The sequence below is a fragment of the Thrips palmi genome, unplaced genomic scaffold, assembly GCF_012932325.1.
Source record: "Thrips palmi isolate BJ-2018 unplaced genomic scaffold, TpBJ-2018v1 HiC_scaffold_6, whole genome shotgun sequence".
Lineage (NCBI taxonomy): Eukaryota > Metazoa > Arthropoda > Insecta > Thysanoptera > Thripidae > Thrips > Thrips palmi.
This window is the reverse complement of record NW_023144633.1, coordinates 1,235,529-1,296,476: the sequence shown is the minus strand read 5'-3', so window position 1 is coordinate 1,296,476 and position 60,948 is coordinate 1,235,529. Positions and strand designations below refer to the sequence as shown.

Below are 60,948 nucleotides of genomic sequence, written 5' to 3'. Positions count from 1 at the left end.
GGCGGCGCTGGCGGCGGCCGCGCGGCGGAGGGGCAGGGGTGCGGAGCGGGCGGGCGAGGGGCTGCAGCCGGTGGTGGGGGACGGCGAGCAGGCCGCGCAAGGCGGGCAAGGCAGGCAAGGCGGGAGAGGGGAGGGTGCATTTTTATGTTGTTTAAGGGGAGAGGGGTGGCGGGGGAGGGCGACGGGGGAAGCGAGGGGAGAGGGGGCTCACTCGTCGTTTAGAAATGCACCATTAGGCGTATTAGTGCGGCGGGAGGGGGGAGAAGGGAGGGGGGCGTTCTCTCCCGCCGTTCCGCCGCGGTCTCCGCTCGGCTCGGCTCGCTCGGCTCCGCGCCGCGCCAGGGCCAGGCAGGACTCGACTCGACTCGACTCGACCGACTCACTGCTCGCCGGGAGGCCCTGCAGGACGGAGCCGACCACGACGCCGTTTCGCCGCGCCGTGCCGCGACGCCGCGCGACGACGACGCGATCCCCGCGAGGATGTGTTGTTGTGTGACAAGTGAAAAGTTGTGTTTGTGAAAGTGCCCTTTGACGGGATCCAGTGCAGAGCAGAGTCACTCGGGTGCTTCCAGCGCCGCGCTTTGGACCCGAAACGACAAAGCGAGATTTCATTGTTATTGTGAAAAATCGGGAAACCATTAGTTGGGCCCGGCTGACGTGTGCGTGTGTGTGTACTCACTACAAGTTTGCGAGTGTGTAAGTGCGCCCAGGATACCCACCCCGTGTGCCCCCGCTGCATTCGGGCACCCGGCGGCTTCCTCCCGCCACGCCGTGGCACGCCGCCGTCGGATTTTTTCGGAGCCATGCAACAGTTCCTCACGCCGCGCGCTAGCCGCGCTAGCGCCTCGGGCCGCAGCTAGCTAGCCGCCGCTCCAGCTCCAACTAGAGCCTGAACCTTGTTCGTCAGGTAAGTCGCTTTGTGTGGAAATGTATGTAGATCGGCGTGTGGGCCGCAGGGCGGTGCAGGACGACGGAGAAAGCGGCAAAACTCGCGCCAACGGGCCCAAATATCGCGGAGCACCGCGCAGCACCGCGCAGCACCGCGGAGCCTTCGCACGTGCATGAGCGGCCGTCCGTCCCGTCCGTCCGCCGGGCTGCTTCGCCGGCGTGGGAAGCGCGGCAGCTGCCTCAGCTGAGACGCAGCTGTCACAGGTGCAACCTCGCATCAGTCAAATGGGGCGGATTGGCCGCCCCTCCAGCGAGCAACAAACGCGGCCCATTCGACGCTCGCGGGGCCCGGGTTCGACTCCACCCGGGGCGGAAAGGTTTGCGGGGGCGGACGAGGGGAACGAGATTCATAGGTCGTTAAACGGCGTGTCGAGGTTTACTACCCGGCTCCGTCCACTCCGTCCACGCCGTCCAGCCATCGGCCCAAATACACAGTCTTGGAATAATCGCCGCTTGTGGAGGCGAACCCAAGTCCCGGGCCGCCGGCTAGGTCCAGCACGGCGAGACAGCCGGCAAGGCGGCCAGGCAGCCAGCCAGCCGGCCAGCCAGGCAGGCAGCCGGCCGCCCCGCTCCCCCCGCAGCACCCATCTCTTTGTTCGTGGGACCCCAGGCTGCCCCAGGCTGCCCCTGGCCTCGAGGCCAAGCCCGCCAAGCCGAGGAAGGGGGCCGGGCCGGGCCAGGCCCCAGACTGGCTCTCCGCGTGCGTGGTCGAGATGGTCGAGATGGTCGACGAGAAGCATTGCTCGCGTTTGCCAAGATTCGGCCGACGAAACAATCCCGATGGGACCGGCGAGCGCATGCAGCGACCCGGGCGGTCGACCCTCGGCCCCTCAAGCTCCAGCCAGGCTCCAGCCAGGCTCCAGCCAGGCCGGGCTCTCCCCAGAATGAGTGTTCAATTTGTGGGCAGGGTGGTCCGTGTTTGCCCAGTCAAGTGAGGTGCGGGAGACGAGACGACGGGTGCCTCTTCACTCTCATCTCGCCTCGGAGCGCCTCGGAACGCCCCGGAACGCCTAGGAACGCCGTGGATCGCAACGCCCAGCCGTGAGATTCCAAACAAAGCAGGGGCACTTGAAGCACTTGGAATGCCGCTGGAAAACGAAGAGGACCGCCCCGAAAAAAGGGACCCAAAAAACCCGGTGCCAAAATTTTAGGCCCGAAAACGGAGCAAAAAAACCTGGCTGCCAAAATTTTGGCTGGAGAGTAGCGCCGGCCCGGGGATTGCTGGCTGCATCTTGACATCCGTGCCACCGCGCCTCGACAAATGAGACGTAGAGCACCTCGGGGAAGGACAAAGGAGAGAGAGAGAGAGAGAGAGAGAGGGGAGAGGGGAACCTTAATGAGAGCGCGATGCCGCGATCGCGTCATCGCTAATGAGACTAACCAAACCAAACCCGAACCTTGAACACGAAGCGCTCCAAATCAAACTGCTTATTAATTGACTATCGTAGGAGGTGATCTAGCAATCTGGCTCCGCTCTCTCTCTCTCTCTCTCTCTCTCCTCTCTCTCTCTCTCTCTCGCTCTCTCTCTCTCTCTCTCGATAGGTGGTGCCACGCAATTACACGCAATGACAAGCCGTCAGGATTCGGCCAGGGAAACAAGTCCTAATTAATCTAATTAGAGGCGGGGATCGTTACCGCGCGCAAAAAAGATCCTCTTCTTGTTGTTGTTGTTGTTGTTGGGTATCCTGGGGCAGGATCTCGGGCGGGGCGGCGGGGACGCGGTGCCAGACTGAAACGTCGCGACATCCGTTTTCAATTTGCCACGTGGTGCGCCCGGCCGTCTGGGTGTGTGTCGGTGTCTTGGTGGTGCGTTTGACAGCACCTGATTGGCCCGGAGGTGTCGGGAATGCTGTCAGTGCACCGCCATGGCGCCGCCAGCGCCGGCAGCGTATCACAGCGTATCACAGTGTGGCGCGCCGAGCCGGATTCTCATTCTCCGTGTTGTTGTTGTCGACGAAACGCGCCATTTGACCGCGCTCAGGCGCGCGACGCCCGACAGCTTCAAATACCCGTCTCATATTCGTTTTGAGTCGGTGCAGTGCAACTGCAGTGCAGACTTCCGAAACTGGGAATCGCCGCCATTTTCGAGACACCTTTTAAACGGTCTTTGTTTTTGTTGTTGGCGGAGGCGGTGGCCGACTGAGGTGGTTGTTGTTGTTGCCGTGGCGGAGGCGTCTCACATGGCGGCCGGTCTGTCTCTCTCCCTCTCCGGTGTCTGTCCCCCGCCCGCCCCCGCATACCCTCACATTCCTGGAGGTGAAGGAGTAAGCTACGGCCGCATCGGGAACGGGAAAAGGAGACGCCGAGGAGGAGAGGGGGGAGCGGCCGGACCGGGAGACTGGCTGGCACGGCCGGCCCGCGCGCTGGCTGGCTGGCTGGCTGGCTGGCCGCCTGGCCGGCACCACGATGGCTTAGCATCGCCGAGGAGCGCTTTTTCAGGTGCAAGGAGAGAAGAAGAAGAAAAACTCAATTGTGCGGTGAGGAAAGGTCAGAAGGGCCTGAAGGGGGAGAGACTGAGAAATGTTTATGCCGCTTTAGCGTCTCCACAATGTACGGATTGTTTCAGCCATTTTTTTAAAGGCTCCGTCCGTGCGTGTGTGCGTGCGTGGGCCCCTACACATCGACCGTTTCATTACGCCACATAGTGCAGGGGCGGGCTGCACGCAAAACAGTACCCGTCGCTCCCCCTCCCCGCCATCAATTATTTTGCCTCCGCCGCGTCATCCTCCCCCCTCCCCTCCCCCGCCGCTGGCCTACTGCCGCGCTCGTGTCCTGGAGGGCCTGCTGGAACAGTGCTGGGAGGCCGCAAGGGCTGGAAGTGATGATCGCGCTGTCATATAATCACATAGTTGTCTCTCCGGAATTGCCGGCGTCGAAGGCAGTGGTAGTGTCACGCCCCCCCCCCTCTCTCTCCCCGCGGAAGGGGAGGGGGAAAGGGCCTCGCGGGGGCCTCGGAGGGGCCTGGATGTATTTTCGGTCGCGCTTCTTTCCGAGGCTTCCATCATCACGATCTTAGGGCGCTGTCGTACTGTGTGTCGTTGAGGCACACACAGCCACACACACACACTCGCACACACACGCGCGCGCCCTGACACACAAACACACTCGCAATCACACTGTTACCCCCTCGGAATGAAATGAAATCCAATTCGAGGCTCAATTTGATGAGGTTTCTTCCTTGGAACGCGGTCGGACCTGGCCCCGGCTGGCGTGGGCGTGGGGGATGGGCTGTACATCGTGGGGGTAGTTTCCGACGCCCGGCCGCGGAAGGGGCAGCGGAGGGGGAGGGGGGAGTGGAGGGGGCATGTCGGCCCCCGGTCGCCCCCTGAATGGACTTTGATTGCACGAGTTACAGAGTCCCAGAAAGCGCCCCTTCTTCTCGTCACACGCCTCCCCTCCCCCCTCCCCTTCTCCTTTGACACCCAGAGGCGGCCAGAGGCCCTCATTAGTTAGTTTCTTTGCAGTTTAGTGTTTCGGACTCGCTGCAGCCCGCTTCGATCCCAGTCAGCTGATCCGCCCCCACCAGGCCCATCCCCCACCAGTTTGTTTTGGTGGGACCGTCGGGCCGTGGGGCCGTGGGGCGCCACCCTCGCCTCGCGGCCCGCCCGGGCCCTTCGCCACCGGGCCCTTCACCGGGCCGCCCTAGACCGCCTGCCCGCGGCCCCCGCGGCCCCCAAGGCCTCCAAGACGTCGACAGCGACGAGTCGAGGACGCGCGGGTAACGCGGCAGGCCAGCTAATCGCATCCCGGCGGCGATGAATGAATGAACGCAGGAATGAATGAATGAAGGAGTAATTGAATGAGGAAGAGAATGACTGCGGCATATGTGGCAGCAAAACAAGACGGAGCGAAGGGCAAGGCGGTGGGGGGAGGAGGAGGGGGGGGGGATGGAGGTGTGAGAGGAAATGCCGTGAATCGAGCAATCAGGGAGTCAAACAAGATTGAATTCACTCATTACGATCAATAGGCTGGCCTTCCCCTCTCGGCCCGGTCAATGCACGCGGCGCCTCCCCCCCCTCCCCTCCCCTCCCGCCCTTCTCCTCCAGCATTCCTCGGCTCCCTCGGCCTGTCGGCCAGTGTGATGGATGAGCGCCTAAAAACGGCCATGTGGAATGACCAAATCCATGAAACCGTTTTCGCGGCCAGATCGAAAGGTTGGCTTAAGTTTTCGCCAACTTATATAAGCGCTGCGGCGGCGCGCGGGGGTGGGGCTCGACTCCTAATTCCGGCCTTCCCCCTCTCGCTCCCTCTCTCTCCCTCTGCCGCGACGGGAAGGCCCCCCGCAGGCTATCTCTGTCGGGCCATTCACGTCGGCTCAGGTGTCTCTCTCCAACGCAATTCATCCAGTCTTTCTGTTGGCTGGCTCCGCTCTGTCGTGTTATTACCCGCCGTCTAAAGCCCCCCCCCCTTTCCCCCTCCCCCTCCACCTACGACTGCAACTCCACAACAGCCCTAGAGGAGGTAGCCACCATGTTCGCAATGGCAAAATCGGGGCACTTTAAAGTTTTCTGTTGCACCGCCAGTGCAGGCAACCTTTGTCAAAGGCTTCCTTCACCCCTTTGGGCCCCCTTATGCATAGATCGATACTAGTGTAGTGGGTGGGTTGTGAGGCTCATCAAGTATGGACATCCATTGCCTGCCGGCTGGTCTGCCTCTGCCCTGCCCGCCCCGGCTACATACTTCCGACGTTGCAAATGGACGTCTCTTTGCCGCGAGGGGTTGGGACCGGCAGGGTGTTTCGCCGCGCGGGGTTGGTACCCTGCCAAGCGGCGCGGGTTTGTTGGGCTGCTGCTAGTACACTAGTTGACAGATTCAGTTCTGGACATTGAGCAGAACACGAGGCCTCCCGCGGCCAACACGACGCTGCTTGTCCACTGGCCGCTGAAAGGTTTCCTGAAAATCACTTGGTTGGTCATCTTATTTTCCGATTTGGAAGAGCGAAGTCGAACCGTGTCTCACCTCTGGCTAACTTCGCGTGTAACGCTGGAGAATGCAGATCTATTTTCGCGCAGCCCTTGAACCAGGTTGGCGTGGCGTGGCCTTCGGCCCGATGCGGGGCCTTTCTGATAAGTTGAATGAAATTAGTTTGGCAAGATTTACAATGCACCAGAGTACTGCCATTCTGCGAGAGATTGCTCGCAGCCACAAGCTTTTGTGCCTCGCCGTGAAAACAGGGAATAGGGAAAGATTTACGGGGAAAACTTTTCTGTCCGGGCCCGGCGGAGCGCTTCCCCTATCCGATTATCAATCAATTCCTTATTTCGGTTGATCGATAGCCACGTTTGTCATCATTTTTCGCTCGGACCGCTCCTTGCCCGCCCCTTCGTATCATTCTGCGGTCACACGAAACCGGCCCCACATATCTTTTAGTTTAACGGGGCATAAATTTCGGGACCCCGCGCAGTGTACTTACATCCAGGAAAATGTTGTTGTTGTTGTTGGCTCTGAGAAGCTGATGATCTCCCCGCTGCAACAGCTTGACAAAGTGTTCCTATCGGCCCGGTCATCGTTGGCAGTGTACCAGCTTCACGGTAATAATGTGACCGGTCTTAGACAGTAATCCCTGCGCAATTTTTGCCGGAATCACCGTAATCAGTTGTTGGTTTCACGAAATTGAGGACTCGGTCAGGACGTGTGGCTCACCGTTCTATACTATTCCGGCCCCCTGCAACATAAAACAACAACATAAAAATACCTTTTCACTTTTCAATACACAGGAAGCAGGCGCCGCGTAATGCGATTTGAATTGTCTCTCCACGTGCACACCTACACTGCTCGTATGTAACACACACACACACACACACACACACACACACACAGAAAATGACCGCCGAAAAGCTCGCGTACTTGCCGTGCGCGTCACGTCAGGGTGATGACGGGCCCGGAGCCGAAATCTCTGAAGAATAAGTTTGATAGTAATAATTTGCCGTGTGCGTGCCTGTGCGCGCGCGTGCGTGCGCGTGCGGGTGTGAAATTGTCCGTGGCCGCCTTAACGTATTCACAGACCGTCTTGATGTGCGCTCTGCGTGTGTGGCTCCGGAAAATAACTAGGGGAAAAGAGCTGACAAACCAACAACGTAAAAAAAAATCGTTGTGATTATGTGACTTTTATCTGCTGTTTTTTTCGTGGATTTATCTGAAATTAAATCAAAATTGAAGTATAAGTGGATTTTTTTTAAATTTTCCACTGTGTTGCCCATTGGTTTGCAGCTTTTTATCGAAGACACTGCAAATGGCGGTGCGGGCGATATGGCGCTGGCGTGTCCTGCTTCGCCTGCTTCGGAGGGTTTTTAAACGCGCGGCGAGCTTGGCCGAGTCCTCTGAGTGTTGAACTCTGCCTTGTCTGGAGCACACATCACAGCCCATTATAATTAACGTTCCTGTTCCTTCCCCCACCTTGGGGCACCAAGGGGCACCCCACCCGGCCGGCTGACGCCAGGCTACGCCGGGCTACGCCGGGCCTGCCCCCTCCCTGGGCGACGTGGTGCGCTCAGCAAGCCAGCAGGCCAGCGAGCACGTAGTATACGTACTTGAGTCGGTACCGGCTTCGGACGGGCCAAGGACTCGCGGCGACTCGCCGCGAATTAGTTTATAAACACGAAAATGACTCTGAATTCAAACCGAAAGCGGAGAAAGGAACCGCGAAAAAATTAATAAAAAGGAGGGCGCGAAGCAAGAGGTCGCCTGGTTTATTACGGCCAACTCATTTCTCTCCTTGTTTCCCTCATTCCGGGGCTCTAATTGCGCCTCGGACTAATCGCCTGCATTTAAATATTTATTGCAAATTGGACGTGCATCGCCGTGGCGGCGCCGCTTGGGCCGCCTGCGCTAGGAGGAGGAATCCAGGCCGAGGAAAACTCGCGCTGCATAATGGACGATTGAGAGGATTTGCAATTTGGAAAGTGCGTTCCACGGATGGCCGCGGATTCGGATTCCCATTGATGTGGCTCGCGGGGTGTTGGCTGCTGCTAGCACACTGCAAGCGCAGCGAGACGGTCGAGGTGGCTTCTTATTCAGGCGGACCGGCCGGCCTGGCCGGGGGTTTGCAGGTTTGTTAGGCGAGTTTGTGCGAGGGTAAACGCATGGATGGGCACCAGGTATTCCGCGCCGAGGAAAAGAGGGGGGGCTGTCCACTGCGACGACGGTGTGGTGGTGTTAGTGCGAGGGAGAAGCTTTTGCGGCGACGGCAACCATTTGGACAACCAGCAGTAAGCCGCCGGGGACTTGCCAAACTTCACAGAAGTAATTTCAATTTTCGAGCCAGAAGAACGAGCTTTTGGTGTGAACCATTTGAAACAGACACACCTGGGAGTTGGAATTTTTGTCGAGTCAGCTTGTTATTGTTGCAGGCAACGTGTGTGTGTGTCTGTGTGTGCGTGTGTGAGCGTGTGTGTTTGGAAGGGCAACTCCGGCCTCATTACCAGCGCGTCGGCCTCTCAAATTTGAAATAAGATCCTGCATCATTAACGGGGACAATCCTGGCCCGCCGACCACCAGGGGGGAAGGGGGGGGGGGAGGCTGCTGGTGCTGAGCCATCAGGACGTCTTCTAATTGGCCGCCATACAGTGTACAGTCGAACTGCATAGCGTTTTCGGCTAACGAGCTAACGAATGCGACAGTGACGCGCCGCTTTCTGAAGGGGATTGTACTCCGTGCTGAGTGAAATGGAGTGCCCGGGCTTTGGCTTTGGGGCTGGCTGGGCTGTGTGGCTGTGCGAGGCCACCTCGGATGCATCGGCCGCAAGGCCCTTGCCCTGCCCTGCCCTGCCCTGCCCGGCGGGGCTCAGGTGAACAATTTCCCGGAACACACCTGGTGCCACGACGCGCCCGCTGACCGCGTCGGCCGCGTCGCCGTGCCGTTTGAACCGCGCGGCGGTTCGAGCGACCGCAGCGAGCAAAAAGGAAGTCAACTTTGGCAGGAGACACGGAGTTTCAATTTGTGGATCATCCCTGCCGCCTGCTACGTTGCTAACAGATCTCCTTGGGGTGGAAAATCGACGACTTGGAGTGTTTTCCGAAATCTGGAGCTGGCCGCCCCACCTTGACGGCGCCCCCTCGGCTGCGTCGGATTATCGCCTCGGGGGTCCGCGATTCTATTAATGCGTCCGGAATATATTTTTGGACGAGGGCCCTTGTGTCTCTGGGGACGCCGCGACGGCCCCGACGGCCCCGACGGCCCCGACGACGCCCCCTTCCTCCGCCAACCGACTGGGCAGTCATTAAAAGATCCACTGATTCTATATCGGGGCGGTGCAGTTGGCGAGACGGCTTGGCGGTTCATTGAGAACCCGGCGGAAATGCGCTCGCCAAGAACAGGGCGACCGCGCGCGGTTCTGCGATCTGCGTCTCGCTTGCTGTGCTCTGTGCACCTGGGCCACCTCTTGTCGCCCCGCTTCCCTTGCTCCCTGGTCGCTTGGATGAATGAATGAACGAATGAATGAATGAAAACCGTTCCGCGGCGATGCCCCTCCCCCTTTCGGCCCCTTTCTGAGTCACTAATGGTGTAGGGGCCCTGGGACTTATCAGGACACGACAAGAAATTTGTTCGAGCAGAAGAAGTCTTGATAGTACCCGGTATGTGTGAGTCACCGCCCTAAACCGCCTGCCCCAGCGTGCCCCAGCGTGCCCGCCTCCCGGCGGACGATTCCGGACCGCGGCGCCCGGTCGCTCCGTCTCTCTCGCTCCGCAGGCAAGCCCCGGGAGTGCGAGAGAGACGACACACTGCTCGGAGTGGGCTCGGCGACGACGTCTTGCTCAGCGCGGCGCGGCGGCGCGGCTCGGCGGACCGTACGGGGCTGTAAAGCGACCGGCCGGCCGGCCAGTGGTTTGGGCGCGGTCCCCGGCGGCGTCCTGGTCGGTGCTGGTCCTTCGAACCTGGAACCTGTTTTGATTACGCCGCCCGGCATCTTCCTCAAACGCCGAGCAGGCCGAGCAAGCCGAGCGCGGGGCGAGGCGCGCGCCGAACGGCCGTCAAAATTTGGGAACCGCGAACCGCCACCCCGGCAGGTGTGCAAAGTGACTTGAAATGGCCGTACGTGACTGGGTCAGATCGTAGGCAAGTTGAAAGCGGGCTCGGTCCTGCGCTGGGCCTAGGGGATGGCGCTTGAAGGGGTTGACGACCGAGCGCCGTTTTTCCGGATTTGCCGGCAAAGCTGGCACGGCCGGCTTGCGCGGCCCGCCGGCAGGACGACATCGCCTTTGTAATGACATGCATACCCCCTTTATTGGCCCATCCCCGTGGTCCCCGTCGCCCTGGCAACGCGACGAGCGACGCGGCGCCGCGGCCCGGCCGGCGTCTCGGAATGGGATTTTCATCCTCACTTTGCATAGTTGATCCCCACGCGGTAAGCGTCCCCAAGTAAATTGGAGTGTTGATGAGTTCATTTGTGGCTCCGGCGGCCTGTGGAAGGAAGGCCTTTGGAAGGTCTTTGGAAGGCCCCTCCAAAGTGAAGACAGCAGGGCCGGGCGGGGTCGGCTCGGCGCCCGTGGGGGCCCTGGGCCCCAGGCAGGTATGGACACCCTAAGCATGTGGTGCCATACAAAATTAGAAAGGGGGCCCATTTTTGGGGCCTTCGGGCTCTCGAAGCTCTCCGAGCGCAGTGCTCACGGAATTCATGAGACGTCATGCCCGCGGAAGAGATTCAATGTCACCCAAATAAATTTATTAAAATGGGCTGTGAAGTGACGCAGCAGCAGGTCTCGAAAATGAGACGCATTGTCTTGTTGGAAGCGCTTTCATTTCCTCCTCCTGTCGCACGTCGTGTCAAGTTGCTTCCTTCTTGTCTGTCGGCGCGACGCGGCGTGATGACGTGTCTCCTGAACTGCATCCTCAAGTTATCAATTCCATGCAGCGCGGCTTGGGAAGGCTTCGGCAAGGGCGCGCTTATCGTGTTAAGAGCCACACGGATAATTTCCCGGCGATAAGATTACAAGGCGATCCCTTCATTACAGTGGAGTGCGCCGCTCACTGCGTGCACGCCGCGCCACGCCGCCCCGCGCCCCGAATGTGGATGTGAATGTCAACTTTTTGAGGCCGGCCAATCCTCCGGGCAAATCGTCTCCCCTCGGCCTATCTCGAATGCATGTAAAGCATTCGGTTGATGGCCTGCCCGTGTCCGCGCGCCGCCGCCGCCCCGCCCCGCCCCGCCCCGCCCCGCCCCGCCCGCCCCGCCCGCCCCGGCCGCCGCCCCCCCGGCCCGCCCCGCCCCGCCCCGCCCCGCCCCGCCCCGCCCGCCCTGGCCCCGCCCCGCCCCGCCCCGCCCCGCCCCGCCCCGCCCGCCCGCCCCGCCCCGCCCCGCCCCGCCCCGCCCCGCCCCGCCGCGGCCAGGCCCCTGGAACCGGTTCCCGGAGTCCTGGACGCGGCCCGGAGGAGGCCGGGCCTGCGGCGCTGCGGCCGCCGGGGTCTGAAACTCGAAAATGGGAATGTGAATGTGGAGGCACACTACACTCGCGAGCGCGTCTTTGCGGTCCACATTCGTCAGCAGCACGCCGTGCTGCGCTGTCTCTCTCGCACTCACGGGGCGTCCCGTACGGGTGCGAGAGAGACAGCGCGACGGAAACGACTCTCCGGAATCACTCTGCAGCAGCCCCGCGTCGGCCAATGGCGTCGCTGCGTCATTAATATTTGAGTTTCAATTTCGAGAGTGAGTTGAGCCGGGCCGTGCCGAGCCGCGCGCGGCCCAGCAATTGAACGGCGACGGTGACTGAAGATGCCATCACTGTGTGGCCCCTCACGGCGCCCGGGCGGCCCACAGTGTGCCCACAGTGTGCCCACGGTGGCCCCACGGGGTGCACGCGTGGTGCAGGGCAGGCCGTAATTCGGGGAATGAAAGGGAAGGGTGTCGCTTGGAATTTAGCGGCCCTCGGCTCTCGCCCCTGGCGTGACTCACCGCGTGACCCCGAGGACCCAAGGACCTTTCGGACGAGCCGCGTTTCAATCATCGGGAAGGGTCAGAGACTCGGCCAGAGAACGAGGCGGTCGTTTAAGTGACTTTTTGTGCAAGCCTTCCCTCTTGCCGGCTTGACTTGCCACCTGCACTGCAAAATCGCTCGCCGCAACGATTCGCCCCGTGCAGGTGTCGGCAGTCGCTGCTGCTGCGGTAAAGTGCGGCGTGATTTGCGGAGAGAAAATAAACCCGGTGTGGTGTTGTTTGGCGCAGAAATCGAACAAGACGGTGTATGTACGGCGGCCAGTTGGACTCCCTCCTCCAGGACGGACGGAATGATCTCCAGGGCCGCGTGCCACTGTGTGTGTGTGTGTGTGTGTCTGCCTGTTTGCGTTTGTGTGTGTGCGCATTACTTGCCGACTACTCTGTCAAAAAGTAATTTTACTAACTGACTTTCTCCCTTTGTTGCAGGTAATTGAAGCGACCCGCAGAGTATGAGGTGAGCGGAAACGCTTGGCGAAGTTCGTTGCTGTTGTTGTTGTTGTGCAGCTGATAGGCCGACAGCGTGGGAGTTAAGAAAATGCACACACGGCCAAACAACAACAACAACAACAACAACAACAACAACAACAACAACAACAAAAACGCGCCGCCGCTAATTGCCGGGGCCCCCGTTCCATTCCGGAATCTTTTCAAGCGAAAAATTGAAGATGTAAATGTGCCATATGCGTCTGGGCAGCCTGGGCCTCGCCTTTGCCTTGCCTGTCGGTTTGGCTCAGCAGTTTGGCAGTGAGGGGGCCCTCCTCGGCCCAGTTCGCGTGTGCGAGACTCTGTGTGTGTGTGTGTGGGGGGGGGGAGGGGGTCGCCGGACAACCGATGCCTTCCAACATCCCACCTCGTTTCACAAGTCGGCCAACTTGTCGAGAGGGAAAATAAGTTTTCGTTTGAGGACGGGGCAAAAATATACGCAACGTCGTCGGTTCTTCGAAATGTGTGTGCCGTGGGGCGCGTCATGTCTAGCTTGTACCTGTACGTAGCCAAGTACATGCAGTGCGTAGTACACGACACTGTATTTTTGTCGGAATGCTGCGCGCAGGTTGGGAGGACAATGCGCGCGAGAGGTTCGGGGAAGGGGAGCCCACTGCCGGCGGGATAGAATTTCACGTCAAACTCACCTGGGGACAAAGAGAGCCAACCTGAAACTGGATACAAGTGGGTGCGGGCGGACCTCGGCTTGCTTGCCTGCCTGCCCGCCCGACGACGACACACTGTAGTGCCTCTCCGCGTGTTGCTGCAGATTCGCTCTTTAGATAAACGCCACCGTCGCACATGACCCACTGCGAACCGTCTCTGAATCATACCGACGCACCGATCGCGCTGCTCAAAACCACCCTGAAAAAAAAAGAATAAAAACAGAAGGAAAAGAAGCACCTCGAAAAAATGAATGAAATAAGTTTAAAATAATAAACGGCCTGGCGGCGAATTGCTGGCGGCGCGGCGGGCAATTCGTCAAACACGCGGAACGCGCGGAACGCATGTGTTTTAAAAACATCCCCCAGTGGCCTGTTTACCTGGTGGCGGGCCGGGGGCGGCCGGGGGTCGCAGCCCGTTCGGGGGAAGGGGGGGGGGGCGTTTAATTTGCGGGGCGGCCGTGCGAGGCGAGGAGGGGGGGGAGGTGTAAAACCCCTTTACCGCGAGGGTGGCGGGCGGGCGGTGCGGTGGCCATGTGGGGGGCGACTTCGTCACGGTGAGGTGTTGCCAACTTTGCGGTTTAAATCTGCGGGCGCCCGTTTTATGCAAGGCGGCTGGCTGCAGGGCAGGTGGCCGAGGGTGGCCCGAAGGTGGCCCGAAGATGTCCCGAAGGTGGTCCGAAGGTGGTCCGAAGGTGGTCCGAAAGTGGCCGAAGGTGGCCGAAGGTGGCCGAAGGTGGCTTCCCCGGGGGATGTCCATCCCGCCGTGCGGTCCGCACACGCACACTCGTCACTTTCCAACTCGACCAACTCTTTCCTTTATTTTTATGGTCGTCGTCAAACCGCGCTGCTGCATCGACTGCCTCGAGTCCATCGAAGTGGCAACACTGTAGCGCGTCTCGCGGTACATCCCCTCGCTGGAGTGCATGCTGGAGTCCATGCTGGAGTCTCTGGAGGCGCTGGAGTGCCGGGGGGTAGCTGCTGCTGACCGAGACCCACAGCGCGGCCGGGCGCGCAGCAGTGCATAGCGGCGGGCCGAGGGCCGCGTCGTGGGGGGTGCGGGGGCCACCTAAGCCCCTGGGGGCCCCAGAAGTGGGGCGGTTTAAAGCGGCCGCCCCGCCCCACCCCACCCCACTCGCAACGACAAAAGTGTTGCTTCTGCTAATGAAATTGGCGAGGGAGGGCGGCCGGCGTGCGTGGCGTGGCCCGCTAATTTCGAAAGGGCTGAAGCCTCCACTCTGTACATAAGGCCGCCCCGCCCCGCCCCGCCCCGCCCCGCCCCGCGCACGTGGGCCTTGCCGGGCCGGGCTTCGACTAGGGACGATCCCGCCCGCGATGCCGGCGTGTGATACCGCTTCGCCGCTTGGCCCGTCCAGTCCCGTCTCCCTCGCACCTCCAGGACGCCCCACGAGCGCGAGAGAGGCGGACAGAGCGTAATGACCGCCTGGAACGGCACTTAGCCATGGAAATGAGGCCCGATACAGACGCACGGCGTCCACGGCGTCCGCAGGGCCGGCCGGGCCGGGTCAGCCAGGTCGGCCACATCGGCCACGACAACCACATTCGGCAGTTCCAGCAGGCAGCGCCACTGGAAAGTCTCGACACTGGAGGCAACTCGGAAAACGCAGAAGCTAAATTGATGCACTGCTAGTTTCTATTTTGGTTGTCGATAGGTAGTCCAAGCAAATGAAAACGTGGCACTCGTAGATTGAGTAGAGTAAACGCGGGTGGGGTGGTTTGTTAATTTCACCCTCTGCCTGCCCCTCCCCCAAGCCGGCGGCGCGACGCAGCGCGACGCGCCACGGCTCTCCTGAGGCCGGCAAACGTTTAGGTCGACTGCTGTCAACTGTCTGGGAGTTGGCTAATCAGCCCAAGGCGTGGCGCGGCGTGGCGCGGCGTGGCGCCATGTGCGACACCGCAGAGGGAGGGGGAGGGGGGGAGGGGCGCGCCGAATTAGACAACTCGTCGCGAATTTTGCGGTGGGCGAATGTACGCGCGCCCTTGAGCCTGGCTCGTAACACGCGCAAGTGTTAATTAAATTTGATTCCCTGTGCATAGTAGTAGGGGGTGTTTCTTTCTTTAACGAATAAATTATTTTTCTTCCTGCAATCTGGCGGCACTTTTTAATTTATTCTTTTCAATTCATTAAATTCTATTTATTGGCGTGTTTAGTGGTTGAGGGGGTGGCATTTTTAAAAAGTTACCAAATCATGAAGTGTTTTATGTTGATAAAAATAACAACTCGTTCAAAACTTGAAACATGACTTTCATAGTTTTTTAAAGTGGGCACTCTCTTTGTGAGGTGCATTTCGCACTTAGCCAATCATATCTGACGCCCCAGTTAGAGGTTGGCTGCCCGCATTTTGGCGCCCTTTTCGACCCCTTCCACCGCCTTCCACCGCCACCCACCCCCTTCCACCGCCTTTTCCGGGTTGTCTTTTCGCTCCCTTTGCGGGCATGCGGCCACCGCCACCTAGACAGCTCGGCGCTCAGCTGTAGGGAGCTATTTGCCAAATTGGCCCCGTGCACAATCCACGTAGCCGTGGCGCTGTGTGTTGCACGTCTGTCTGTCTGTCTGTCTGTCTGTCTGTCTGAGCATTCTCCAAAGCATTTCCACCGGCCAAAAGCATTTCCACCAGGCCTTCCAAGCTAAAGCCCCGGAAAGAAAACACGTCGTTAGAAAGCCTCGGCCGGTCCACTTAATTGGCACCCGGAGTAAGGGGAACGTTATAAAGACGGGATTCGGATTCGTCCGATTACTTTATAATCGCTGTATCACAGTGTCGTCGTTGGCTCCGCACTTTTATGACGATTTTATGTAGATGACATGGAGACGCTGCGCTGCGGTGGTGGGGGCTACTCTGTGAGAGGGTAGTTTCGTGTTTTATCGGATGTTCATTTTTTGTCCTTTTGGCCTAACGAGCGATTTGGGATCGATTGCTAATTAAGTGGGCATTCCGGCTGCAGATGCGGAGCCATTAGTGGGAGAAAACGGACGGGGATAAACCGTAGCTAGAAAGGCGGTAAATAAGCTGGGCGCGTTTTCGGCAAGTTTTTGTACCAATATTTTTGCCGCGGCCACGCTTTTCGCTTTTGGAGTGGAATTGATAGCCTGAATGGGGCGAAGGAGAAGAAGGAGGAGTCCTGCTGCGGACCCACAGCTGCCGTCTGTCTGTCTGTCTGTCTGTCTGTCTGTCTGTCTGTCTGTCTGTCTGTCTGTCTGTCTGTCTGTCTGCCTGTCCGTCTGTCCGTCGCGCTTACCTGTCCGCGGCGGCACGGCCACGGCACGGCCACGGCGCAGCAGGGGCGAGGCTTGCGAGGCTGGCGATGGCGAGGCTGCCGGGGCCGGCCCGCCAATCACAATAAAACACTATAATAACGCGTCATCCACAATTCATCTGATAAGGGACAACCTAATGATGGTTTCCGTATCGCTGCGGCGCTGCCCCCGACGCCGCGCGTCGCCGAAGGCAGGCCGAGGCCCCCGCGCCCCAGTGGGCCAGAAGACCGGTGGAGGCGGACAAAATCCCAAACGCGTTTCGAGCTCCAGAGTCGCTGAATGGGACTCGAAGCGAGCGTGTGACCCCACCAATGGATTGCTCTCCGAACGAGGAATCCACTGGTGGGGTCACACGTTCGGTTCGAGGCCTGTTTAGCGACTCTGGAGCTCAAATCGCGTCCCGGATTTTGACCGCCTGCACCGGTGGCGCACGTCGTTTATGGAGCTGCCCTGGCTGGCCGGCCGGCCTGGCCGCGTGGATGCTCGAGGAACAAATGGTGCAGGGGGCACACTGCCACAGGTAGAGCGGAGCACCCAGAGGTCCCCGCCGTGCCGCCACAGGCCGCCACCGCACGCCGTCCTCGAAGAAATCACCTGGGAAAATACAAACAGAATTGATTGGAAACGAGTCAAAAACCGTTTTGGGCGCGGATAGTTGTGAACGCCAGGTGTCGTTCGTTAGCGCGGTGGATTCGGCCGGTCATGCCTCCTAATTGCATTGTTGTTGTTGTTTTGTCGTGACACTCACGCGCGTGCGTCCGCGAGGCCGGGGCGCCGTGCGCTGGCGTGGCCGTCGGCGTCCGGGCTGACCCAGCGAACCTGTGCGCCGCTCGCTCGGTTCCGCTCGACGGCGTCCCGAGCACGCCGTCGACCGCCACCGCCACCGCCACCGCATCGCATGCCCGGCGTTGTGTCGCCAAGTCGCCGCGAATTTTTCCGTCACTTTGCTTGTCGGAAGTGAGCAAGCAAAAATAGTACCCTGCTGAAAAAGAAAAAACGCGAGAGAAAAACAAGTGCTAAGATGTAACAAAAATTGACATTTTTTTTGCGGAAAGGCTCACGTACTTGCGGTGTGATGTAGGTCAGGCGCCGCCGGTTTGCGACTTTCTTGGAAGGGTTGTGGCGGCCGGAACTCGGCGTGGCGCGGCGTGGCGCGGCGTGGCAGCGAATGATAAATTGGATGTAAATATTCTGGCGGCCATGCTAATGAGTGCAAGAGAGAGGCTGGCCTGTGGCTGGCCTGCACTAACCGGTGGCCGCCACCACCCCGACAGGTGCGTGCGTGCGTGCAGGCCCCTCTTTGTCCGCTCGCCCGCCCGGCCTGTCTGTCTGTCTGTCTGTCTGCCTTCCGCCGTCCGTCGGCTTTTGCCCCTTCCCAACTTTCAGGCGATCGAGGCATACGTCAGAATCGTATTTGAACATCCCCGTTAAAAAATTACGATTTTTTTTTTTTTTTATATTCTGGTCCGTCCCAGAAACGTCATTTTCCCCAGCTTCGACCACTCCAGCCGCGAGCGACGTCGCTGACCTTTGGCTCCTAGAGTGACCACATCGCCCGGGTCAAATTTGCACTTTTACGGGTTGCTGCAGGTGATGCAGGCCGCGCAAGCGCTTCGAGCTGTCCAGGAGGCCGCTAAAGTTTCACTCGAAATTGCACCAACTCGCGCAGATTTATACTCCGATGTCGTCGTGTGTACAGTTGCAACTTTTTTTTTTCCATCGTCGTCTGGGGAGTCCTGGGGAGGGGAGAGTGTGGCGGCGGCGGCGGTCTCTGCAGTCGCTCTCTCTCTCTCTCTCTCTCTCTCTCTCTCTCTCTCTCTCTCTCTCTCTCTCTCTCTCTCTCTCTCTCTCTCGCACCTACACGGGACGCCCCACGGGTGCGAGAGAGAGAGAGAGATGCTCTAGCGTGTGCAGCCGAAATTGCAGTGGGACCGCGCAGGTAGATGGGTCGGTGCGTGAGTGAGTGCAGTGCTAGGCCGAGTGGCCGACAGACAGGGCGCCGGACCAGCAAGCAGGACCAGCAGGACCAGCAAACAGGCTATCATGAGCGTGGCCACGCCCGCCACACCCTCTAAGTGCCGCCCTGTTTTAGCCCACCTGTCCGCCTGTCAAATCAAAGTGCAGTGCAACGCAGTGCAGTGGCTCCCGCTGGCCCGGCGTCACACTGCTCTTTTCGAGGAGCCTTGCCGACTTTGTCGCATAGGTGTTGTTGTTTCGTTGTTGTTGTTGTTTTTTAGCTGTGTACGGTGATAACTGGGGCATCGGGGGATAAGGCGGCACCTGAGCGATCCGTCCCAATGGCATTGTGTCGAGGGCCATGTATATCGCATGACAATGATGAGCGACTCTGTGTGTGTGTGTGTGTGTGTGTGTGGTGCGTGTGTGTGTGTCACTTCCGGTGGCTGTTAGATTGCTTATTGGGACCGGCGTGAAAGGAATGGTGGGAAGGCCGAAACGGACAACGTTCTTCAATATTGATGAGACTGGTGACGTCCGTGTGCAGTATGGGATGTGTCTTTTGATTATGATGACGGGGGGAAAGTCAGAGCGCTCTACACACCGCGGACAGCGAAAAGTGAACTTTTGAAATTTGGCATCCTCGCGTCGTCTCTCGCACTCCGGAGCGGTCGAGTTGGTCGGCCGCGCGTTTTCGTGTCGGGGAGAGTGGGGGAAGGTAGGGCCCCGAAGGGCAATCAACCTGGCTCGCTTTGGGCCGCTTTGCGTGTCTGGAGGAGCAGACGACGCGTCGCGGCGGCGCGGCGTCGCGCTGCCCAGTTTATAGTCGGACTCGCCAAAGCTGGGAATGCCGTGCCGATACCATACATATACAGTGCCGGCCCCTACACTCGGCACGCGCGTCGCGGCATTTCGACTGTTTATCGGGTGCCGTGCGACTGGAAATTTTAATTTCATTAGTTGTGTGTGTGTGTGTGTGTGTGTGTGGTTGAATAATATACGTCCCTTTCTTTTATTTATGGAAATTGACGGTAATAACCGCACCGCATGTCAATTAGCCGTTCAGCCGGAGGATGCGTACACACTGTACAGGGTCACAGGTGTCTGGCTTCCCGGGTGTGAGTGTGTGTGCGTGCGTGTGCGTTGGTGAGAGAGGGAGATAGAGAGCGAGTGTGTATTACCGGGAGCAGGGTGAGTGTGAGGCGAGGGAGAGGTAAGGAGGGAGGGAGGGAGGGACAGAGAGAGGCAGAGGGAGGGAGAGAGGAACGGAGGGAGAGAGGGAGGGAAGGAGATTCTAAAGTCTGAACCAAACGGAAGAGATCGCTCCGGTCGGGGACTTGGTCGTCGGACTTGGCAAGCGTCACGAGGCAAGCATTGACACACGCCGGTCTCATTACTACATTATTTGGACATGCTGTCACACTGTGAGTGCGTGTGTTTGCGGGCCCACTAAGCTCGGTGACGCGTTGCCCGCCCCGCGGTGCGACGGTACGGCCCCGGCTTGCGGGCTCGGTCGAGCTTTCGGGCTTTCGGGGGCCGGCTGTCTAGGCCGCTGCCGCCCCTGCCGCCGGTTGTACCTCCCCGTTGATTTATTTCAGCTTCGCGGAAAATAATACAATGACTGTTTGCTGAATCGCTCCAACTGATTTATGTGCGAACGAAGGGCGGGTTGGAGTCCGCTCAGCCCTTCCCCCGGCTTTCCCCCGGTTCCCCCCCCCCCCCCTTTCCTTGTACCCCTCCGGGCCCTCCAGGGGGAGGGGAGGAAGTGGTCCGTCCATACCCATTACGCTCTTTATTTTGGCTCTTTGAAATGCCGCCCCCTCGCCGAGCCTCGTCGCAGTGAATGCGCATAGCGCGGCGCGTCCCCCATTTCAAGCAACTTTCAAATCGTCGCCAGCGACGCACAGTGGATTTGCCAGAAGACCGGCGCAGGCGGCCGAAACTCTAAACGCGTTTTGAGCTCCAGAGTCGCTAAACAGGACTCGAAGCGAGCGTGTGACCCCACCAATGGATTCCCCGTTCGGAGAGCAGTCCATTGGTGGGGTCACACGCTCGGTTCGAGTCCCACTGAGCGAACCTGGAGCTCAAAACGCGTCCGGGTTTTTGCACGGATCGGTCAAACTGGCGCTCTTTTTGTTTCCGTCTGATCACGTGATTGGCAGTGGAGGGGACGGGTGGCTCTTTATGCAAACGCGCACATGATGCGACAGAGATTGGCCAATACAGTATCATTGTTTCTTAATCGGGCGCACCTGCAGCCCACCCTCTTCCTCTCTCCCTCTCTCTCCCTCCCCGGCTCCACCCCATCCAATTTGAATCTCCTCTGACGACATAAATATCCCCCCCCTCTCTCTCCCACCCCCTCGCTGGTCGCAGGCGCCGCCGGACTCTCTAACATTGACTCCAAAGCCCCTGCGATGCCACTGCTAATTTATGGGGCCTTCTCTGCGCGCGCACACGCACACACACTCACTCTCACACACGCACGCACGCACGCACACGCGAGCGTGTCAAATCTTTGAATAATAATGGACATTTCGGACGCTGATTGTTTGGCCGTCCACAAGGCCGCGCTCAAGTTCGAATCATCCGCGAGGCACTCGGAAGCTAAGCTGAGGCTGTTGGCGCTGCTTCGCGGGTCGCGGTGACGGCTGTGGCCGCGCGCCAAACGGGACGGAGGTCCCCAGGGAAGACTGTAGGTAGGAAGAGGACCAGTGAGGCGCGTAAGGGATTCAAAAACAACTTTAAAATTTTTAAAAATTTGTTAAAAAGTCCCAGTGTCCGACTCGTCGGCTCGCGGGCTGTGTGGGCGGCGGGGGCCTTCCCAAAGTGTGGTGGTCCTCGAACCGGGTTCGCTGGTTTGCTAGTGTGCCCGTTATCCAGGCCCATTCGGCCCACTCCCATTAGGCGATGCATGCTTTCCCCCTTCTCGACGTTCCGTCAAAATAATGATGCACGCCAGCATCTGCAGGCCAGGCCAGGCGCGGCGCTCCCGAACACTCTGTGTGTGTGTGTGTGTGTGTGTGTGTGTGTGTGTGTGTGTGTCCCGGTACACGTGCACGGCCTGCGCGTACCCGGCAAGCAGGCGGAGCACGGCATGACGTACGCTAAGGCTTTGCCGTAACGATCCCAAATCTATTTCTGTTTTTACTCCAATTTACTATTTCGGGAACGCGGACAAGTCGGGTGGCGTTTCTCGGGGAAATCAGCCGGGCTGGCTTTGGCTGGCTGGCTGGCTGGCTGGCTGTGGCTGGCTGGCTGCCTGGCTGGCAATGGCGGCTCGTTACGGCGCTGGGGCCGATTTAGTTCTGATTAGCACGGATTTGGCGACGGCCAGACAGGAACGGCCGGGCGAAGAGAGCGGTCCGTCGCTCTTTCTCTCTCGCACCCTTTTGTGGAGAGCGCCATGAGTGCGACGGAGACAGAGCGACGGAGCGACTGTCTTCCCGAATCGCTCGACTGAGAAGCCGAAGGCCGACGCGTGTCGTTGAAGCTAAGGGGCTCTCTGCCGACACGTCTTCCTGACTGCTCGAAAACAGCTTCAAATTTCTTGTTTCTGCCGCCCAAAAATTATTTTTTGTTGTTTTAATTTTTGTTGTGGCGGCTGTCGTCTGAATCGCCCGAGCGCCGCTGATTGGTCGGCCGCATGGCGGTGACGCGGTGGCACCCACAGTGTGGCACCCCCGGCGACCTACGGCGGCTCGATGGCCTTTCAGGAGCTCACCCCGAATTCCCTTTTGACGCGGACGGTACATTGACGACTTCACAGTCGGCCTCACTCGCCGGTATTCAATACATTCGCAGCTGCATCTGCCTGTCCGTCCGTCCGCATTGAATTCGGTCCTTGGCGCTGCTGCGTGGAGCCTGGCGGAGCACAGTGGGCCAGAAGACCGGTGGAGGCGGCCAAGACGCGGTCTGAGCTCCAGAGTCGCTAAACAGGACTCGAACGGAACGTGTGACCCCACCAATGGATTCCTCGTTCGGAGAGCAATCCATTGGTGGGGTCACACGTTCAATTCGAGTCCCATTTAGCGACCCTTGAGCTCAGAACGCGTCTAGAATTTTGGCCGGCACCGGTCTTCCGGCCCACTGTGCGGAGCCCTGCAGCCTGCAAGCCGGCAGCTGGTGCCGCGGCGGTGTGACTGTAGCTGTGGCGGTGGTGGTGTTAGGGCCACCTCATTAGGGCACCAGAGCCGTACAATCGGCCAATCACTGAATACATTTGTCACAATGGGATCAAATGAGCCTCTGTCACACACGCCACGCCGCGCCGCGCCACGCTACGCCCCCGTGAGGAAGAGGGGGGTGGGGAGGGGGCTCCGAAGGAGGGGGCACCTTCCCCGCGCGCAGCGGTGACGATTTGCCCCTGGCTCATTTTTTATTCGTGCGTCGTCGGACAAAATCTTGAAGAAACGCACTTGCTCACTCGACCCCAGCCTGCGGTGCACTTGCCTGCACTTGCGTTCACTGGCCTGCACTTGCCTGCACTTGCGCCCGGCGTTCGGGCAACACCCTGCCGGAGGTCACAGCGCGGCAGCGCGGCATACCTGCACAGCAACCCGGCCAGTTAGGAAGATTCATATCACCTGGACACCGTGGCGTGGCGTGGCGTGGCGTGGCTGCCCTGGCGTGCCGCGCACCTCGGCGTGCTTGTTCTGGACTGCAAGGGGGGGGGGGGGGGCATCCCGGTATCCCATGTCGTATATACGTCGGCGCTGTGTTCCGAATTCCGCGCGGCTGCTGCAATGTGCAATGCAACTCCGGAGGACAAAGGCTGCGATTTTTGCCTAAACAAAAAAAGATTTGCCCGTTGCTTTTACCACACGTTAATTTTTGTTTCGGTGAAGGGACGTTATGAAACGGCCACCCCGCAGGTGACAAGCCAGGATTGTGTTGACTTGTTTTGGTTTGACTGAAGAGGAAGGTGAATGAATACCGGAATCGAATCGGAACTCGATGGCGAGCCCGTCGCCGCATCGGCATACTAACGACTAATTCGAACCGATAGTTGATCAATTAAACAATCATGCCCTCCGATAACAATCCTGCCCGGGGCTCGGCGGCTCGGCTCCGTGGGGTCTCCCTCGTCCCCGGGGTACTCGCGGGGCCGTGGGGCCGTGGAGCAGGCCGTCGGGTACCCGTCGGGTACCGCCCGAACCTCCCGCCCGAAGCGCTGCCCGCCGCCGGCCGGGAGGGGGAGGGGGGTACCTACACTGTGGGGAGTCGGGAAGTTTTCTTTTTCACAGTGGCGGGAAAAGCATGAACGGGGCGTTTACGAGGGGGTGGGGGGTCCTTGACTGCGTGGGCGCGAGCGCTGCCAGGACGCCGTCGTGCAGCACGGCCTCGGCGCCGTCCTGGCCCCCGGCCGTCGGGGGCGCCACGGCCCCGAAGTGCAGTGCGTTGACGCGCAAGTGTCACTGGGCCCCGTCGCCCCCTCGGCCCGCCGGCCCGTCTCTGAGGACACTACACTGCAGGCCGGCCTCTTGGTGCTGGCCGTGGCGGCCGCGTTGGTGATGTTGAGGGAACCGGTTTTGGCGCTCGCGGTCGGTTGGTAGTCCAGTCGGCAGGCTGGCTGGCCCAGGAAGTCCGTCTGTCTGCCCCCCCCCCTCCTCCTCTCCCCCTTGCCGCCGCCTCCGCCCCCCTCCAAGACTGGATCTCGGCCGCTTGCCCAAGTCCTTTGTGAAGATGGTGGGCTGATGGACAAATTGGTCTTGACTTATCCGACCCACAGCTCCGTAAAGCAATGCCCGCTTGCATGACAAACTTCTTTCGTCTTTATTTAGCATTGTTTCGCTGTCGGAATCCATCCGCTGGCTGCCCACCGCTGCCCGCTTGCTCTACCCGCTTTGCGGTCGACCGTTTCGGCCCTCGGCCTGTGGGCCGTCTGGCGGCGACGCACGGTGCGGCCGAAATTCGGAAGCGTTTTGAGCTCCAGAGTCGCTAAATGGAACTCGAACCGAACGTGTGACCCCACCAATGGATTGCTCTCCGAACGGGGAATCCATTGGTGGGGTGACACGTTCGGTTCGGGTCACATTTAGCGACTCTGGAGCTCAAAACGCGTCCGGGATTTTGACCGCCTCCACCGGTCTTCTGGCCCACTGTGCGGCGAGTCGGAGCCCCACTGCCGTCATCATCTTGCACTCGAAATTGGACATTCCGTTTGCCTAATTTACACTTTCACACCTATGCGCTGTTCACACGTGGGTTCACACACCGACGACGAACGGCCGGGGCGTTGGCTGCCTGCGGGCTGGCGGCAAGGCGGGCGGGCAGGCAGGCAGGCAGGCGGGCGGGCAGCCTTGCCGGGTCCTATTCATTAACATTGTCTCCCCAAAACTCATTATCCAACATCTTAATGAAACGGATGCCGGTATAATGGTGGTTTGCTTTGTGAGAGCTCTCGATGCCGGACTGGGGGAGGGGGTGGGGGAGGGGTGGGGGGGGGGGGTTGCCATGGCGACCGCGGTGCCGCGCTGCTGGAGCGACTGGAGCGCGTGTTGTTGCCGCGGTTCCTCCAGTCGCGCGCTGTCTCTCTCGCACTTCCGGGTTGGCCGCCCCGGCGAAGCGCGGCGACGCAGCGAAGCCCCTCCAAAGTTGATTAATCAATCACTCAATTACGCATTAAGGGGCGCCGCTTTTTATCGGGTGGCTGGTTAATTGAAAACGAGCCTGCCTGCGCCCTGCCTGCGCCGTGACAGCCTCTCTGTCTCTCTCGCACGGGCCTGCGCCCCGTGAGTGCGAGAGAGACTGAGTGTCGCTAATCGGCGCGATGCAGTCATTGACAGACGGCCGGCCGGGACGGGGCACCTCTCTGGCTGCAGCTGGCCGGTGCAACAGTGCCCCCCCCCCCCCCCCGGCTGCGCTCAACCACTACTTGTAAGGAGCAGGAAAAAAGGGAACAATAGGACTAAAGGGAAATCAACTCTCCGTCGGCCTGTCTGTCTGACCGTCTGACTGCCTGTCCGTCTGTCTGTTCCCTCTCTCACATGTACGCGCGCGCACACACACAGAGTACCCCAGCGGTTTTTATCTGACCTTTTTTTTCGAAAAACAAAAAAAATAGAAATAAAAAGGGTTCTCAGACATGAGCACGTTTATGGCTTTTGCCTTTGTTTTGTACAGCTATTGTGCGCTCTCTCTGGCGGATGCATTTGAAAAGTTCGTACACTGAATGAGCGTTCGGCTGAAACGGACGTAAGCGTTGCGAAATCTCGGCCGGGTTAAACGTGTGTGCTTCAGTCTCGGGGCGGCCGCTCCGACTCGGAACGGTCGGGCCTCAGAAAGCAGCCAATCCAAACAGTTTCCCGGCTCCCCTTCGCGTTGCCGCGTTTCCCGATGTTACTCCTTTCATTCCGTGATTTCCCCCTTTCCATCCGACACCTCGATCGTGACTGCGTGAGAGAATACAACCTGGTCTCGTACTCGTATCGACCAGTACGGCCCCGCCGCGCCCCGCCCCGCCCGCGGCCCGCCCCGCCTCGAGCCGTTTTCGACGTTAAATGCTATTATTTTCGACTCACGAACCACCTGCCCCGCCTGGCCGCCCCCTCCTCCCCTCGTCCTGTACTCGTTCCTTGTCGCACAGTGTGCCTCCTCGAGTGGCGTGCAGGGGCCCTGGGCTCGCAGTGGCGGCGTGGTGGTGCCGCCACCTTGTGGCCAGGCCGCACCAGGCCGGCTGTCCCACTCACGGACGAAAAACAAATCGAACAGCCGAGCGCGCTAACGGGACGCGAAATACAGGATCGAGCGAATTTTGGCATTGTGACAGGTTGCCGATGCCGCGTCACGCAGAGCTGGGGGTCGACGCCACGGCCGGGAGTCGAACCCGGGGCGCCGAGAGTGGCACGACCACGTCGCAACCGACTGAGCCACCGCGTCCAACGCGAGGTTTACGTATAAATTAGTGCGGCGCAATTAATTTTGTGCCGCCTCGCCACCACGGCCGGGGAGGGGGAGCAGGGGGTCCGCAACAAATTGATATTCTGTCAAATTCCAATTTGACGAACTTTTAATAATGTGGGCTGGGAATCGGAATGCGTGTTTCATTTGCTTCCGACATGATGTTTCGTCTTCGTCCCACTCGTCTTGCCCCGCAATAATTTCCTCGACATTCAATTCAATTTGAATGTTATTGCCGTTTTGGAATCCAAAATATTTGACAAAGTCGTCCCCGGGTGGCCCCCGCCCCTCCCGCCGGCCCGCCGCCGCCCACCGCCGCCCTCAGCGTGGAGGGCGACCACCCCGCCCCCAGCCCTTCCGCCCCCCACCCCGCGTCTCTTAATCCCACCCTTCAGATGTTTTGTCTCCATGAAATTAGTTTAGTTGGAAACAATTTGTAGTAGAAGTAATTAGCACAAGGTATGTGTGTGTGTGTGCTGGCGAGTGTGTGCGTGTGGCGGGGCGAGTGTGCGTGTGAGTGAGTGCCTGTATGAGCGTCGTGTGCCACAGTGTGCCACCGCGACCGGAGTTTGGCCGAGCGGACTGTCGCACTGCCAAAAATTTAACACTACGTCATCCATGACTGTCACATGAGGTGACAGCGAATTTTCACAGTGTGGTCGGGTAAAATAGGGGAGGGGGCACCTTTGCGTGTCCAGCCCCGCCGCGCCTTGGAGGGTCCGTCCGGCAAGCCGGCGATTTTAAACGGTTCGACCGGCCGGACTGCGCGCGGCACGCACGCCGCTTAGGGACAACCCCCCGGCCCCGGACCGCGGTCGCGTTTATCGTTCCGTTTTGTTGGCGGCGGGGAAAGCGGTTGGAAACAAAACAGAGTCTTTGATTTGGGCAGCGCAGGCTGGCGCAAGGACTTCCCCCTCGCACGTGTGGGGCCCGGCGGCCCGGCCCGGCGGACCGCTACGCTGACCGATTGAGAAATATTCAAATCGAATTTGGCCGTAACACGGCGGCCGACAGACAGCCGGACAGACAGACCGACAGAACGTCGCGACGTGCATCCTAAACAATTTTGGCCTGTCTGCCTCGGCCCGTCCTCTCTCTCGACCCGCGTCTTCTTGCTCTCTTTTCTTCGCAGAGTTGCTCGCTCTCAGTCTTTTTGCACGCGCCTCTATGTGTGTGAGAGAGAGGGCGGAGTTATTCAGACGCAGTCAAAAATGTCCACCCAAACACCCTTCGGGTTCTAACACTGCTCCTCGCCCTCCTCCAGGCGGTGCGGGCGGTGTCTGAGGTTAGCAGCGTAGCGCGCGGCCGTGCTGGGCCTGGGCCCCGCCTAGTTCTAGTTTTGGTTTGCCAGACTTGCTCGGACTGGCTGCCCTGCCCACTTTGCATGCTGCCCTTGATTAGCCCCTCATCTGTCAGGGTGGCCCAGCCCTTCTCCTTACGCCCCCCTCCCCCCCCCTCCTCCCTTCCCCCAATCCCCCCGCCGGGCGCGGCGCGCGCCCTCCGAGCCGGGCCCCTCCGAGCCGGGCCCCTCCGGGCCCTTGGAGGTGGGACATGTGGGTCGAATGTGTAAAGAGCGCGTGGCCGCTCCGCCGTGCCTTTTCCGCAGATTTGCATCCTTGATTTATGGAATGTGTGCGAGATTTGCAGAATTTTGTTGCCCCGCATGCGGGCACGAATTGACGCAAGGGGGGGGGGGGGGGTAGAACGACCGCCGCAGCGTCTAGGCTGAACGGCTGCGAAGGAAAGTGCAAAAATGACGGAAAGAAACGGAGAAAAAGGCGAAAGAAAGAAACTCGCGATTCGATTTGTGTTTTCGGTTTTCCGGTGTTTTTACTAACGATACCTTTTTCTGTTCTGTTCCAGGTATGTGTGATGCAGCCACCTACACTGCTGCCCTTGGATCGGCTGAGCCGCGGTGAGCAAGTCGTGCGTGGATGGACGGTGGTCGGATGTAGAGAAGCAGTCTTATTTTGAACGGTACTCAGTCTATTCACCCAAGAAAGTGTTTTCTTGGGTCCCGCGTTGAAGGCGGTTGCAAGGACGACCCTCCGACGTTTGAAAACCGCGGCGGTCGGTGCAGGAAGTGCAAAGTGCGGCGTTTGGCGGGGCCTGGCCGTGCTGCTGGCGGCGCTGGCGTGTGGCAGGTCAAGGTGCGGCCCGCCCTCCGCCGCCCCGGCCGCCCCGCCGAGGCTGGCAGCCAGGCCGGCAGCCGCGCTGGCAGCCAGGGTGGCGGCGATAAGGCGAAAGGCGAGTGGTGGGGGTAAGAAGCGATAAGGAACAAATTGGCGAGCGAAAAAAGAGTTACCCTTGTTTTGGGCCGGAGCGGCTGGACAGTGGGCCAGAGGACCGGTAGTGGCGGCCAAAATTGTTGCCGCGTTTTGAGCTCCAGAGTCGCCAAACAGGACTCGGACCGAACGTGTGATCCCGCCAATGGATTGCTCTCTGAACGAGGAATCCATTGGTGGGGTCACACGTTCGGTTCGAGTCCTGTTTAGCGACTCTGGAGCTCGAAACGCGTCCGGGATTTTGACCGCCCCCACCGGCCTTCTGGCCCATTGTGCACTGCAGCAACAAGCACCCCCTCGGCGCGCACGCCACCTCGCCGACCAGCGCTGACCCCCGCCCTACACTGCCAACAACGGCCATTATTTTTCCGGTCCGTTTCCGGGCCGGACCGGAACTCGCAAAGGGCTCCGGGGAGGGAGGGGAGAAGGGTATCTAAATGGGGGTATCTCGTTTCGCTGCAAGTTCATAAATCGTGGCGGTACCGGTTGCCGGGGAAATTTCGCAGTGCGGTGCCGTTGTTGCCAGTTCGCCATTCGACACCGACGGAAGTAAATTCGTCCTCGTCACACGGAAGGACCCGGCGGGGAAGTGGAAGCGAGACACCAAGCAGTCAAAACGTAGGCGGTCAAAATGGCGACGCGCGGGGGTCAGCTCGTATTGTGTCTCAACACCGTTCTTGATGAAGCTATTACACCATTTGGAGGGGGACTTGGCGGGTGTGTGTGTGTGTGTGTGCGTGCCCGTCGGAAAGCCGACTCCGCACCCCTCACTCACCCCCCTCCGCACTGCGACCTCCGAATCACAAGCTATTCACCTATGGAAATAATGTTCAAGGAACGTACAGAGAGGGGGGAGGGAGAGAGAGGGAAAGAGGAAGAGGAAGGGAAGGGAGGAGCGAACGACTCGCTAAATTATTATTTGGATCCCTTTGTTGGCCGTCCCGCTGCCGTGATGTGTCGAGATTCATTTTATTGTCGTGACAACTCTCCCCCCCCCCTCTTTTTTTTCTAGACGTGTCCGCCACGGGAGTCGCGACGAGGTGTTCTGGATCTGGCGCGGTAGCAACTGTTTCCTCGTTTTCCCGCGCGGGCCGCGTGCTTATCACGCCGCGCTTTCCCGGCCTTTCCGAGCCTAATGATGAGGCTTTCCCGAGCCGCCCCGCCCCACCCCGCCCCGCCCCGCCCCGCCCCGCCCCGCCCCACCCGCACCGCCCCGCCTCGCCCCCACCGCGAGAACGCGGAAAATGAAATACCGCGTTTGCAATGTGCCCGTCTAATGGGCGGAGGCGTCGTCATCCCTCTGTCTCTCTCGCACCCGCGGCGCGCCCCGCAAGCGGTGCGAGAGAGACAGAGAGCACTGTTTGGGCACGCTGACCGCCACCGCGCTGTCGTCAGCTCACTCGCCGTCTTTACTCTGTCTCCGCGCCAAATTGGTTTTGGCGGGAATTTTTTTATTCGCTGTGCCGCCTGCCCCCACGTTTCCCACTTTCCTTGCTTTCCTCGCTTTCCCCGCTTTCCCTGTTTCTCGCAGGTGGCCTCTGATGGGAACCGAGGGCCCCGAGCGCACACACCGCCTAATACGCCGCGCGGGACGCAAGGGACGCCCCGCCCCACCCCGCCCCGCCCCGCCCCACGGGGCCCACCCCCAAGGGGCCCACCCCCGGGCCGCCGTGTGTTAGTCCGGCGACTAACATATAAATTGGTTTTCAATATTAAAGGACTGCTTAGGGCAGCTGTCCCTGCCGCGCCGCGTTCCAAGGCTGGACAATATCACCCCCCTCCCCTCTCACCCGCCCCCGCCCGCCCCCGCCCCGCGGCAAGAATGTAATATGCAAGAATCGCTTTTTGCGCAAGGTTGGGACGGCGGGCCGGCGGACCGCACCCCTGATGCATCGCGCAGCGTAATGAGTGCGGCAAGGACGGAGCTACCTCCTCTCTCTCTCTCTCTCTCTCTCTCTCTCTCTCTCTCTCTCTCTCTCTCTCTCTCTCTCTCTCTCTCTCTCTCTCCCTCCCTCTCCCCGTCCCCGCCACCCCTCCCGCCGCGCGGCCCTTTTTGTGACGTGTCCTTGAATGCAAACCGAAGGGGCTGGAGTGCCGTGCGCCCCGATGCGGGGAGGGGCGGAAGGGGTATCGGGTTAGGGTCGGAGGGAGGGGTTGTGGGAAGCGACCCTTCAGGAAGTAGGGTCGGGGATTCCGGGGTAGGAAGTGACAAGTGTGAGGTGGAGTCAAGCCGAGGCGAGCCAAGGTGTGGGGCAGGTTGGAAAGCGAGGCCGGGGTGGACGTTGGACCCCCTGCAGACTGATTCCGAGCCGGACTGCAGGAATGATTGGGAGGCAGTGGGCAGTGTAGGGAGCTTTTTGTGTGTGAGAGAGATAGAGAGAGAGAGGAAGAGAGGGGTGGCGCTGCAATCACCGGCGCGTGCAAACCAGCCGCGCATCCGGTCACCGCGCCACTGTAATTTGGCCGCGTTAAAGTAATTGCACTATATCGGCCGGCATTTGTTGCTATCATTGCGCTCTTGTTGTTGTTGTTTTTGCTGAGGCTGCGGCGGCGCGGCGGAGGTGGGAACGAACAAACTGTTGCGCCGCGCGCGGAGCCGCGAAAAAAAAGCGGCGGGGGGCGTTTGGCTTTTAAAAAAAGAAGGGAAATGCTAGTGGGGGAGGGGGAGGGGGGACTGGGCCAAAGTCACCGCGATGCGGGCCACCACCGGGCCACCACCGGGCCACCTGATGATGCGCAGATTGGCTGCCGTTGGCTGCCGTTGGCTGCAGGGCCCCGGGGACCCTTTCCCGCGTCCAGCCCCGCATCCCTTGATAACTTGAAAGAAGGCAGGGCGCGTCCCCCAGACGGCCAACGCCGCCAACGCGGAACCAAGAAGGCTGCGAAACGGAGTTGGCGGAAATGTTTGGTTTGGAGCCGTACCTAGCGCCCAAAGTAATCCCCTCCCCTCTCCTCCCCCTTTTCGGGCCGGCCAAACCTTTGTTCCCGTTTCTTACACCCGCTAATTAAATTGGCAGTAAATATTGAAGGCAGCCCTTCCGTGTATTAACGAATGGGAAACACCATTAATAAGAGCCGAATTAGCAGGGCTAGCTGGCGGCGCTGCGGCGAGGCTAGCAGGGCTGCCAACTAAAGCTATTACGCCGCCTCCGCCGCGCTGCGTGGCCCGCCCGGCCCGCTTGGCCTGCACCCCAAACTTTAGGGGGCTGTTTGCAATCAGTCCTCTCTCTCTCGCTCTCTCTCTCTCTCTCTCTCTCTCTCTCTCTCTCTCTCTCTCTCTCTCTCTCTTTCACTTCACACCGTCCTATGCCCCGCGAAGCCCCGCGCGCATCCTTTGCTGCAACTTTATTTTCGGTTTATTTTTAATGAGTGTGTCGGCATTGCCAGGCTTGCCAGGCTCCTCACCGCAGAGCCACGTGACCGGCGCCCGTTCAAACGACCGAAGGGCTGCGGCAAGCCTGGGAGAGAGAGAGAGAGAGAGAGAGAGAGAGAGAGAGAGAGAGAGAGAGAGAGAGCAAACAAACTGGGGATTCAATCCTTCGCCGCCACTGGAGGATTATTCTGTTTCGGAAGTGTCTGCAGACTCGCTCCTAACATGTGGGCTTGATTCGCTCTGTCTCTCTCGCACCCCGACGCCCCGTGCGTGCGAGTGTGGGAGAGTACGAGAGTGATCCGGCCTCCTGGTTATGCCGGCCCAAAATAAGGCCAAGTCATTACAAACTTGGCGTGGCCGCGTCCCGGCCGGTGGACCTTTTTACGCGAGTTGACGTCGAGGTTTCCATCAGCAGCGTGGCGCGGGGGCGGCGCGGGGGCGGCGGGCGGCGCGGGGGCGGCGCGGGGGCGGCGCTCCAAAGTAGCCGTGCGCCCTCGCGGGCACGTCCGCGTCCCGCCCCCGCGCCCCGCCCCCCGCACGGCATTCGAAGCATCGTCTCACTCTAATCACTCAATTAAACGCTCCTCTCGCGATCAATCGGCATCGATACCATTGCCTCGCAAGGATTTTTAATCTCGCAGTGACGTTCGACTGCACCGCTTTCAAAGCGACCCCCCCCCCCAAATGAGTGCGAGCGAGACGGAGCGACCGTCCGGAAGCAGGCTGCTTGGCGCGGGTTCAAGCCCAGCCCTGTACCTCGTTCATTACCGTGCCGATGCGCGCCAACTCGGTGAATCTCTTCAATTTGCCGGGCTCAATTATTTCGGCCCGCGTGTGCTACGCTACGCACAGTGGGCCAGAAGACCGGTGGAGGCGGCCAAAACTCTAGCCGCGTTTTGAGCTCCAGAGTCGCTAAACAGGACAGGACGCGTCACGGCAGTGTTAGGGTTTTCCTGGACGACCAAGTTTTCCCGCCCCTTCTGGTGAATGTGTTTGTTGGAAAAACGGGCCGGGTGGGGGGTCGAGAGAGAGAGAGAGAGAGAGAGAGAGAGAGAGAGAGAGAGAGAGAGAGAAGGGTGAGCGTCGGGTCGCCTCACGTCTCCTCGGGTTTATGTCCGCGATCCAATTTAACAGGGTCTTGACACACTGGACGCACGGCAGCGCAGTGGCGGGGGCGGGTCGAGGGGGGTGGGGGGAAGGTTAGACCCAATTATTCCCATACGGACACTCACGTCACTGTGAAGAGGAAATTGCACGTGGGAGGGAAAGGCCGGGTCAGGGTAGGGAAGCTCTCAAAGCCTTGCCACCCCGGCGCAGCGGCGTAGCCCACAGGCGTCGCGGCCCCACGTTTGACGACACGAGCCTGCCTCCTCTCTCCCATCCACACACACACACACACACACACACACACACACACACACACACACACACACAATTTACCACCGTGTTCGCTGTTTGTCAAATGGAAAGGGAAGTGGCCAACCTGGGACAGTCTTGGCTCGCTCACTCGGCCACACCTGGGCCGAAGTCGGCCGAAGTCGGCCGATGTCGAGTGGCCCGCGGCCCACCGATGCGGAGCACCAAATCGATAATAGTTAGAGTGTACAGTGCGGCGTTCAGTCACAGCTAATGAAGAAGCGGCAAAACAACAAGCATGACTCGCCGTGAGGACGCCGGTTGATTGGATGGTGAAAATCGTGGCCGAGTCGGGTGGGAGTCGCGGCGGAAAAGTGTTTGGTTTTCCCATTTTCCGCGCCGTTTCTGGCGGTGTGCTGGCGGTGCCGGCTCCGTGAGGGTGGGGGTTACTACAATGGGCGCATGCACGCCAAGCCGCGCCGCACGAACTCGGCGAGGAGAGGCTCGCTCGCGTAAAAAGAGTAATTTGGATCAATTTGGACCGTGGTTCGAGCCCAGGTGAGGCGGTCGGAAGGGGGCACCTCCGGTTGTTTGGAGGGCCCTGCGCGAGGCTGTGGGTCAAAACGACGCGCGCGCACGGTTCGGGGAGGGCAAGGGGCCTAAGAGACGCAAGCAGCCAGACAGTGGGTTGATATCGTGTCTATGGCACCAGGTTTCGCAATGGTGCTTGCCGTTGGCGGACAGGGGCTCTCGCAGCCGCGTCGCACAGTGGGCCAGAAGACCGATGAAGGCGGTCAAAATCCCGGACGCGTTTTGAGCTCCAGAGTCGCTAAACGGGACTCGAACCGACCGTGTGACCCCACCAACGGATTGCTGTCCGAACGAGGAATACATCGGTGGGGTCACACGTTCGGTTCGAGTCCTGTTTAGCGACTCTGGAGCTCAAAACGCGTCTAGAGTTTTGGCCGCCTCCACCGGTCTTCTGGCCCACTGTGACTGTGCCACGCTCCCCCCTCCCGCTCCAGCGTAACTTTGCACTCAGCCGTCATTTACATCTCTTGACACTTTCGTCTGGTAGTGCCCCCTCCCCTCCCCTCCCGAGGGGCCGGCCCGCTAAGGCCCGACTGTCTGACGGACGTCGCCCGGCGTCGCCCTCGCCTCTTCCATCGATACATTAGCTTCTCAATCCATCGTTCCGCGGAGGCGGCGGGAGTCTCCACGGCGACGGCCGCGCCGCGCTTTGGGACAACTGTCCGCTTCTTTTTTTCTCCTTCTCTCTCTCCCTCTTCTTCTTCTTCTTCTTCTTCTTTGCTTGGCCTCACCGCGCGGGTGCATTACGCCCGCCTGCCCCGCCCTCCTCCGCGATCGGACAGTACTCGGCAATTTCCTCGCAAGCACCAGAGAATTACGGAGGAATGCTCCGTCTGTCTGTCTGTCTGTCTGTCTGTCTGTCTGTCTGTCTGTCTGTCTGTCTGTCTGCCTGCCTGTCCGCTCTGGCCGTGATTCGGTACAATGCTCGTTATTCAGACTGTCGCTGCGCGGTGGCGTCCCGGTCGTCCGTCGGTCGGAATCAAAAACACGGGAACTGCATTTTCATTCATTCCCAGGCAGGCACGCCGTGCCGCGCCGTGGCCTGACACGCGAGACGCCGCGGTCGCGGGTTCGACTCTCCTCGTGCGGGAAATTCGCGAGGGGGCGTGCCTAAACTTGCGTCGGGGGCTGACCCCCGGGCCTGAGTTTGTCTCGTTGTTTACGCCCGCCCCCTCGGCCTCTCGGTGCAAGGGCGTCTCCGGCCGGCCCCGCCGCGGCCTTGTACAGTGCAGTAGTTGTGTCCCCAGTAACTCAATCGCATTGATGCCATCCCCCAACATCCCCCCATCCCCGTGGAGGTGGGGAAGGGGATCTCCAAGTGGAGGGGACCACGTGTTGCCGCCGGGCCGCCCACAGTGGGCCGCCCCGCCACCCTCCCTGGGCCACCCTGGGGCCTGGGGCTGGGCCTGGGGCCGCGCCCTGTCTCTCTCGCACCCCCGCGGCAAGCCCAGGCACGCCCCACGGGCCCCGCGCGGCGCCCCGCGAGTGCGACAGAGACGGAGCGGCCGGGGCACTGTTCGGAGTGGAGCGAGGCTGCGAGGCACTCTTACCCTTTTGTTTGGTTCTGCCCTTCGGAGCGCCTCCCTTCCCTTCCCCGCCCGTTCCTCGCTCCGTCCTCCGTTCCGGCCCATAGTCCCTTTCGGGTGATTCATCCCTCCCTGGCGACAATCAGGGATGGGAGTTTACCCCTTGTTTCCAGCTGTGCATCGCTGTGTACGCGCGCACCGACAGACACACAGACAGACAGACAGACAGACAGACAGACAGACAGGACACTGACAGACGGACGGACGCACTGGGCCATATCGGCCGCTCATTGGCCTATTGGAATAATTGCAGCTGATTTTATCGATGGCAATGTAAATAGGTTCCGCGGTCGATCCACCCACACGCCCACCCCCGTGGGGGCGGCACACTGTGGGCGGAGTCCCTCCTCCTCCTGCACCGCCCCGCTGACCCTCGTCTCGTCTGTGTGTTGCAGGTACTGCCGAAGTACTGTCTGCGATCTCCGTCTGGACTAGTTTGGGCGCCGTAAGTATATGTTTTTATTTTTGTTTCGTTTTCGTTTTCCAGTCTTTGGCCGGTCTCCATGACGCCCTCGCGCGGCTTCGCTTTTAATCCCCGCTGCTCTTTAGTGGGGCGTTTATTTAAAGGGTTAAGGCATTTTCTTTCCCTCTCTCTTTTTGCCCGGTGTGACCACCTCTGGCCGTGTCGAATAACAATCCCGGTCCTTTCTACTTTGGCTCTGAAAGCCCGGCGTGGCGCCGGACGGGCGGGGCGGGGCGGGGCGCCACCTCGCGTTCTCATAAGAGTGCCTCTTGAATCCGACGTCTATTCGCGTAATCTGCGGACGGAATTAAAAAAAAAAGCCCGGGAAAATTTAATTAGCGGCACGGCGCTGCCCGCCTCTTTATACCCCTTCCAATCCTGCCCTCCCCGCCCCGCCCCGCCGCCCCCTGCCCGGCGCCTTACTTCACTTTGCCAATAACGTTGGCAGCGCTACCGAGCCAGCCACCGCCGCTGTCAAACGTACGTTCGTCTAAAGCTGACCAAGGCAGTCCTTATTGCAAACTGGGGAGAGCGTGGCCGGGGGGGGGGGGGGGGGGGGGGGTTCAATAAGTGAAGTCCACGCTCCGGACTCCGGACGGGTTGGAACACGGCGCTAACTCGGCGTGGCCCCGGGAGCACCGCGGCACCTTCTGCTCCCAAGTTGTTAAAAAGAGTTAGCGGAAATAAAGCAAAATAAAAAAAAGGAACACAAAAAAAACACGGAAAGTTATGGGTTTCGCTTCGACCTCTGCAGATATTGCGCTATCCGTCTCTCCGGGCGCGTTTCGGCTGGCCGGGGTTCGGCCGCGCGTTCCGGGTTCGGGGTTCCGTCGAGCATCGGTGTTACGTGATAGTTGGACGGCCTCAGGTGCGGGCAGACAACGCTTGGCCGAGCCGTGCGGAGTCCCCCGCGGGAGATGCCCGCTTTTTCTGCCCCCCCCCCATCGCTTTTATCGCTTTTCGCGGAGTCGCGGCTGCAGTCTGACCCCGGTCCAGGCACGCCGCGCGCCTCGCTCCGAAACCGCCATCAAGAAGACAACATCTCTTTAATTAAATGTAATAAAGTTTAATTAAAAGTCATACTTCACGGTTATCTGTCATGTCGGCCACGACGAAAGGCCCGCGCTGCGGCAGGGGTGGCGGCTCCCCCCCCCCTCCCCCTTCCCCCTTTCCCTTCCCAATCGTATTGCATCGGTGCAATTCACGAGCTCGCGTTTGGAGAGGGGGGGGGGAGGGTGTTTGGGATCGAACAGGGTAATGAATGATTTAATTAATGTGGATTTTGGAATGCCTTGCCTGTCGTCGTTGGCGCGCGGTGTTTGGCAGTGTGCTGCACTCGGCGTGGCGTTTGGCTTCGGACGCACCGTGTGTCTTGGCCTCGAGGACTCGCACTGTAGCGCCACGAGTACGTGTACGCGGGCAGTTCTGTCCCTTCAAAACAAAAGATAAAGCGGATTCAGGGCTTCTACTGTACCCGCGGTGCCGAAATCGAGACCGACTGTCTTTCTTGGACAGTCACAGGCAGCAGCCATGGGCATGCAGCGAGAGTGGGCGACGGCAAGTTGGTCCTCCCCCGCAATTATAAGTGAAGGGGAGAGGGAGAGAGAGGCAGTCGTGGGAGGGAGAGAGAGAGAGAGAGGGAGGGAAGGGGTAATCAGCCAGCTCGTCGCGATGGCTGGTCCCGGAAGCGCATTGGACTCGGGGCGGCGGGCTTTTTGAATTGGACCGCGGCGTGCTTGGTTCGTCTTCGTCTTGGCGGAGTTTGAACCAAAGCCGAGTCGCGGCGCCTGGTTTCTGTCGGGCAGCGCGGCCTGGGGGGGGGGGAGACGCGTGTGAGTGCGAGAGAGAACGACCTCGTTGTTCGAGGAGCGGGCCAAAGGCGAGTGTTTTTGATTCCCACGCGCCGAAGGGCCGAAGGGACCCATCCTTGGAGGACCCTCCAGGAAGGGCTAGCGGCCGCACCCCCGGGGCCGAGGCTGGGCCGATGCTTGGCCGAGGCCGGCCTGGGCGTGGCCGTGGCGTCTCCATGGCATGGCGCCGAGGCGAGCGAAACACCGGCCCTGTAATTTGCCCGTCACTGGGATGCACTCCAGGGCCTCGGTTCCCTCCAGGTTCCCTCCAGGTTCCCTCGGATCACGACCAAGGCCTCGACCGCGAGGCCAGGGCGGCCAAGGCGCTTAGGTCCTTGGATACAGACGCTGCTTATCTCACGGGTCGGATCGGGTCGACCAGCATCGGCCCGAAACGCTGCACTGGTGCTCGAGCCGCGCAGCACCGCGCAGCACTGTCCGAAGTCGTTGGCCGATTGCGTGGCAGGGCCAGGCAGGGCCAGGCTTGACGCCCTTCGCACTCGGGACAAAGGGTGAGGGGTTTCACTGCAAGTAGCACTCGGCGGAGGTCGACGTTCAACACTGGCCAAAGTCACAGTACTTGAGCCCTGCACTGGTAGTCATGAGTGTGGAAGGACGGGGTCGACCGAGGCTCGGTGAGGCCTTCACTTCCTGGGCCACTTTCCCACGCATGGCATCAGGCTGGCTGACCGGAGACGGGTGTGGGTGGCGCCGAGTTGGCACTGCGGTTCGCACCGCCCGACTCGCAAATCGACGGGTGGATCGTCGCCATGGGAAAATAAAACCGCGGATGGAAATTCACCCGAAAAACTGAAGGTTGTTTGGGCCGTTCCGCACGCGCGCCTCGCTGGCTCGCTGTTGGCGTGCCGCGCGCTCGCGGTGCACAGTGGACCGGAAGACCGGTGGAGGCGGCCGAAACTCCAGACGCGTTTCGAGCTCCAGAGTCGCTAAACAGGACTCGAAGCGAGCGTGTGACCCCACCAATGGATTGCTCTCTGAACGAGGAATCCATTGGTGGGGTCACACGTTCGGTTCGAGTCCCATTGGCGGCTCGGAGCTCAAAACGCGTCTCGAGTTTTGGCCGCCTCCACCGGTCTTCTGGCCCACTGTGCGTTGGCCGTGCCGGTGATGCCCGCGGAAACGGAATCACCTTGAAAGAGCAGCAGCGCCACGCCGTCGACGTGCAGGTCGACGTGCAGGTCGACGTGCAGGTCGACGTGCAGGTCGACGTGCAGGTCGACGTGCAGGTCGACGGGTCGCTGCCGCGACTGCCGGTCGCTGGACGTGTGCGGGATGGCCAACGAGGTGCCGCCACTGTACAGTCACCCAACTTTTCCGGCGAAGTGCGCGCAGGTAAATGTTTAAATTCGACTGGAGAAAGCGACTGGAGGCTCCAGGCCGGGCGTGCCGGCCCAGGCCCAGCCCGTGCCCGGACCACGGCCAGGCCAGCCCGGCGCGGCCGATCGATGGAGATACTGTCTTGTGTGGGAATAATTGGCCGGATGACTCACAATCGTAATACTGTGTCGATTGTACGATGCGTATCTTGCGCCCGAGCGTGCGGAGGAGGGGAGTTTCCCCCGGCCGAGCCGAGCCGCGCCGGCGTAATGACATGTTTACCGGTAATAAGGGCAGATAAGTGCGGGTCGCGCGGCCGTTGTGCCGCTCTGGCGGGGCCCTGGCGGGGCGCGAACCCGCGACCGCCGCCTCGTGGATCCGGTGCGCTGACCACCACGCTGACCACCACGCTGACCACCACGCTGACCACCACACTGACCACCATGTTTTTTGTTGCAGGAGCGCTCGCAACCGTCAAGCTGGCCGCCAGCGCCACTCTCCCCGCCATGAACCCCCACGGCCCCCACGGGGGGCACGGGCCCCACTCGCATGGGCCGCACTCCCACGGGCCGCACCACTACCAGCCGTACCCGGACCTGTCCAGCCCCAGCCCCGTCCCGCACTCGCCCGCCAGCCACGGCGCCGACACGTCCCCCTTCAACGGCCACCCCGGCTCGGGGGGCGGCAACGGCACGGGGGGCGGCAACGGAACGGGGGGCGGCAACGGCGGCGGCAACCCCCACCAGCACCACCTGCAGGTGTCCATGGACACGCACCACGGCGGCCACATGGGCGGAGGCCCCGGCCACCACCACCAGCTCCACAACCACCACCACCACATCAACAACAACAACAATAGCACCAATAACAACAACAAGAACAACAACAACGGCGGGCACGCGTGCGCGGGCTGCGGCGGCAAGATCCTGGAGCGGTACCTCCTCCACGCGCTGGACCGGTACTGGCACCACAGCTGCCTCAAGTGCACGTGCTGCGCGGGGCAGCTCGCCGACCTGGGCACCTCCTGCTTCACCAAGAGCGGCATGATCCTGTGCAAGGCCGACTACGCGAGGTAAGCATGCCCCTACAGTGTCCCCCTGCCTGCGGCTTGGAGCGTGGTACAGTACACTGGCCAAGACGGCCATCGGAAGCAATCCTGGCGACGGAAATGGCGCCGCTGATTGGTGCATTTTGGAGAGGTCCGTCCGAAGTGGCGTCCAAAGGCCGGGGCGCCATGAGCTCCCGAATGAGCCCGGCCGCGCCAGACAGCAGAGTCTGTCTCTCTCGCACTCACGGGCCGCCCCGCACAGGTGCGAGAGAGACGGAGCGACGGATGCGACTCAGCCTGCAGGCGGTGATCCGATTGCCGCATCGCGTGGACCGGCTCCAAAAAATGGACGCCCCGCTTCGATTGGCGAGGCGTGCCGCGGCGAGGGGCGCCAGCGTTGCGCCAGTGTGCCAGTCGTTTCCCGAGGCTGATCAGCCGCCTCAAAGCCACCCTAATGGATACGAAAAAACCTGATGGACTCACTCATAAAACCCGGACAAAACCAAGTCAAATTTTGAGAAAAAGTACCGATGCTCATTTTGAAATTTGCAGACTCCCAGTGCAGGTCTAGTTTCTTTTACAAGAAGTGTAGGCGCGCGCGCGCTGCAGGGCTCAGTGACCACCGTGAAGGCACACACACACACACACACACACACACAGAGGCGGAAAGGAAAGGGAGGCAGCGCATCCCAATCAGGGGGGACCAACTGCAATAAGTTGCCTTCGTTTTGTCTCTGTGTACCGCCCCTCCCCCTCCCCTCTCCTCCCCCTTCCCCCTTTCTGCCAATCAGGCTGCACACAGGGGCACGTCTGATTACAATCCCACCACAGCGATGTGCAGACTGTTTCCTAGCCTACTCACCCCCTCCGCCATTTTACTTGCCCCCGTATCTCTTTACCCCCCCCCCCCTTGCCTTTCACCACCACCAGACTGAGGCTGGTGTGTTTGGAAGGGGCCTTCACCGCCTCGCTTCATTTCGAGTAAAATAATGCGGACGCAGAAACGGCGGCCGGGTAACGAACGAGGGAGAGGGCGGCCGGCCGAGTGGCGGCGAAAACAAGGAAAGCGAGGATGGCTGTATTGTCGCCCCGAAACGGTCATCAATTGCTCGGACGATAAGTCGATTCCTCGATCCCTCGCGACGTGACGTGTTGAGATTCGATTCCCCCGCCTTTGACACCACCGGGGCGGGGCGGGCCGGCCTCGGGAAAGAAAGGGTGGAGTTGTTGACTCGATTACCAAGTGGGTGTATCGCGGTGTGATCGAATCTGCGGGAAAACCTGTAAGCGGAGAATTGGGGTGGGGGGGGGGGGCTGAGACGCACAGGGCTGGCGGCTTTGGCACCGCGGCGGCACCTTTGCGTACGGAGCCCTTCGCACAAGCATCAGGTTTTAGTGCAGATTGGAAAACGACGCGGCGCTTTCGTGTTCCTGGAGGTATCGTGACTCTGGTCGCACTCTGGCCGTGTTTGATGCGCCGTTTCGAACGCCTTTCTCCTTGCAGTATTCCCGACGGGCTGGCTGCCTGCCTGGCTGGCTGCCTGGCTGGCCGCCCCCCGCCGCGCCGCTCCCTTCGTTAGTGGGCCGTCTGCCGGCCCGCGCCCCCGCCTTCCTAATGAGTGCGACAGAGACGGAGAGACGGGCGTCGGTTCGTTAGTTGCGCCCGCCGCCGCCGTCGTCGCTCGCGTCGCATTTGTTTGTCACGTTCGTTTTCACATTCGTCACACTGGGCCGGACTAGCGTCCCGGACCGGCCGGCCGGCCGGCTCGGGTTTCAAGTTCGCCGTCCAAGGCCCCGTGAGCCCTTCCTTCTAGAGCAGTGGGCGGGTCGCGGACCGCGCGTGCGTGGCGGCCCGCCAATGCTGCAGGTTGGGCGGGCGGACGTTTCCCATGCAGCAGTGCATACAGTCAAATCTGAATACACTCTACCAAAAATGTCCTGTAAATGCCGTTAATTTATTACCAGTTTTCACTGTAGGTCAATTCACAGCGTTTACTGTGATCTGCTCACGGGATTCACTGTGATCTTGTTCGCGGTGTTCACTGTGATCTGGTCCCCAGTAAACACTGTGAGTTTGACGCCGCTAAGCACCGAAGTACTGCAAATCAGGCTCCAATTCACGGCGTTTACTGTGGCCAGATCACAGTGAACACTGTAACCGAGATCACAGTGAACGCCGTGAACTAGTTCACAGCAAACGCCGTGAATTGCATAACAGCAAACATTGGTAATAAATTAACGGCGTTGACAGGACATTTTTTGTAGAGTGTACGAGAGAGAGCCTCGACCCTCCGCCGTTCCGGTCTGGAAGTCCTGAGAAGTCTCAGTCGCACGGGCTGCCTCCGCCAGTCTTCTAGCCCACTGTGAGGTGTAACCTCGCGCGTTCTTTCCAGGCCAGTCTGAGACTCACCTCTGGTAATTAGAGTTATGCCCATTGAAACACGCGACGGTCGCAGCGCGCTTCGCTCATGCAGGCGAGGCTGAGTGCGAAAGCCTCGAATGCATCCTGAATGCAGCTGGCTGGGTGCAGCTGCAAAGGGTGGCGCTACGCTGCACTCTCGGCTCGCCAAGTGTTGACGCAAGCCACACTGGCAGCAGGGCGCTAATTCAACTTGTCCTAATTTTGATCTAATCATGTCCCCTTCCTTTTTCTCCTCTTTCTTTCTCGCTCAGCACGTGTGAGTCCCTAATGAAGGCACGCGCCTCCCCCCCCTCTCTCCCTCGCCAATCCCTGCCCCCCCCCCCGCATGTGTTGGCGGGAGGGCTTGCCTGCTTGGCGCCCTGCCCCGCGTTGCAGCAGGCAGATTCGTCCCCTCTTTTTCGCCTTTTTTCCGGGGGACTTTCTTTTTTTTTTTTCTTTCATCTCGTTGGCGAAATTTGATTTATTCTTCACAGCGTAGACACACGCGGGGCGAAGGCCCGGCCCGGCCCGGCTGCGCGCTAATCCACCACACCAGCGGGGCGAGGGGCGTTCGCGCCGAAACCTCTGATGACTCGCGACAGCCGCATTCGTCGCCCCGCGTCGCACCGCGTCGCACGCCGCATCCGCCGACGGGGTGCCCACCGTTTTCCTCCCCCTTCCCCTTGTTGTCCTTTTTTCGCGGTGTACTCTCTCGTCGTGCCGGCACGTGGGCCCAATCAAACCGGCCCACTTTTAAAGTTGGCCGCGCCGAGTCTCCGAATCCGCGACCGCCCTGTCTTAGAGACGTCTCTCTCCATCAGTGTCCTTCGGTGTCCTTGTCCCTTCCGCTCAAATTCCTTCTTGTTCTCTCTCTCTCTCGCTCGCTCCTTTGACGAGACGACGCCAATCAGATAGAGTGCACGCTGGAGCTGGAAGCGCTGGAAGCGCTGGAAGTGGGATTCGCTGGCCGGGAGGTCGTGTGCAGGGCGGGGCGGGGCGGGGCGGGGCGGGGCGGGGCCAAGCCTTTTCCCACCTGCCGAGTGGCTCTGTCTCTCTCGCACCGCCACGGCACCACGCCACGCCCCACGAGTGCGACGGAGAGGGTTCGGACGCGGCCGGGGATCGGCACTAAACCGCGAGACCCGGTGAACTAACCTCGGACGTCCCTCTCTCTCTCTCTCTCTCTCTCTCTCTCTCTCTCTCTCTCTCTCTCTCTCTCTCTCCGAGGTGGCAGCGGTGCAGGCCAGACGAGGACGGAAGCTGGAATAATCTATTAACGCCGCCCCACTTTAAGGTTATGGTCGCAACTTTGGCTCGGCGGAGAGTCGGAAGTTTTGATAAGGTCGTGTGTGTGAGCGACAGGGGGAGGGGGTGTGTGATTTCGGCGGATTGAGACGTGAGGTGACCGGGAGGAGGGGGTTGGTTGACGGGAAGTGGGTCACGGTGACGGCGGCACGGCGGCAACCACCCCGCCGGCCCGCCATCGACGAGCCACGCCAGGTCCGCGGCGTCCGCGGTGTCCGCGGCCATGGCGCCGTGGCCGCGAGGATGCACAGTGCACCAGCGCGTCTCCGACGGGCCCGCCGCACTGCTGTTGTTGCCACGTAGTTTCGGTACGGCCCCGAAGAAAAGCTAATTAAAATGTTCCCCGTGGCGGAGGTGGCGGTAGCGGCGGGTAGTTGGTGCTGGTGCGCGGGGCTGGCTGGCTGGCTGCCTGATTATCTCTCTTTCGGTCGAGACGAAATAAATCGTTCTCGTCAAATTTTAATTTTGTGACGGTAGCAGCATCCCTCCTTGATTGCGTTCCGAGGCGAACGACTTCCTCCTCCACTTGCCCCCCCCCCTCCCCCTCCCCCTCCCCCTCCCTCCCCGCGCGTTGTTCTCCGTCTGACACACTCGCCTCGGTTTGGGAACCCCCCCTCCCCCTCCTCGTCCTCCAATCCCCGACGCGCAGAATCAATTTCAAACTTTTCGGATCGTTTGGTAATGACGAGCTAGGCCCGCCTCGCCACCGTGTTTACAGTGTACGGAGTGTACGGGGCGTTTGCAGTGTACCGAGTGTACGGAGTGTGCCAAGTGAAACCATAGAGGCCGACTATGCGCAGTTCGTCTCAAGCGTGGCCGTTTTTGAAACGAGTATAGACGGAGTGGGTGTTCGAAGCTCGACCTTCCCCTGGAACCCGCCTTGGTCGCGGCCGCACACCCTTCCGCCCGGCCAGCCCCCCCCCCCCCCCCCCCCCCCGTGGTCCACCATTTCCTCCCCTCTCCAGTGACGTCTCAGCTCCAGTCTTTGTTGTCCGCTGGTAATTAATTTCCTGTTCGCTCGTTATTTTCCCCTCCCCCTCTCTCTCTTTTCTCTCCCTCGCTCTCTCCCTCTCACCCCCCCCCCCCTCCTCCCTCTCTCTCCCTTTAACCCCTGCGCTTTTCCAAGCGGCTCAGTCTTGTTTCTGTCACTACCCCTGCATTCCGCACGCACCTTTTCATCCCCACAGTGGCTGTCTTCCTCTCTCTCCCTCTCTCTCTCTCTCTCTCTCTCTCTCTCTCTCTCTCTCTCTCTCTCTCTCTCTCTCTCTCTCGGATTGTTCAGTGTATTGACCGCATGCCTCTCTCTCTCTCCCTCTCGCTCCCGGATTGTTTAGCATATTGACCGCGTAGGTCGAACATTTTGCCGGAAAATTGGTCTGTCACTTCGCTGGGGCATCGTTCTCTAAGGTCTGGCCGTCTTTGTCTGCCCCCTCCCCTTCCCCCCTTTTCCCGCTATTTCCGGTCCAGTGCATATTGCTCCCTCCCCACCGCGTTTTTAATGTCGAAACTTTATTTCGTACCGTTTCCTTTCTTTTTTTCTTCCCCCCCTTTCACCCTCGTATTTTTGCCTAATTGTAACGATCTGTGTTTAGCGTCCACTCGCGGGTCGAGCTCCGTTTCCCTCATCACTGGGAAGGAGAGAGAGAGGGGGGGGGGCAGAGACCCGGGAGAGAATTTGAGTTCGGACTGGTAGTCGAACCGCGTTCATGAACCGCGTAGTCTTGCCACTCCTGGGGGTGTTCCGCGATTGTCGCCCTGTTCCGCCCGATGGCCGTCAAGGCCCTTATTGTGGCGCATGCAGCAGCCAGCAGCGCGCTCTGCCGGCGACAGTTTTTAGTGCGGGGTGCGGGGGGGGGGGAGGGAAGAGGGGGCAGGAAGGGAGGGGGGGCCTTTGCGTGGAGTTTTCAGCCGCTAGCCAATATTCGCAAATCCCTCCGTGCAGCGTAGTGCAGCCCCCCGCCCCGCCCCGCCCCGCCCCGCCCCCCCACCCCGCCTCGCCTCCGGAAATTGACTTCGTTTCGGAAGTTGGGCCGTGGTGCTGGCCTGCTCTATGTCGGCCCTGGGCCCCGCCCCGCCCCGCCCCGCCCCGCCACGCTCGCGGCACTGCCTAATTACTCGCGCGGCCCGACCCGGCCAGTCAACGAGTTGAAGCGTGCGGCCCCTGCCCCGCCACGCCCCGCCACGCCCCGCCACGCCACCACCAATCCGAATTTGAATCTGGGTTTAAAAACCACCACCCTCTCTCTGCACTCAACGCCGTCAAAGTGTTATCGCGCACTCTTCTTCTGTTCAGCACCCGTCTTGCGCACCTTGTTGTCGTTGTTGTTGTTGTTGTCCAAAGCCCCCTCCCCTCCCGCAAATGCATTAGAGTGGCGCGCCAGCGGGTCTCCGGGGAGTGGAGGGGCTTAGTTCGACACCAAGTTGAGTGCAAGGCCAGGTGGGGCGGCCAGCGTCGCGCCGAGCGTGCGTCCGGGGCCGAGCGTGAGTCCGGGGCCGAGCGTGAGTGCAGGGCATGTGCGATTGATTGGAACCCCAGGGTGTTTACTTGATATTTGTAAAGGACCCGCCCCGGCCCGCCCCACAGCTCGCGTCCCCCGCGCCCTATTAGCCGGCGGGGCCTGCGACGCTGCCGCCGCCCGGCCTTTTGGCCAGTCCGTCCTCTCCTCCACCTTCGTACTTCGCTCTCCGTCGCTCCGAGCGTACAATCCATCTTCCCCTGCCTCCCTTCCCCCTCCCCTCCCCTCCGGCGACAAGAGCGATAACAACTTCCTACATTACAGCCCGACCCCGCGCCCCGCCCCTCCCCTCCCCTCCATCCCTGCCGGCCTGACCTTGTGTCGTTAGAAAGGTCCTGCAGCCCCTCTCTCCCGCCGCCAGCCCTCTTGAACCCCCACCCTCCCCCACCCTCCCCTCGCCGTCTGCGGCGCCGGCCCAGTGGCGGTGTGTGATTTCGCCGGAATCGGGTCCGCGGATTTCCCGCGCTTTCGCTTCGCGGTTCTCGCTCCGTCTCTCTCGCACCCACGCGCGAACGCCTCTTGAGTGCGAGGGAGAGAGAGAGGGAGAGACACCCTCGGCGCGCCGGTGGAAAGAGGCGGGGGGAAAAATGTCAGCCGCTTTGGCTCACCCTGTCCGTGAATGACAACCCCAAGTACCCCACTTTGGCCTAATTTATATTTCCCCGCGAGGGCTGCCAGGCTAGCAGGCGGCCGGGAAAATCAATGTGTGTCGTTTGACGCAAGATGGATGCCGTTCGCCTGGGCCGCCCCACCCCGCCCTGCCCCGCCCCGCCTCGCCCCGCAGGATTCGCGGCCCTCTTTCGCGCGGGAGGTATTTCGCGGTCCAGTTTACAACACGGTTCGGTCGCCCCGGCGTGGATTGATTAATTTGGCTGCCAGCATTGCCTTGCCGCCAGAGCGCGCTGTGCTGCGCCTTGGCTGTGCCGTGCCGCGCCGTGCCGTGCCGCGCCGTGCCGCGCCGTGCCGTGCCGCAGCAGTAAAGTCCGTTTACTGCCCAGGCAGCCTGCACCGCGCGGCCCAGCGGCCCAGCGATCGGACCTGATTAGTGGAAATTCCTGGCTCCCCGTTTTAGTGTCGAGTATGCCCCCCATTTAATATCCAGCCGGCCGGGCCTGGCCGGGCCGGGTCCACCACACTGGAGAGGCGCCTGTGTCGCCGTCAGGACGGGCGTAAAGAAGTTGAAAGTGTGTGACACTGGAAAAAAAAAAAGAAAGAAAATCAAAATTATTTGCAGTCACCGCAGAGGTTTTGTCCACTGTGAGCGCCTGGAGTTTGCCCTTGCCGTTTCTGAGGTGAGAACATCGTGGGAGTGGCCGAAAACCGGAGCGAAAACGACTAAAAAATGATCGGAACGGAAAAGTTTGACGGACGCGCTGTTTTCGGGCCGTGGTTTTCATTATAGTTGGCTAATTCTGTCTGACGCCGCCGCCGCTCGCCGACGCGCGTCTCGACTGGCAGCTGCTGCTGCTGCTTTTGCCTCAGAATGTACTTTAAAGGAAACCCATAATTAATTACGATGTGAGTGACGTCACGGCAATATGAAGCGTTCACCCCTTTGGGGCCCTAATGATGATGTTTCCAATTATGTTGATGACGGCGTCGCAGCGCGTCGCGTCGCAGGCAAGCGCGTCGCAGCGCGTCGCAGCGGAGCGACGAGGGAATGACCTAGCGTGCGCTCACCGGCAACTTTGAAAACGCTTTTCGGGAGGTACTTTTTAGCGTCACTGCCCGCGTTATATTCTTGAAAAAAAAATCGGATTTTTTTTTGGTAAAATTAATTTTTTTTTTTAATGGACACGGTTGATTCCCCAAATTTTTTTCCAGTTTTTTTTTTTTTTTTTTTAAGTTTTCATAAAAATTCAAAAAGAAATCCGACGGATAAGTCACACTAGAGACTGTTGTTTTCAGGAAGCTCGCGTCGAAAGCGGCCGGGTCTGGCCTGCCGGGTCTGCCGCTGGCGCTGGCTGGCGCCAGGCCGGGGCCTTATCGTCGTGTAAATGAATCATCGAGTAGGACTCAATAAGTAATCGGCCACTACTGTGTGTAACGCCGGGACCCCCTCCTGTTATCCCCGTGTGTGTGTGTGTGTGTGTGTGTGTGCCGCAGATTCTCGAGATGACAGCCTAAGTCGTTTGATCGATAGTCGTCCTTATTAGCCGCCCGGCTGATTAAAAGGCGCGCTGTTTGATTGGAGGCGAAAAGGCAGGAAAGGCATCGCTATTCGATAATTGGCTGCCGAATGTCACACGCCGTTTGCGGTTCAAAGTCCCTTGCGCCCTGTCTGTCTGTCTGTCTATCTGTCTGTCCGCCCGCCCGGTGGGCCCAAATGAGTGCGTCCTAGGAGGGGGTGCAAAAAGGGTGCAAGCAACCCCACTCCGGGAGAAGATTGATTAGATTAGCGCGTTTGCATGCACACGGGCAAGGCGGGGCCAGGCGGACGGGGGAGGGGGGAGTCGAGAAAGCAAAGTAATGTCGCCGGTAGTTATTGAACGGAGAGAGTGGGAAAACCCTTTCATTGTGATTTGTTGCCGATGTACACGCCGGACGGGCAACCCCGCCGTGGACGCGGAGGGCGTGGACGGCGAGGACGCCCTGACGGGCGGAGCGCCGCGGTAGCGCAAGGGTCGCGGAGAGTGGCGGTTGGCTCGGCTCGCCACGGCCAGTGCCATGGGCCGCCATGGCCCGGTTTGACTCGCTCCAGCCTGGCTGGCTGCCTGGCTGGCTCCTCTAACTCCTCTCAATTACGGGTAACAAGCCTTTTGTCAGTTGATTGAAAAGCGCTCGCCGTTCCCTGGGCAAGGCTGGCCCACTGTGCCGGGCCGCGCCATGGGCTGCGTTCTGAGCGGCGCGCCATAGATGGCAGGACCGGTCCCCGCCCTGCCCGCCGCCCCGCCGCGAGTGCGACAAGGATGGACGATGCACGGCCGGTGGGTGCCCGGGAGTTCGGCTACGCGCACAGAGCCGCGGCACTGCCACGCCACTGCCACGCTGCAACCGCGTGCAGGCGCGCCAAACACACTTACCGAACGGCGGAACCCCACAGGTGCGGGGCGGTCGAAGCACAGTGTCGAAAATCAGAAAACGAAGTGTCGACTTGGCGCAATGGAATGGCCCAGAAGCCCCTGCTGTGCTAGGCAGTCCCGTCGCACGCAGGCGTCGTGCGGTTGGCCTACCCTCGCGCCGTGAGGGGCCGAGGCAAGGCAGTCCGCATGCAGTCGCCGACGCCGGGCCTGCATAACCACGCGGGCGGAGGCTGGGCGGCCTCTCGTTAACCAGAGTTATGCGACGCCTAATTCAATTCCCAAATTTCATTTACGAATTTTGCCAGCCCTTCAACTTTTGGGGGGTTTGGTGCGGGTGTAGGGCCGGGCAGCCTAAAGCGCGTTCAAAGCGTTGGAGCCGGCGGTGCAGGTGGCCCGACTGGCCCTGCAGGCCCTACAGGCCCCGGCTGCCCTTTTGGCTGTAGGGGGGCAAGCGTCAATGGCACTGGGGATGTGGCATATAGAGGCCATCCTACGGGAACTGCCGCTCCATTCGGGGAAGGTCAGGGAACACACACACACACACACACACACACACACACACACTGACAGGGGCGGTCAAAATGTCAGCTGGCCGTGGCGTCGCGGCGTCCATGCTCGAGATTGGCACGGCCTGTCGTCGCTCTGTCTCTCTCGCACTCGTGGGGCGTCCCGTGGGGGTGCGAGAGAGCCAGAGCGAGGCTGCTCCCCGTTTGGGCGGTACAGTGTAATGGCAGCGCGCCTCAATCGTCGCTTTCTCGGCAGCGCGCTGCACTGGCGTGCCACTGCACTGGTATAAGGCCCGGCGACGTAATTAACCGACTCGGTCGCGTCGCTCTGTCTCTCTCGCACCCCCAGGGGCGTGCGGGGCGCCCCGTGAGTGCGAGAGAGACGGCGGCCCTAATGAGGGGCCGCGCCGCTCACCGCTCCTTTTCCGAAAAGCGCGGGCCTTTTTAAACGCCCCTCCCAAATTGAATAACAGGGTAGTTTGCGGTGAGGGGTGGCGGCGGGGCGGGGCGGCCCCCGTCTGGAGCGAGCGCTCCCCTTTAAGACTGGAGGCAGGCTCACGGGGTAAGCGGGGGACGGGGTCAGGGGGTTGTTTCCAGGGGGCTCGCCTCTCTCTCTCTCCCTCCCTCTCCCTCTCGCGCTTTCTTTCAAGCCGAAAACAATCGTGTGGCCGTGGGCAGCGCGACGAAACCGGAAGCAAATTGGCCTTCCCGTGTGTCCGTCGCCTTTTTCGGGGCGTGCCGCGGCGCCCCTTGCGGCCGCGAATTTCAATCTGGCGCCCGCAAATGGTCTTTTGTTGGCCGCCCCGCTAATTTTAACTCGATTCTTTGCCGCTAATGTAATCTAGCTCCGCGAGGCCCACAACGCGTGCGGCGTGTCGCGACCATCTCTGTGTGTGTGTGTGTGTGTGTGTGTGTGTGTGTGTGTGTGTGTGTGTGTGCGAGTGTGGGTCCCAACCCCATCACACCGCAATCAGCACGGCGTGGCGTTGGCGGCGCCTCTGGTAGCGCGTCCGCCTGCGTCCACGCTACGCCACCTACGGCTAGCTCCCGCAAAACGTCACGAAAAAAAAAAAGATGTTGACAAAAAGTTGCGGCGGGTGTACAGCAGTATTCGAACCCGGGCCCCGCGCTCCTTGGACCGTTTTCGCCTTCGCCCCCTGGAAGCCTGGATGCTGTGAAAGCTGGTGTTGGCGATTTCTCAGGCCGGGCCCTGCCGCCGCCGCCGCCACTGCCCCGCGCGCCGGGCCCCGCCACCGTAGCGAGTAGCACTTACGTTTCGCGCGCTTTCAAAAATAAACTTAAGTGCTTTCCATTACATAGAGTGGCTGTCGGACGGGGCGGCGCGACGCCGGGGGCGGGGCGGGGCGGGGCGGGGCGGGGCGGCCGGGCGGGTGGGTCTGACGCGCAGGGGGTGGTTTGGGGGTGGCAAGACAGAAATGGGGTTGCGAGACGGAGATGGGTGGAGGCAGCGCCGTGGAGAGCGAGAGAGACAGACGGCAAACAGATGTCGCCGATAGACTGCGACTGCTCCAGTGGCACGGCGAGCTTCTATTCTACGCTCCTGCATCGCCAGGTTGCGAGTCGGGGGTTTTGCGCGTCATTTCTGCAGCCCATATTTTCGCCCCCCAACAACAACCCCATCGCTCCCTCTCCCTCCAATCTCAGCGCGGGGGTGGGAGTCTCCCCCGCACTCTCTCTCTCTCCCACCCACCCCCTCCCTCCCCGAGGGCTCGGCGCAGCACTCACATTAGGCTGGCCTGGACCGGACTCCATTAGACAACCATTGGATTTCGCCATCTACTCCTTAATGGAATCCCCCAAGGCTGCGTGCGAGGCGACGGGGCTGCCTGGCTGCCTGACTGGCTGCCTGGCTGCCCGCCTGGCCTCGGACACGCCGGGGACCCGCCCCGGACGCAGCCCGGCAGCCCGCGCGAATCCCAGCCGTAATCATTGCAAGACAATCCGGCCAACACAAGAGTGATCATCCCTCTGTCATGCAGCGCGGGGCGGGGCGGGGCGGGGCGGGGCGGGGCGGGGCGCGCCAAAAAGCGAGACTTGCGCGCCACGCACGTTCGCACGAGTGACGGGGCCGGGCGTGGCCGCAGACTCGTATATTTCCCGGGAAACACTGCAGTCTGTAGCTTCCGCCACTTCGGGTCCCGACGGGGACGAGGCTGAAAAGCGGAAAATCGACCCCGCCTACGACTACCAGTGGAGTGAGCGGGCGACCCCGACCCGATCCACGGAAAGTGGCATCGTCGCTTTTTCGCGTTCGTCACTGACCCCGCCACCCTCGGCCCGCCTCGTCCTGGGGCCCTGGGCTCTGGGGCAGCAGCACGCCTAAACAAGGCGCCTGACTTAGTTTGGGACCTGCCTGACCCGCAACCCCTGCCTGCCTGCCTGCCCGCCTGCCCGGGGCCCGCCCGGAGGGGCTCGGAGTTTGAGAAGCCAACGGCGGGGAGGGTGCTACGCCACTGCTTCGCGGCGGGCGGCGTGCTTCGCTCGGGAACGTAATTACGATCCAGCAGCAAATTCGATCGGACAGCGGCTCATTAGAATCGTGAGGTAAATTAAAATACCTGTAACGTTTCGTTATAAGCTGCCGGCGTGCGCGTCTCCGCCCCCCACTCCCCCACCCCTTCCCCGACGCGCGTGGAGGTTCGGGACACGCTCTCCGAGGAAGGGACTCGAAAGGCGCTCGCCAGCAGACTCATTCCGAGCGTCGTCGCTCTGTCTCTCTCGCACTCACGGGGCGTCCCGCATAGGTGCGAGAGAGACAGCGACGAAAGCGACCCTCGGAATCGGTCTTGAGTTCGGCCGGCCTTGGCGGAGGGAGGCCTCCTTCGCCTCCTTCGCGCGACCCCTCGGCTCGCCCCACACTGGGCACGTCGCCCTAGAAATGCAAATCGGGAAAAATTTCTCTCTTTCTCTCTCTCTCTCTCTCTCTCTCTCGCGCTCGCTCGCTCTCTCGCTAGCGCGGGGCATTATTCATGTGTCAATGCCTGGGTCGTCTGTCGTCTGAATCTAGGAATCTGATGGCGGGTTTGCATCTCTGTGGACGTGCCGCACACCGTGTAGCACCACGCTGGCGCTCTTCTGGGTGAAGTGTGGGAGGCCTCTCTCTCGCACTCACGGGGCGCTCCATGCCGGTGCGAGAGAGACAGACCACCGCACTGCTTGGTCGCCGCGGTGAGACGATCTGGACGCCAATCAGGGCGAGCTCTAGTCGCGGGGGCGTCAATAGGCCTCGTCCTGCCTCGCCCTGCCTCGCCCTCGTCACGTCTAGTTGAACGGTGTTTACTTGTGTGTGTAATCACCCCGCCCCGCCACTCCCCGCCACGCCACGCCCCGCCACGCCACATGGATTCGCACAATCCTGCAAGGCACGGCGCGACGCGAGCCTTACAATCTCTCTGATCCTCGAGTGCATCTCACTTGTCGCTGGAGTGTGGTTCGTCACGGGGCCGTCGAGAGCGGGGCCTCCTCCCCCGCCCCGTGCGGCTCTCGTTAAGGCGTTTTAAGCCCCGTCCTACTCGACCAAGCCCGCCAAGCGTCGCATAGCGCCGCTTCATTAGAGAGAGGCGCAGTCCGAGGTTGGGGAGGGGGGGGCCACGGCGGCAGCCCTCAGGGGTGACCTCCCCTCTCCCTCCCCCTCTCCTCCATCATGTGTCAAACAGGGCGCTGATGACTTGGAAACTCGATCCTATTGTTCTCGCGCTGCGCAGGGCAGGCCAGGGCAGTGGCGCCGCCCGGCCCGGGCCCCGCCGTGCTAGACTCTCGAGTCCCGGACTCGCGTCCCAGACCCTAGTTCGGCCAGGACGCGCGGTCTAAGGCGATGAGCACGTGGCTGCCGAGCCCTCCGAGGTCGTGGGCGAGCTCGCCGAGGGCCTCAAGCACTACAGCAAGTTTGTGCGGCCGCCGGGGCCCGGAGCCCTTAGCCCTGGGCCCTTGGTCCTCGGTCCTTGTGCCGCGCCGCGCCGCGCCGGGCGCGTGAGGCTGGGGCGGACGCAGCCAGCGCCGTGCGGGCAGGCAGCCCACCGCACGCGGCACGCCGCCCGCCCGGCGAGCAGGCAACCCATCGCACGCTGCCCGCTGCACTGCAACTGACCACCCTAACCGACGCGCTTCTCTGCCTGTTCCAGGTTATTCGGCAACACGGGGGCGTGCTCGGCGTGCGGACAGACCATCCCGGCCAGCGAGTTCGTGATGCGCGTCGGCGGCGGCCCGGGCGTGGGCACGCCGTCGGCGCCCTCGCCGCTGCACGTGTTCCACCTCAAGTGCTTCTCGTGCTCCAAGTGCGGCTCGCAGCTCGTGCCCGGCGACCGCTACCACCTCCTGGGCGGCGCGCTGGTCTGCGAGCAGGACTGGCACAAGCTCATCAAGGGCGGCGGCGCGGCGGGCGTCCCCGGCGCGGCCGGCCCCGGCGCCACTCCCGGCGTGCGCAAGGGCAAGGTGGGCCGGCCGCGGCGGTCGCGCGACTGAGACGACTCGGCGCCCCCCATGCTCACCTCGGCCGGGCCGGGCCGAGGTAGGGGGCGCCGGCGCGCCGTTCCGGTGCAGGGAGTCATCGGCTTGCCGCAAGGGCTGCCATGCCCCGGCCAGCTCCACCAGCAGCAGCCTCTGTCGCCGTCGCCCGGGCCCATGCCGGGCGGCATTCCGGGCGGCATGCCCACCATGTCCATGGGCGGGCCCGGGCTGCTCATGGCTGCCCTGCCGGCGGGACACCTCGCGCCCGGCGGGCCCGGGCACCCAGGCCCCGGCCACGGCCTCCACGGCCTCCCCGCCGGCCACCCGGGCCACCCCGGCCACCCCGGCCACGCCTGCGGCCCCATCGGGCCCTGCCTCGGCGAGGACAGCAACGGGCCGCCGGGCTCCATGTCCAGCACGGGCCCCCACAGCCCCCCGCAGCTGTACCTGTCGCCGTGACGCGGTGCCGGCGGTGCGGCGTTGCTCAATTGGTACCTGGAGGGCGCGGCGCGCGCGCTGGAGACGAAGCATTCCATGAACTCGGAGCGTGCCGTCATGGCGGACGCAGTGGAACGAAAGTCGCCGAGCGGGGACGCGAACCCGCGACCGCGACCGCCGCGTCCTCAGAGACAGTGTCCGAACGAACTGCAGTCGATAAGATTATTTCATCCATGACGTCGTCATTGGCAAAATTGTGATATCCGGCGGGAAGCGCGTGTGTGTTAGTGTCACGAGGCGCGTCACGCTATGCGTGTCACGCGTGACTGTGTTTAGCTTCCCGCCGGCTGGAGGGCTCGTCACGGGCGTGGCGGGTCGAACCAGGAAGGTCTCAAAGTGTTTGTTGTTATGTGTTGCATATTGTCGAGTACATTTGCTGTTGTCTTGTTCAGTCCATCTTGTCCCCCTCCCCTCACCTACCCCTTCCCCCTCGCCCCCTTTATGTCCGTAGTGTTCAGTTCAATACCGTGAGGAGGAAACAGCTTTTCAGCCGAATCCTAAAATAATCTCAAGGGATAACTCTTTGAAAATGCCGAGGCTATATCTTATTTCCAAAATATCTCAGTAGAAATATTATTAATTATGTTTTATGTTGTTTTGGAAAAAAAAAATATTTATGAAATTGCTCTTATGTATGCAATCTGTGTCTAAAAGGTGTGTCCTCCTCTTCTATTTTATCCTCGTCATATTCCGCGCAGAATAAAATGACCATCTAGTTCTATTATGTTTGTGTACCTTGTAGTAGAATAAGTGTATGTGTAGTTGATATTTTTGGATTCTCGAGTTAAAACTTTCCAATCATGCATATTTAACTTATATCTCTCTCTCCGCGCGGCGTATGACGATGTTTAAACTTGTTCTCTGTGAGGTTTTGAACTTTCTGTTATAAACTTAAAACAGTTTTATTGAAACTGGTCTTGAAAAATGTTAGATGTGTCTGAATTTTAGTGTCTCGATCAAAGCCACTTACATTGGACTTTTTTCTTTGTATGTTGCAACTTTCACGTTTCTTTGTTACTTTTCTTGTAAAATGAATCAAATATTTATTTTAAAAATTCTGTAGAAGGAAGCCCTTGAAAAAAAGAGCACAGCAGAACTTTTGCAATTTGACCTTTTGTGTCCTTGTCCCTTTTGACCATTTGTGACCTTGTGTGATCGTAGCCACTTTCTGTTGGCTTTTCAGTTTGGGATTTCCCCTCCCGAATACTTGTTAGTTGTATGTAAGTCTTAAGTTTTTTGTTTTTGTAAAATTGTTGAAACTGTCACCCAATGTTGTTTTATTATTACTATAATAAAATTATCTTGTACAAAAGACAAATAATTTTAACCAACGGTGTAATCATTTAATGCGCCCAGCCTTCCTGAAACCTCCTGCAAAAGACTAAAAGTTTCCAATTCGGACAGCAGAGATTCGAAGCCAACCCCGAACACAGCGGGTCGATATTTTCAGACATGAACGCCGATGGCTAAGTGGCTAATTAAAACTGTGCAGTGTGTGCGCACGACGCACGCGTGTGTATGCACTGTTTGTGCTACACGGCGCGGCCGCGGATACAGCAAATAAAATCTGCCACCGCGAAAAAGATTTCAGTCAGCAAACGAGGGTGGGGTGGGAAAACGAATCTTTTTCCCAGACCGACCGAATGCCCGCTCCGAGCAAACAAGTCGTTTGGCTTGATCAAACATGAGGTTAATCCGCGGACATACAGCTATCAAACTACGGGCCGCAAATGTTTTCACACTGGCCGCCCTGGAAGCCTGGAACAGTCTGGAACAGCCTGGAACAGTCTGGAACAGCCTGGAAAAGCCTGGAACAGTCTGGAACAGCCTGGAAAAGCCTGGAAGCAAGAACACAACCCAGAGAGACCACTCCGACAGCGCAGGCGAGATACGCGAAACGCCCGAATGAAAAATTTACGTGACAGTTTATGCCCGCCGCTAATCCGGCGCGTAAATTTCTCATGAACGCGCGGCATGTTTCCCCATTCACCGTTTTTTCCGACACCGCGAGCAGTTCGATGAATGTCCCATCGGATTGCTGGTCTTCGGCCGGGCAAACCGCGGCAAACCGCGGCAAACCGCGGCAAACCGTCTCCAGGCGACCGGATCTGCATACCTACAGGTGGGAAGGGTGGGGGGGATTAACGACTCTTCGGCGACTTTTCTGACACGCCGCCGGCTTTCGCTTCTGAGCTGCCCTGATTCGCATTCCCAGAAGCCTCTCTTCGGTCGGTTGCTGGTAAAGGGGTTGAGGGTTGTGTTCTCTCGCTGCGGAGGTGGGGGCGGCGGGGCGGGGAGGGGGGAAGGAGAGTTAAACTATTTCAATATAAAAAGTGATACCCCCTCCGCTCGCCCCTCGACCGATCGCGCACACGAGAGTCGTCGATAGAGTTCTGTTGTTTCTCATGTCCGCTGTTCGTTCGGCTTCGGCTGGCAAATTCGGTCTTTATTGGGGCCGTCACGGAGACGAGGGAGCGGAGCAGGGCGGACATAAAAGGAGCGCATGCTGCGGAGCGACGGGACGTAGACCTCATATACGACCCAATTCCGAAGGCCAGTCCTAGACTTCGCATGCGGGGGTTTGGGGAGGACAACAATTAGCTTGTTTGGCCTGGAGCGAAACTTCACGCGGACACGACACCCGGCCTTCGCTGCCTTCGCTGCCTTCACTCGCACGCCACATCAGGATAACGAAAATAAGAAAAAGACGCGAGTGGTCACTGCGCCGGACGAACGGCCGCGCCGGCACATCTCCAGGATTGCCACCAGTGGAGGAGAGGGGCGGGGCGGGGACCCACTTTGTCCTGTTATGAGATGAAACTTTTACATCAGCCGAACAGATCATGCGGCGAGTAAGGAAGAGCTCCAGCGGACGGACGGACGGACGGGCAGACAGGCAGTCGGACAGACAGCCACGCCCTGGGATGCAATCCGCATAACATACAATCCATGGAAGAGGCTTCTTCTCGGCTGGCGAGGCGACTCGCACGCCCACGCCGCGCAGAGCCGCGCAGAGCAAGACGTATGTGCGGCTGCCAAGCGGCCCGTCGCCCTGCACGGTTAGACTTGGTCCTGGGCAATGATGCAACATTCCCGGAAAAATTTGACGGCAAAAAGTGGCAATACGAAAGTCTCAAGGAGACCCGCCGATCAGCTTCGGTGTTCTTATGGGAACCGGGCCTTCATCCGACGCTTCCCTACCGCGCAATTCGGTAGATTAGTGGAGTTCGTATTAGGCTGGCCCACCCGAAGTGCGCGCGGTTTCTGTGGTACAGTGAGAGTCCAGATTCAGAGGCCTTACCTCAGAGGGGTCACATTGGGTATTTGAACCCGCGACCCCGAGTGCCGAGTCTAGTCAACTCCTCTACCCTGACCGCTCAGCCACCGAACCAGCTTGTCAGCGGCGATGTCGCAACTCCTCTTGAGCTGCCGTTCGAGAAATCTGGTCCCGAAAAAAGGGTACTTTGAGCGGTCTCGAACCCGGGACCTGCCGCTTCCCGCTACATGCTCTTAACCACTGAGCCACCGGGACGCCATGGCAACCGCCCTGCCTGCGCTGGTACCCAATCTTCTCTGGATATACCTCCCCAAGCAATTGGTCGCCGAAAAAATTGTGCAGACTACCGGTCCCGAACCCGGGACCTGCCGCTTCCCACTACATGCTCTTAACCACTGAGCCACCGGGACGCCGCGACACTCGCCCTGCCTGCGCTGGTACTCAATCTACTCTAGATATACCTCCCCAAGCAATTGGTCGCCGAAAAAATTGTAAATTCTACCGGTCCCGAACCCGGGACTTGCCGTTTCCCACAACATGCTCTTTACCACTGAGCTACCGGAGGACCACGGTACCCGCACTGCCAGCGCTGGTACTCAATCCTCTCCGGAAAGACCTCCTCAAGAAGTCGGTTGCCGTTGCCGAAAAATGTGCTCATCGCAGTAGTCTCGAACCCGGTACCTGCCAGTCGGGAACGCAGCGCTATAACCACTGCGCCACCAGGTTGCTGTGCGCGCCGCTCTCCTAGCGCCGAACTTATAATTTGTCCAGCATCAAGCAAGATGGGTGGCTATTCAAGTTTGGCGCTAGGTGAGTGGAGTGCATAGCTACCTGGCGGCGCAGTGGTCAGAGTGCTCCGTTCCTGACTGGCAGGTCTCGGGTTCGAGACTACTGCGATGAGCAAATTTTTCGGCAACGGCAACCGACTTCTTGAGGAGGTCTTTCCGGAGAGGATTGAGTACCAGCGCTGGCAGTGCGGGTACCGTGGTCCTCCGGTAGCTCAGTGGTAAAGAGCATGTTGTGGGAAGCGGCAAGTCCCGGGTTCGGGACCGGTAGAATTTACAATTTTTTCGGCGACCAATTGCTTGGGGAGGTATATCTAGAGTAGATTGAGTACCAGCGCAGGCAGGGCGAGTGCCGTGGCGTCCCGGTGGCTCAGTGGTTAAGAGCATGTAGTGGGAAGCGGCAGGTCCCGGGTTCGGGACCGGTAGTCTGCACAATTTTTTCGGCGACCAATTGCTTGGGGAGGTATATCCAGAGAAGATTGGGTACCAGCGCAGGCAGGGCGGTTGCCATGGCGTCCCGGTGGCTCAGTGGTTAAGAGCATGTAGCGGGAAGCGGCAGGTCCCGGGTTCGAGACCGCTCAAAGTACCCTTTTTTCGGGACCAGATTTCTCGAACGGCAGCTCAAGAGGAGTTGCGACATCGCCGCTGACAAGCTGGTTCGGTGGCTGAGCGGTCAGGGTAGAGGAGTTGACTAGACTCGGCACTCGGGGTCGCGGGTTCAAATACCCAATGTGACCCCTCTGAGGTAAGGCCTCTGAATCTGGACTCTCACTGTACCACAGAAACCGCGCGCACTTCGGGTGGGCCAGCCCAATACGAACCCACTAATCTGTCGAATTGCGCGGCAGGGAGCGTCGGATGAAGGCCCGGTTCCCATAAGAACACCGAAGCTGATCGGCGGGTCTCCTTGAGACTTTCGTATTGCCACTTTTTGCCGTCAAATTTTTTCGGGAATGTTGCATCATTGCCCAGCTGTATTTGTTCAGTGCGCAAGCTTCCAGGTGCGAACTAGTCTTACTTCGGCGTCTTGGGCCCGCTGAGTCTCGTTTCCGGGACCGAGAGCCCCAAACATTCCGAACCGTCCTGGAAACGGGTGACAAACGTCGCCAATGGCAAGCTCGTGATGCTCACCGTGGGCAAATGACACAGCACGGCAAGTTAGATTTTGTTGTTGTTTCTTTTCGTCAAGTTGGCAGTGCGGCAGTCCCTGGCTCGGGGCCGGGCCCCGGGCTGCGGCAAGCTGCGGTGGCGCGCCTCGCCTTTCGATGGGCACCTCGTCAATTAGCGCTATTCCTGCGCCACTGGGCGGGGCGGGGCGGGGCGGGGCGGGGCGGCCACCCCCCGCGAGGCCCCTCTAATTGGCTGGATTTACGAGTGGGGCACGTGTCATTCAGGGCGACATAGTTGCCTCGGTGCCTCCTTGCTCGCGCCACGCTGCGTGCGCGCGCGCGCGCACGCGTGTGTGTGTGTGTGTGTGTGTGTGTGTGCGTGCGCGTGCGTGTTTTGGCAGTTTCGACCAGCGCCTTTTTCGCCACGCCTGTTTGCACATTGCGCCCCGCCCCGCCCCGCCCCGCCCAGCGCCGCCCCGCCTAGCCACCCCCTCTTGTTGTGGAGCCAAGCCGCCCCCGGGTCGGCTGCCGCCGGGCCGACCCGGCTGCGGTGGAACTATTGTAGACAATAATGATGGAACTCATTAGCGTTGCCGGGTATACACCGCGTGTTCTTGTCAACCAATTAGAATACCGCGCCTTTCACAAGCGCTCCCGGGCCGTCCCGGGCGGGAGGGGGAAGTGGCGCCTAGCAGAGCCAATGTCACCCGGCAGCGAGGCTCGCGCGGCGTGGCTCGGCGTGGCGCGGCGTGGCTCGGCGCGCCCAGAGAGAATTAGATTGAAACCGCATCGTTATCGACGCGACGCGCGCGCTTTCTTCCCAGTGGGCTGGCTGCTCTGGCTTGCCGCTCGGGTTGCCGACAGGCAGGCAGACTGGCCCACTGTGGGGTGACCTGGCCGACCGAGGATGGCCCGGGACGGCCGCTGTTTCTCGTTACTTCTCCACCTATCTGCTGAGCCCCGCACGCATTCCTTATTTAAACGCGGCGGCGCCACAAACCACCTTGTCA

At 60.4% G+C, this 60,948-nt stretch overlaps 1 protein-coding gene and 1 long non-coding RNA gene across 2 annotated transcripts; both read left to right on the top strand.

The window, feature by feature from the left end:
• The first annotated feature begins 395 nt into the window (after positions 1-395).
• LOC117651687 lies at positions 396-39,682 on the top strand. Its single transcript, XR_004588118.1, has 3 exons — positions 396-907; positions 35,748-35,797; positions 39,463-39,682. It is a non-coding gene; the product is annotated as an uncharacterized LOC117651687 (long non-coding RNA).
• Positions 39,683-39,767: 85 nt separating this feature from the next.
• LOC117651962 (LIM domain transcription factor LMO4) lies at positions 39,768-54,284 on the top strand. The gene is made up of 2 exons (XM_034396589.1): positions 39,768-40,075; positions 53,945-54,284. Exons 1-2 carry the CDS (start codon positions 39,768-39,770, stop codon positions 54,282-54,284), a joined length of 648 nt encoding a protein of 215 aa, XP_034252480.1.
• The last annotated feature ends 6,664 nt before the right edge of the window (positions 54,285-60,948 follow it).

What these genes read in the sequence shown, in the direction of transcription:
- LOC117651962 (XM_034396589.1), top strand. Translation starts at nt 39,768, where the DNA reads ATGGACACGCACCACGGCGGCCACATGGGCGGAGGCCCCGGCCACCAC. An exon ending in TGCAAGGCCGACTACGCGAG is followed by an intron (nt 40,076 to 53,944) that starts GTAAGCATGCCC and finishes TGCCTGTTCCAG; the next exon opens with GTTATTCGGCAACACGGGGG.